Raw genomic sequence first — 71,016 nt, 5'->3', positions numbered from 1 at the left:
ATTCTCAAGCCCCACCCCAGGCCCATTACATCAAAGTCTGCACTCAGCTTTCCGACAAGCCCTCCAGGTGAAGCTCCTGAGGCGTGAGAAAGCGGAAGCAGCTCTGCTTTACGGCAGATCAACTTTTTAAGACTGCGATTCCGCACGGCTGTTCTTGCTAGAACTTCCCTCAGGTACAGGAGGGCGTAGGTAACCCAGGACCCTCGAGCTTCCTCCCAGTCTCCCACGTGCGTGCAGGGGCCCAAGGACTTGAGTCATCCTTCGCTGCCTTTCCAAGCGCATTATCCAGGAGATGGGTCAGAAATAGAGCAGCTGGGACTCAAACCGGCACCCGTATGGGATGCTGGCATAGCAGGTTGTGGCTTTACCCACTATGCCATGACCCTCACCCCAGCATGTTTTTTCTTTATATGAGATGGGACAAAAAGCCAAACAAAATGCAACAACTTGAAAGATTATAATAGAACATCTCAAGGAAATTATCACTCATTTCTTCAGAGATGAGAAATCCTTCAATAATTTTGAAATAAATATTATGTTATTTTTAAGAAATAGCGGCCAGCTTTGTTTCGTAAAGGGTTAAGTCGCCTGTCTACAATGCTGGTATCCCATATGGGCTGCTTTACTTCCTATCCAGCTCCCAGCTAATGCTCTTGGGAAAGCAGCAAAGGATGGTCCACATGGGAGACCAGAAGAGGCTCCAAGCTTCTGGCTTTGGCCTGGGTGAAACCCAGCCATTGTGGTCATTTGGGGAGTGAACTAGCTGATGGAAGATATTCCTCTCCCTTTCTCTCTGTAACTCTGCCTTCCAAATAAATAAAAATTTTTTAAGGCACTGGGAGATAGCAGTTCCTAGGAAGAGGAGTAAGAAGTTAGGAGAGAGCAACTAGGAAACTGTCCCAACTCATTCCAGAGCCTAAGTTCTTTCCAATGAGGGGCTTCTTTACAGATACCAAGAGCTGTTAATGTTTCAAAGGAATAGTGTTATTTATTATATGCAAGAAAAGGAGAAACCGGCCGGCGCCACGGCTCAATAGGCTAATCCTCCACCTAGCAGTGCTGGCACACCGGGTTCTAGTCCCGGTCGGGGCGCCGGATTCTGTCCCGGTTGCCCCTCTTCCAGGCCAGCTCTCTGCTGTGGCCAGGGAGTGCAGTGGAGGATGGCCCAAGTGCTTGGGCCCTGCACCCCATGGGAGACCAGGAGAAGCACCTGGCTCCTGCCTTCAGATCAGCGTGGTGCGCTGGCCGCAGCGCGCCAGCCGTGGTGGCCATTGGAGGGTGAACCAACGGCCAAAGGAATACCTTTCTCTCTATCTCTCTCTCTCACTGTCCACTCTGCCTGTCAAAAAAAAAAAAAAAAAAAAGGAGAAACCAATTTATCAAACAACTCAGTTTGTTATAAGTCAATTAACATCACAACTATAAACCTCTGCCAGAGTGTCCATTCCACAGAACACTGGAGCGACACAGCAGAGAATTTCAGAAAGTTCATAGAAATTAAAAGATAACTACATGTTGGTACAAAAAAGTTTTTGAAATCCATTCCTATAAGGGGTCTTCTAAAAGTTCATGCAAGTTGTGTGTTAGGAAATAACATGGATTTCAAAAAAATTTTTTTGCAGCAAAATCTTTTTCTTTTCCATGAAATTCCAGTGTGTCTAGCTAATATCAATTTCTTGGATGCTACGTGATTTACTGTTTACTGCCTGGATGGTTTCTACTTGTTCCTTCGTGTTTTCATTCCCCTCAATGGAAGACAAAGTGGGACAGCTGGAAGAAGCTGGAATGTTGAGCAAAATTTAAAAAAAAAGAGAAAAAAACTTTAAGAAACTGCAAATTCAAGTTAAACTTTTTCTAAAAAAGGGGAAGATTCCCACTAATCTTTTTTGCCCTAGAACAGAACATGTTAGGCCCAGCTCACAAATCCAGAGTGTTTTTAGGAAGCCTAAGAGGTGTAACTAGAAGACAGATTCTTACATTTTCCAACATAATTGTGGAGGGTGTGATTTTTGAAGGGATAGAATTAGAATCTTTTCACTCTCAATCTCCATACTGACCCACCTTTCAGTATTTCTTTCAGTCAATGAATGGTTCATTCACTTTAAAATGGGCTGGAAGATGGGTTTATTTGGTAGGCTAAAAGGGGGTAGGAATGAATGTCTAGGCCAGCTCCACCTTCCATTTATTGGAAATCTGCTCAAATTGGGCTGAAGTTTTTTTCAGATAAACCTGCAGCAATTTTGGAGCCCTTAAGGGCAACTTTCCACCAGACAAGGGTGGGGCAATCAAGCCCTCAGGCAATGTAAGCCCTCGAAATCATTTGGTTTTACCCTCCCTGCCAAGGCAACCACAGGCAGGACTTGCAATCAGCAAATCATAGCGGCTAATTTTTAAGTTGATCATTTTGAATAGCCTGTGAATGATGTCATAAATACCCAAAGGACCCTGAGCAGAAAAAATGTTTCCCTAGATCTGAGAAAAGCTTCAAGCTAGACCTCCATGGACCTGCCACCACAGTTTAGCTCAACCTTGACTCTCAAAATTCCAAGTTGCCCAAGGAAGAAAAGTCCTAGACAGACACAGATAAACCAGATAACTGTGTTAATAACAAGGGTTTGGGGACTTGGTAGTCCTTGTAGAGGAATATAATAAGTGAACTTCCTCAATCCAGAAGAGGGAACAGCATGGGTTCCTCCAGTGGCAAAGCAAGTGGGCAAAGAGAAAAAGGATTGAGGGTGAAAATGCTCTCAGGACACTTGGAGTCCTGAGTCATTTTTGGAGTCACAGTCCAAATCCACTGGGGTGGACTGGGAACAGGCATCAAGGCACAGTGGGTTAAGCCTCTGCATAAGACTCCTTCATCTCACATCAAAGAGCTTGTCTGGAACCTTGGTTCCTCTGTATTCGACCCAGGCTCCTGAAAAGCACCTGGGAAGCAGCAGATGATGATGGCCCAGGAACTTGGATCCCCGCCACCCATGTGGGAGACTTGGATGGAGCTCCTGGCACTTGGTTTCAGTCTGGCCAACCCTGGCTGTTGGCAGGCATTTGGGAAGTGAGCCAGCATAAGATCTCTCTGCGTCTCTGTCTCTCTTTGCCATTCAGCCTTTCAAAAAAATCTTAAAAAAAAAAAAAAAAAATCTGTGCGGGCCGGGACAAAGCCTACACAGGAATTGCATCAGGTTTTTGCCATCAATAAATGCCAGAAGTAGAAGAAACAAAATACACTTATACTGCAATACATTACAAACTTCAGTTGAATTCAGAGATCATCTTAAAAATTCTCAGCAATCTGTGAAGTTGGCTTTCTAGCTAAATAGACCTTCCAGGCTTGTTAAACCATGAAAGTACTTTTAATATTCTAATCTGTCTCAGGAAGGTAAATGGATACTGATTCTACTTTCTCTCTTATCAGCTGACTCCACCTTTTGTCTGCAGGAACCTTGAGAGCTCAGATATTGAGAAGAGTCACAGGCAAAATGAGATTTACCCTCATGGAGCATGCATTCTGGTTGAGACTGCAAGAAATCGTGGATCCCAAATATATGCTCGGGTAGTGGTAAGCATTCCAGAGACAGGTAAAGCCTGACAGGAGGAGAGGAGGCTGCTGTGGTTTTTGTTTTTATTATGCGAAAGGCAGAGCAACAGAGAGAGGAAAACACAGATACACTCAGATATTCCATCTGTTGGTTCACTCCCCAAATGCCTGCAACAGACAGTGGGAAGTCAAGAGCTTGGAACTCCAACTTGATCTACATAGGTTGTAGGGTCTAGGCCATTGTGCCATCTTCCGCTGCTTTCTCAGAACCATTAGCGGGAAAGTGGAGTGAAAGTGGAGCACCCTGGACATCACTTGGCACCCGCATATGAAGAGCTGGAGTCCCAAGGGGCAGCTTAACTCGCTGACCAGAACACCAGCCCCAGGCTGTTGCTTTGGAATTCCTCCCCAGACATACAGCAAAGGGAACTGTTTGTGCTGCCTCTGCTGTTTGCTGACCCAGGCTGGTGGGGTGGTGGCACTGGTGGCCTGGATCCCTCCAAGGTACCCTGCGTCTGGACAGCCTTTGCCCTCACTCTCACTCTTGACATTGTGCTGTTTGAGCAGAAGGTCTCCAGCCAGCTGGATTCCTGCAGTCAAAGCCGCGGGGGCAGGGTGCAGTCAGGTAGCCAGATGTCCCTTGAGCAGACACTACCTTTGCACCTTTGCTTGCTGCAGCTTTCTCCACCGCCTTCGGTGGTCCTGCCTTGGTTCTTGAAATTCAATGGGAAATCAGTACTCCTGGAGGCAGGATCCTCTCTCTCTATTATCAATTATTTAGTAGTTTAGTGGAAGACATTTGTTGACAACCTTAAAGTATGACAGCCTGCTAAGGAGGAGAGTGCTGGACAGGGTTAGTGGTTCTGATGGGATGAGGAAGTATGGGTGGTTGGTTTCCCCAAATTTGCAATTTTTTAAAAAGATTTATTTATTTATTTGAAGTCAGAGTTACACAGAGAGGGGCCGGCGTTGTGGCACAGCGGGTTAACGCCCTGGCCCCTGGCTTGAAGTGCTGGCATCCCATATGGGTGCTGGTTCTAGTCCCAGCTGCTCCTCTTCCCATCCAGGTCTCTGCTATGACCTGGGAAAGCAGTAGAAGATGGCCCAAGTCCTTGGAAGCCTGTACCCACGTGGGAGACCTGGAAGAAGCTCCTGGCTCCTGGCTTCGGATCGGCGCAACTCTGGCCGTTGCGGCCATCTGGGGAGTGAACCATCTGACGGAAGACCTCTCTCTCTCTCTCTGCCTCTCCTCTCTCTGTGTAACTCTGACTTTCAAATAAATAAATAAAATCTTTAAAAAAAAAAAAAAAGAGTTACGCCGATCCAAAGCCAGGAGCCAGGAGCTTCTTCCGGGTCTCCCACGTGGGTACAGGGCTCCAAGGACTTGGGCCATCTTCTGCTTTCCAAGGCCATAGCAGAGAGCTGAATAGGAAGTGGAGCAGCCCGGTCCTGAAGTGGCACCCATATGGGATGCTGGTGCTTCAGGCCAGGGCATTAACCTGCTGTGTCACAACGCCAGCCCCTCTGTGTGTGTGTATGTGTGTGTGTGTGTGTGTGTGTGTCTTAAGATTTTATTTATTTATTTGAGAGGCAGAGTTACAGACAGAGAGGGAGAGACAGAGAGAGGTCTTCCATCCACTGGTTCTCTCCCCAAATGGCCACAAAAGCTGGAGCTGGACTGATCCAAAGCCAGGAGCTTCTTTTGGATCTCCCACGTGGGCACAGGAGCCCACGCATTTGGGCCATCTTCTGCTGCTTTCCCAGGCCAAAAGCATAGAGCTGGATTGAAAGAGAAGCAGCAAGGACACAAGTTGGTGCCCATATGGGACACCAGTGCTATAGGCTACAGCTGAACCTGCTGTGCCATGGTGTTAGCCCTCCTTGAATGCTTTTCTAACTTCAGTTAGGGTTTATTTCTTTTTATTTATTAGCCCCAAAGAAAAGTACCAGGTCTCATGGAATGCAAATGTAGAAATATAGTATTGGGGCCAGCACTGTGGAACACAGGTTAAAACCTGAAATGCCAGCAACAGCCAAGGTTGTGCCAGCCTGAAGTCAGGAGCCAGGAAATGCGTCTGGGTCTTCCACTTGGGGGGCAGAGACTAAGTACTTGGACCCTCATCTGCTACATCCCAGGTGCATTAGCAGGAAGCTGGATTGGAAGCAGAAGTGGGACTCCATTCCAAGCACCCTGCCAGGAAAGGCACCCCAGGCTAAAGCCCAACCTGCTTTGCCACAGCGCACACCCCTGCAGCAGTCCTCCTACAACCTGCTTTGCCACAGTGCACACCCTGCAGCAGTCCTCCTACAACCTGCTATGCCACAGTGCACACCCTGCAGCAGTCCTCCTACAACCTGCTATGCCACAGTGCACACCCTGCAGCAGTCCTCCTACAACCTGCTTTGCCACAGTGCACACCCTGCAGCAGTCCTCATACAACCTGCTTTGCCACAGTGCACACCCTGCAGCAGTCCTCATACAACCTGCTATGCCACAGTGCACACCCTGCAGCAGTCCTCATACAAAGGACCTTCAGAAAAGTTCATGGAAAACATGTTTTATGGAAAAACTATGCATGAATTTTAAGGTCTTCTTGCACCAAAATAAACTTACCTTTTAATTCTGTTTTCCATGAATTGTTGAAGTACCCTCATAAAAACCTTTATGTGCTTCTTTCTTTTCTTTCTTCTTTTTTTTTTAAGATTTATTTGGAAGTCAGAGTTACAGAGAGAGAGAAAGAGAGAGAGAGAGAGAGACACAGAGAGAGAGAGAGAGGTCCTCCATCCGCTGGTTCACTCCCCAGGTGGCTGCAATGGCCAAAGCTGGACCCATCCAAAGCCAGGAGCCAGGAGCTTCTTCAGGGTCTCCCGCACAGGTGCAGGGGCCCAAGGACTTGGCCATCTTCCACTGTTTTCTTCCACCGCAGGTGGCGGCTTTACCAGCTATGTCACAGTGCTGGACCCTGGAAGTTTTATTACATATATTTTACTAGGATGAAAGAAATTTTTACAAAAATAAGATGAAAAAAAGAAAAAGAAACAACAACCCTGTGGGACCATACTTTTACGTCTGCCTTACATTGAGGAAACTGAGGCACAGAGGTTAAGTAACTGGCACAAAGTCAATGTGGGGGGGAAATGGTGCGCCCCTCAGATCCAAGCCGTCCATCTGTAGAGTTGCTGCTCTTGGCCATTCTTCAGGTCTTCAGTTGAGTGTTACTTACATCTTAGCTGCTGCAAACAACTGCCCCTCCAAATCGCTTTTTTTCTTATATTTTGTTCTTTCTGTGAACTTTGTCCTGGAACCATTATTTTCCTCACACTTGCACCAGATGCCCTAAAACCTTTGAAGCTAATGATCCTCCTGAAAAGGCAAGCAGGGTTATGAGTATGTTTTCTCTGGAGAGCACATAGATAACTCTCCTTACCTCTTTCTAAGTTTCCATGACTCATAGGAGATAACGACCCCCTGCTTGGAGTTTCCTGGACAATCTCATCTCATGCAATCAGACCCCCATCTCATTTCCAAGTCCCTGGGACCGTCTCCACTATCAAAGAGCTAATTCAGACTCACCTGGCTCATCATTGTCATGCCCCAAACTCACTCCACTTCCCAGGTTTTCTACCTCTATGACTGGACCTATCTATCTCTGCCCAAAGGGCTAACTGCCCTACAAGAGTGTTTCTCTTCAGATTCAAATGTTCAGTCTCCAATTTCAGTTAGTGCCCTGCATACACACAGGACCACTGCCACAGCCACCATATTTCCAGTCTGAACCACAAAACAGTCTCCTGGCTGACAACACTGGGTTATTTTTCCCCCTGCAATCCGTTTGCTCACATGTAGGGCCATGTGTGTCTTGCATAAAGGCAATAGAGAGGGAGGCTGGCGCCATGGCTCCGGTTCCGGTTCTAAACCTGGCTGCTCCACTTCTAAACCTGGCTGCTCCCACTTCCAATCCAGCTCCCTGCTAACACACCTGGGAAAGCAGCAGAGATGGCCCAACTCTGGTCCCACATTCCCAGGTGGGAGACCTGGAAGAAGCTCCTGGCTCCTGTCTTCAGCCTGGCCCAGTCCTGCTGTTGTGGCCATTTGGGAGGTGAACTAGCAGATGGAAGATTCTGTGTGTATGTGTGTGTGTGTGTGTGTGTCTGTGTGTGTGTCTCCTTTTCTCTTTCTATAACTCTGCCTTTCAAATAAATAAATAACTCATAAAAATTCAATAATAAAAGCAATAGAGTAAGTTGGGGCTCAGGTCAGTCTGGACCCTGGCAGAGGGTACTATAAGAGAACATGTGTCTAATTCAGCTAACCAGAGAGAGCGCCTTTTTTAAAAAGAATGCACAAAGTCCACTCTGCGCTAGCTCCCAGGTCCTGGCCACATGAGGGGCAGGATGATACCAGGCTTGCTTCAAACTCTGCAAAGGGCCTCCGGGAATGCATCAAGTCCTGACTTTCCCTCTGGCTTACAATGCCTTTTATCATCAGCCCCTCTATTTATTTATTTATTTTAATTTTATCTAAGAGGCAGAGACATTGGGACTGGTTCACTCCCAAAATGACTGCAAGAGCCAGGGCTGGGCCAGGCCAAAGCCAGGAGCCTGGAGCTCCATCCCGATCTCCCACATAGGTAGCTGGGATCCAAGTACTTAGGCCATCCTTCGCTGCCTTCCGAAGTGCGTTAGCCGGAAGCTGGATTAGAAGCCTGGAGTAGCCAGGCCTCAGGTCACCACTGTGATTCATCATCCCAAGCAGCTGCGCCACTACACTCCCTGTGTTCACTTCTTTCACTTCTCTCAACCTCACTGCAGGTCCTGTGCACCTCTGTGCCCTACCTGAGTTCAACATCTCTGCCTCCTGCCGCTTCCCTTCCGCAGCTCCGAAGACACAGTTAGCTTTCTTTACTGAGGGTGTTTCAAGCTGAACATGCTACCTTTATTATGTCACTTAATTCTGACAACCCTGTGGGACCATACTTTTACGTTTGCTTTACAGAGGAGGAAACTGAGGCACAGAGGTTAAGTAACCGGCACGAAGTCAATGGTGGGGGGGATGGCGCGCCCCTCAGATCCAAGCCATCTGTAGAGTTGCTGCTCTTGGCCATTCTTCAGGTCTTCAGTTGAATGTTACTTGTTCCAGGAAGCAGCCCTGATTTTGCATTTTAGGTAAGATGCCTTTCACTTGCTGCCTAAGAATCCTGCATTCACCTTATCTTCAAGGTTGCTCATTTGCTTATCAGTCTTCTTCCTTAATGTAAACTCCTTGAGCTACAGGACAGTGTCCTCAGGGCAAGGCAGTTAAGAACCCTCCTTGGGACCCCCTCATCCAATATCAGATGGCTTGTGTTCAAGTCCCACCTCTGCTCCTGATCCAGCTTCTTAGGAATGCACACCCTGGGAGGCAGCACATGATGGCTCAATTATGTGGGTCCCTGTCACCCACATGGGAGACCAGAATGTAGTTCTTAGCTCCTGGCTTCGCTCTGGCCCAGCCTGGGCTGCTGCAGGCACTTGGAGAATGAACCAGTGGGTGTCTTTATGTGTGTCTGTCTGTTTACCTTTTGAATAAAAGAAAACAAATAAATAAAAAAAAATTTTTTTAAAGATTTATTTGTTTATTTATTTTGACAGGCAGAGTAGACAGTGAGAGAGAGAGACAGAGAGAAAGATCTTCCTTTGCCGTTGGTTCACCCTCCGCCGGCGCACCGCACTGATCCGATGGCAGGAGCCAGGTGCTTCTCCTGGTCTCCCATGGGGTTCAGGGCCCAAGCACTTGGGCCATCCTCCACTGCACTCCCTGGCCACAGCAGAGAGCTGGCCTGGAAGACGGGCAACCAGGACAGAATCCGGCGCCCCGACCGGGACTAGAACCCGGTGTGCTGGCGCCGCAAGGCGGAGGATTAGCCTAGTGAGCCACGGCGCCGGCCAATAAAAAAAAATTTTTAAAAGAGGAAGAATGGCTTCTGTTGTTAAAGAACTACACTAGCTACTTGGAATTTTAAGGCTCAAGGAATGCAGAGAATTTGGTAGCTCAGTGTGTTGGGAGAAAGGGGAATTTTGGGCGATGAATTATTCTCTCCAGATGACATGTTTCCGCAAGTGGCTGAGTGGGTTTGACTGGGACTGCTGTGGACTCTTGCAGTGGTTGTGGGAAGGATTCTTTCCATGACTGCACTTCTGTTAATAATGATCTCTTCTAAAGAGAAAGATTATGGTAATGAATAGTTTGAAATGATGTCATAGATAGAATTAGAAAAATGTTGAATTTCCCAATTATTGTTTCTTCAGAGGTATAACTTTGTCTTTTTTGTTGTTGTTGTTGTTGTTTTAATGTTTTGCACACCCAAGAACTTTGGTCCTTTCTTTTCTCTCTTTTTTTAAGATTTTATTTATTTATTTGACAGGTAGAGTTACAGTGAGAGACAGAGAGAAAGGTCTTCCTTCCTTCTGTTGGTTCACTCCCCAAATGGCTGCAATGGCCAGAGCTGTGCGGATCTGAAGCCAGGAGCCAGGTGCTTCTTCCTGGTCTCCCATTCCGGTGTAGGGGCCCAAGCACTTGGACCATCCTCTACTTCTTTCTCAGGCCAAAGCAGAGAGCTGGACTGGAAGATCAGCAACTGGGACTAGGACTGGTGCCCATAAGGGATGCCAGCACTGCAGGCGGGGGATTAACCTAGTGCGCCATGGTGCCGGCCCATCTCTCTCTCTCTCTCTTTTTTTTTTTTAAGATTTATTTATTTAAGAGATAGAGTTCCAGACAGAGAGAGGGAGAGACAGAGAGAAAGGTCTTCCATCCTCTGGTTCACTCCCCAGGAAGCCACAATGGCCGGAGCTGCGCTGAAACAAAGCCAGGAGCCAGGAGCTTCTTCTAGGTTGCCCATGCAGGTGCAGGGGCCCAAGCACTTGGGTCCTCTTCTGCTGGCATCGCCAGTGGAGGATTAATCTACTATGCCACAGCACTGGCCCCAGCTTTGCCTTTTTTTTTTTTTTAAGATTTATGTATTTATTTATTTGTAAAGCAGAGCAACAGAGAGAAAGACAAGAGAAGAGTGAGGTCTTCCATCTACTAGTTCACTCTCTAAAACGTCCACAACACTCAGGGCTAGGTAAGCCTGAAGCCAGGAGCCAGGAACTCCATTCCAGTCTCCCATATGGGCGGCAGGAACCCAAGTACTTGGGCCATCTTCCATCATCCCCCAGATGCCTTACCAGGAAGCTGGATCAGAAGCTGAGTAGCAGGGCTGGCGCCGTGGCGCACTAGGTTAATCCTCCCGCCTGCGGCACTGGCATCCCAGATGGGCGCCAGGTTCTGGTCCTGGTTGCTCCTCTTCCAGTCCAGCTCTGTGCTGTGGCCTGGGAAAGCAGTGGAGGATGGCCCAAGTGCTTGGGCCCCTGCGACCGCATGGGAGACCAGGAAGAGGCTCTGGCTCCGGATCATCACAGCTCCAGCCGTTGTGACCATTTGGGGAGTGAACCAGCGAAGACCTTTCTGTCTCTTTCTCACTGTCTATAGCTCTACCTGTCAAATAAATTAATTAATTAAAAAATTTATTAAAAAAAAAGGAGGCTGAGTAGCTGGGACTGGAACCAGGTGCTCTGATATGGGACTCAGGCATCCCAAGAGGTGGCTTAACCCACTGCATCTGGCACCCGCCCCAGAGGTCTAGTTTTTCCGACATGTCTCCTACTGTGATGATTCGCTCTCCCCTCCTGCACTGCAATACCAGTTTAATGAACATTTTGTAAAATGAATCCTGACTGTGCATAATCAACTATACTCTGAGTGGAAAAAGGATTCAATAGTTCTGTTTTCTGAAAAGTTACTTCATATTTTGTTTTCTATTACAGAGTATTTACTTCCCTCCCCTCCACTCCCAACCCCGCAAAATGCCACTAGCATTTTGCACTAAGAAATCCACCCAGTAATGTGGATCAGCAAATATCATTGGCTGAAAAGTTTCAAAGTTTCAGGAAAGAATGATTACCAGATATATAAATGTACTCTAAGGTTTTCTATCCTGCTGGGTTATTTTTCCTCTCATTCTGATGGCATGATGGAGTCCCATAAAATTTACTTTATTAGTCATTAATGAGTGACAACAAAGTTTGAAGAACAAGAAACATGTGGGCACTTGGTACAGCAGTTAAGACACAGTTGGGATGCCTGCATTCTATGCTGCAGTGCCTGGATCACAGTCCCGACTCTGCTTCCAATCCACCTTCCTGCTAATGCACATCCTGGGATGCCAGGATGGTGGCTTGGATCCCAGCCACGCACATGGAAAAGCCAGAGGAGTTCCTGTCTCCTAGCATTGGCGTGGCCTAACCCCAGCTACTGTGGACATGTGGAGGGTGAATCAGTAGTTAGAAGAGCACTCTCTGTCACTCAACCTTTCAAATAAACAAATCTTCAAAAGAATCTCTGTTAGTTAAATAAAATCATTTGAGCATGGGAGACCAGGAGGAAGCACCTGGCTCCTGGCTTTGGATTTGCTTAGCTCCGGCTGGCCGTAGCAGCCATTTTGGGGGTGAACTAACAGAGGGAAGACCTTAAAAAAAAAGTTTGTGGAAAATACATATTATACTTTTCTCTCTTCTCAATTGTTAAGCTTTCAAATTTTTTTTGCACCAAAATAAGCTTACTTTTAAGTGCACTTTTCCACAATTTTTAAAGTAACTGTTTATTTTCAAAGTTGTTTTCCTCCTAAAATTTGAAAATTCTGTCACTAGTTTTGAAACCAGTGATGAACATGATTTTTTTTCTTAAAGCTTTATTTATTTACTTGAAAGGCAGAGTTACAGAGAGGCAGAGGCAGAGAGAGAGATCTTCCATCTGCTGGTTCACTCCTCAGATGACCGCAATGGCCAGAGCTGCACTGATCCAAAGCCAGGAGCTAGGAGCTTCTTCTGGGTTCCCCACACAGGTGGAGGATCCCAAGCACTTGGGCCATCTTCCACTGCTTTCCCAGGCCATAGCTTTTTGCTTTTTCTTTTTTAAAAAAGATTTATTTACTTATTTGAAAGGCAGAGTTACAGAGAGAGAATAGAGACAGAGACAGAGAGGGCAAAATCTTCCATCCACTGGTTTACTCCCCAAATGGCCACAATAGCTGGATCCGGGCCAGGCTGAAGCCAGGAGCCAGGAGCTTCTTCCAGGTCTCACCATGGGTACAGGGGCCCAAGTACTTGGGCCATCCTCTGCTGCTTTCCCAGGTTTATTAGCAGGGAGCTGGATTGGAAGTGAGCAGCCGGGATTTGAACCGGCGCCCATATGGGATGCCAGCACTGCAGGCGGCAGCTTTTCCTGCTATACCACAGTGCCGGTCCCAAAACATGATTTCTTAAATCTCAAAGATAAGTCAACACTGTTTCTGTCACTTCTGACTCTCTGACACAATAACAGCTCTCTGAATTCCTTACCTAAGAGTACAATACTTATCAACATCCTCGTTCAAGGCAATGACAATGACCTTCCATCCTTGTGGACTACAGATGTAAGGAAAGGGAATAGTATGTTTTCTCTGAAAACTGGCATGAAAGATAGTCTTTCAGATAAGATGGACAATTTAGACATTTTAGCATTATTCTACTACCTTGCCTTTAGAGAAATAAAATAGGTTCACAAATCTGTTCTCCAGAGAAACTGTTCAGAGACATTAAAATATATATTTATTATTTATTTGAAAGGCAGAGAGAGAGAGAAAGAGAGAGATCTGGTGGTTCATTTTCCAAATGGCCACATGTCTGGGGCTGGGCTAGGCCAGGCTAAAGCCAGGAGCTAGGAACTCCCTTGGGTCTTTGACATGGGTGGCAGGGGTCCAAGTACTTGGGCCATCATCTGCTGCTTTCCCAGGTGTATTAACAGGGAGCTCAAAGTGGAGCAAAATGGGACACGAACTGGCACTTGTGTGTGACGCCGGTGTCACAGGTAGCGGCTTAGCCTGCTAAGCCACAAGCAATGCCGGCCCCCTATAGTCTAGATTAATTAATTAGTTAATTAAAAATATTTATTTTGAAGCAGAATTGGAGCTGGATTGGTGTGGGGCAGATGGGACTCGAACTGGCACCCATATGGGATGCTGGCGTTGCAGGCAGTGGCTTTACCTGTTAACACCACAACACCAGCCCCTAGTCTGGATTTCTAAAAATCCATCTTCACCATGAAAAGATAAGCACAATTATGTTGTGGGGGTCAAGAGCTCTGGCTGGGCTAAGAGAGACCCCTAGCTAGACTTAGTCCACGTTCCAGCTAGACTTAGTCCACAATCTTGTCTTCTGGACTCCCAGCTAGACTTGGACTTAGCCACGTTCTCGTCTTTTGGACCCCCAGCTAGACTTAGTCCACGATCTCATCTTCTAGAGTATAACAATAGAACCAGGAGACGCAGGTGCAGGTGAACAGAAGAGCAGGATTTATTGAAAGGTAGAAGGATAGTTCACACTCAAACATGAGTGTAGACAACCTCAAGAGAGATACTTGGCACAACCCAGGTGGCAGGCATCCTCTTGTAGGATAGGGTGGTACTCAGGGTGTGGCCTGTCTGAAGATCCAGACAAGACAGGATTTGGGGTGGGGCTGCCGTGCTGGTGGTGGTCTCCGGGAAGGTGTGATGGAAAGGGAGGTGTGCTGAGTCTTCAGTCCTGTTGAATCCCCATGGAATATGACGGAATTTGGGTGGTGCACAGGGCTTGGGTGTTGACAGTCCTTTGCTCTTTAGCCTTCTTAACTCCCTACCTATAGCTGTTGCACAGGCTAAGTGGCGGTGACAGCTGCGTCCGGGTGCACTTGCCCCTGTATCTCTCTGAGCAAATATATACTGGCTCCAGGCATCTGCTGAACCCCCTTTTGCATAATGCTTGACTTGGGTCCTCATAAGTATACCGTCAGTGGAAGCGGTTGCTGTGGAAGAGAGAGAGACTGGGAGAAACAGGACCTATGAACACTGAGTAACCCAGGCATGAGGGAGCGTGCTTCTTCCGCCATACTTTGCATCCCACATTAATTGTGTTTCTCCACTACATTTACAAGGGGACTTCAAAAAGTTCAGAACGTGGAATTTTTTTAAAAGAACTTATTTATTTTATTTGAAAGGTAGACTTACATAGAAAGAGAGAGAGAGAGAGAGAGAGAGAGAGAGAGATCCTCTACCCCACTAGTTCACCCCCTAAATGGTTTCAATAGCCAGGGCTGTGCCAGGCTGATACCAGGAGCCAGGAGCTTCTACTGGGTCTCCCACATGTGTTCAGGGGCTCAGGGACTTGAGTCATCTTCCACCACTTTCCCAGGTGCATCAGCAGGGGGCTGGATGAGAAGTAGAGCAGCCAGGGCTCAAATCAGTGCCCATATGGGATGCCGGCACTGCAGGCAGCAGCCTAACTCACTGTGGGTATTATGAAAAAGCTATGCATGTTGGGTCCCACATGGAAGATCTGGATTGAGTTCCCAGCTTCTGCTTTAGCTTGTCCCAGTTCTGGTTTTTATGGGCACTTGGTGTGTCTCTCTGTCTCTCAAATTAATTTTTTAAAAGGATTTATTTTATTTATTTGAAAGATAGAGTTACAGAGAGAGAGGGAGAGATAGAGAGGGAGACCTTCCATCCTCTGGTTCATTCCCCAGATGGCTGCAACAGCTGGGGCTGGACAAAGTCCAGCCAGCAGCCCAGAACTCCATCAGGGTCTCTCATGTGGGCGCAGGGAACCAAGCATTTGGACCATCTTCTGCTGCTTTCCCAGGAGCATTAGCAGGGAGCTGGATCAGAAGTGGAGCAGCCAGGACTCAAGCTGGTGCCCGTATGGGATGCCGGCGTTGCAGGAGACAGCTTAACCTGTTATACTACAATGCCAGCCCCTCAAATACATTTCTAACAATACAATACTCTGTGGCCAGCACTGTGGTGTAGCATGCCAAGCTGTCGCCTGCAGTGCCGGCATCCCATATGTGCACCAGTTTGAGTCCCAGCTGCTTCACTTCCGATCCAGCTCTCTGCTATGGCCTGGGAAAGCAGTGGAAGATGGCCCAGGTCCTTGGGCCCCTGCACCCGTGTGGGAGACCTGGAAGAAGCCCCTGGCTCCTGGCTTCATTTCGGCTTAGCTCCAGTCATTGTGGCCATCTCTCCTTATCTCCCCCTCCCACCCTGCTCTACCCATCTCTTTAACTCTGTCTTTCAAATACATAAAATACATTTTTAAAAAGTACAATACTTTATAGTCAGATACATCTAAGGAATTAAAAACTTCCAACCATTTCTTTAGATGTCTGCCCCAATTTATTTATTTATTTATTTTTGATTTTTGACAGGCAGAGTGGACAGTGAGAGAGACAGACAGAGAGAAAGGTCTTCCTTTTGCCGTTGATTCACCTCCAATGGCCGCCGCGGCCGGCGTGCTGCGACCGGCATATGGCGCTGATCCGAAGCCAGGAGCCAGGTGCTTCTCCTGGTCTCCCATGCGGGTGCAGGGCCCAAGGACCTGGGCCATCCTCCACTGCACTCCCTGGCCATAGCAGAGAGCTGGCCTGGAAGAGGGGCAACTGGGACAGAATCCAGCGCCCCGACCGGGACTAGAACCCGGTGTGCCGGCGCCGCAAGGCAGAGGATTAGCCTGTTGAGCCACAGCGCCGGCAACCCAATTTATTTTTTAAAAATTATTTTTATTTATTTTTTATCTGAGAGGCAGAATTACAGACAGAGAGATGAAGAGACAGAGAGAACGGTCTCCCAATCACTGATTCACTCTCCAAATGGCCACAACTACCAGAGCTGCGCTGATCCAAAGGCAGGAACCAGGAGCTTCTTCCAGGTCTCCCATGTGGGCCATCTTCTGTTGCTTTCCCAGGCCATAGCAGAGAGCTGGATTGGAAGACGGGTGGCTGGGACTAGAGCTGGTGCCCATATGTGAGCTGGCGCCACAGGCAGAGGCTTAGCCCTCTAAGCCTCAATGCTAGTCCCCTCAATTTCTTAAATGTCAGATTTTTTCTGAAAATTAATTTTTGGTGGCATATTCTAGTGCCTCCTCATTCTCTTGTCCCAAGACGTCTGGCAAACAATAGTCTACTTCCTATCTCATAAATCTGACTATTCTAGATGCCTTATATAAGAAAGACATGAATAGTCTCAAAATTCTAATATATATTGCAAACTTCTCCTTTAGATAATTGTACTAATGTATAACCCAGTGCTCTGTTCATTTCTTTGCTTCCTCATCTATCCAAGCTACTCTTTTAAAATATTGATAATTCAATAAACATTTCATTTTTAATTTGCATTTATTTTTTTTTTTTGTAGAAACTGATGTTTATTTTCCGTCAACCTCATTTCCATGTTTGCGTGAGAGCCCGTGACAAGCAGCCTAAGACCACTCAGTGGTTGTTCCCACCCACTCGGTGGCCTGAGCAGTGGGCGCTGCAGACCAGTCTTCAGTGGCGGGCTGAGCACTCCAGTCCTCAGTGGGGAACTGCTGAATAGGCACAGAGGGCACCTGCACGCCTTCGGACCAGTCAGCAACCTCAGGCTGAGTAGCAGTGAACTCGGGCGCTGGGGCCGTCCATTCACCCTGAAACTCCTCCTTGGTCACAGCTTTTTCAGCGGCGGCCTGCTCTTCTTTTTCAATCTCTTCAAGATCTCTGTAGAAGTAGAGATCAGGCATGACCTCCCAGGGGTGTTCACGGGAGATGGTACCACGCATGCGCAGAACCTCCCGGGCCAGCATCCACCACATCAGACCCACTGAATGGGCTCCCTTGTTGTTGCACGGGATGGCGATGTCCACGTAGCGCAGAGGCGAGTCTGTGTTGCACAGAGCAATGGTAGGCAGGTTCACGTAAGATGCCTCCGTGAGAGGCTGGTGGTCAGCCCGAGGGTCGGTAACCACCAGAAGCCGTGGCTCCCGGAAGGCTGCCTGGATCTGGTTAGTGAAGGTTCCAGGTGTGAAGCGGCCAGCAATGGGAGTAGCTCCAGTGGCAGCAGCAAACTTCAGCACAGCTCTCTGGCCAGTGTTCCTGGAGGATATCACACTGACATCAGCAGGGTTTTCAATGGCCACAATAGCACGAGCCGCCAACAGCAGCTTCTCCCAGGTCCTCTTCAGATTGATGATGTAGATGCCCTCACTCTTCCTTTTGTAGATGTACTGTTCCATCTGGAAGTCAAGGTTGGTGCCACCTAGGTGGGTTCCTGCTGCAAGGAACTTGAGGACGTCCTCCTCCTTCATTTGCAGGACATCAAGGGCTCCGGACATTGTGACAGCTTCCCCTTAAGTTACGCCGGGAATCAAAAACAACGCCGTATGGACCCCTGGCCGGGTAGCGCGGAAAGGAATTTGCATTTATTTTTTACTAGTGAAGTATTTTTCATGTTTATGATGACAATAATTCTGTCAGACTAGCATTTTTCTCATTTCACAGATTAGAAAACCAAAGACCAGAGAAACAATTTGTTCAGAACCCTATAGCCAGCAAGTGATAGAGTAAGATTTTAGTCTAAGTCTATGACTCTGGAACTGTTCTATACTATCTAGCCATATTGCTTCAAGTTTGCTTCTAATTTGTGCTGGAAGTCCAGGATTGTGATGCTTCTGTTTTTAGAACCCTTAAAAGGCAATCAGAGGCCGGCGCCGCGGCTCACTAGGCTAATCCTCCGCCTTGGGGCAGTGGCACACCGGGTTCTAGTCCCGGTCGGGGCGCCAGATTCTGTCCCGGTTGCCCCTCTTCCAGGCCAGCTCTCTGCTGTGGCCTGGGAAGGTAGTGGAGGATGGCCCAAGTGCTTGGGCCCTGCACCCCATGGGAGACCAGGATAAGTACCTGGCTCCTGCCATCGGATCAGCGCGGTGCGCTGGCCACAGCGCTCCAGCCGCGGCGGCCATTGGAAGGTGAACCAACGGCAAAGGAAGACCTTTCTCTCTGTCTCTCTCTCTCACTGTCCACTCTGCCTGTCAAAAAAAAAAAAAAAAAAAAAAAAAAAAAAAAAAAGGCAATCAGAGTCAACTCTGCGATTTTTTTTTTTTTAGAAGATTTATATATTTGACAGGATGACAGAGAGAGAGAGAGAGAGAGAATCTTCCTTCTGCTGGTTCATTCCCAAAATGGCTGCCATGGCAGGTGCTAGGCTAGGCTAAAAACAAGAAGCCTGGAACTCCATCCAGGTCTCCCACATGGGTGGAACACGCAGGGACCCAAGTGCTTTCTGCTTTCCCAGATGCATTAGCAGGGAGCTGGATTGGAAGTGGGGCAGCTGGGACTTGAACCGGCATCCTGATAGAGGATGTTGGCATTGCAAGTGGTGGCTTAACCTGTTGCCCCACAATGCTGGCTCCAACCCTGTGATTTTACAAGTAAGGAAAATTAGCACTTTTTGCTATCTTAGGCCATTCAAATCCTTCTAGTAACAAAGTTCCTGTGCCTGGATGTGAATGGCCTGAGGTTACACAGCCCTGGGAGGAGCTGTGATGAACTCGCATCTCCTGACTAGCAGTTTGGTGCTTTTTCTGCTGTGGTGGGCAACCATGCATTCTCAAATATTTCTCTCTTTCCCTTGGTCAGATTCTCTTTTAATAAATAATAATGATAATAATAGCAGCTGGCTTTCATTGCATGCTTGCACTTTGGAACACACTGTCCTGAGCACTGCGTACGCATCGCATCAGATCACCTCAGCAGAGCACATCTGATTCTCCCTCCACAGATCAGTGACTTGCCCGCAATCACATAACTCACCAGTGATGGGCTGAGAATTTAAACCCTATAGTGTGATTTCTTTTTTTTTTTTTTTTTTTTTTTTGACAGGCAGAGTGGACAGTGAGAGAGAGAGACAGAGAGAGAAAGGTCTTCCTTTTTGCCGTTGGTTCACCCTCCAATGGCCGCCGCTGCAGCCGGCGCACCGCGCTGATCCTGGCAGGAGCCAGGAGCCAGGTGCTTTTCCTGGTCTCCCATGGGGTGCAGGGCCCAAGCACCTGGGCCATCCTCCACTGCACTCCCTGGCCATAGCAGAGAGCTGGCCTGGAAGAGGGGCAACCGGGACAGAATCCGGCGCCCCGACCGGGACTAGAACCCGGTGTGCCGGCGCCGCAAGGTGGAGGATTAGCCTATTGAGCCACGGCGCCGGCCTATAGTGTGATTTCTGACTTTAAGTCAGGAAGGTCAAAAGAAGAAAATCAAAATTTTAATTTATGTTTATTGCTGAAAACAGACTGTAAATTAATTTAAAAATTTTTTACTTTAGTTCCTATCATTTTATTTGAATGGCAGGGAGAGAAAGAGAGAAAGAGAGAGAGAGAAAGAGAGAGAGAGAGAGAGAGAGAGAGAGAGAGAGATGGCTCATCCACTGATTCATTACCTAAATGCCCACAGCTGAAGCCAGGAGCCTGGAACTCAGTCTGGGTTTCCCATGTGGGTGGCAAAGACTCGAGTGCTTGAGCCATCACCTGCTGCCTTCCAGGGTGTGCATTAGCCAGAAGTTGGATAGGAAGCAGAGCCAGGACTTGGACCAGGCACTCTGATGTAAGACACAGGTGTCTTGAGCAGTGATTTCATTTTGTTTTTTAAAGATTATTCATTTATTTGAAAGACAGAGTGACAGAGAGGGGGAACAACAGAAACAGATTGTCCATCCCAAATGGTTGCAACGCCTGGGTCTGGGCCAGGACAAAGCTGGAAGACCAGAACTCCATCCAGGTCTCCCTCATGGGTGGAAGGGACCCAAGCACTTGAGCCATATTCCACTCCCTTCGCAGGTGCATTAGCAGGAAGCTGGATTGAAAGTAGAGTATGGAAGACTCAAACTGGCATTCTGACATGGGATGCGGGTGTCACAAACAGTGGCTTAACCCATTGCACCGCAATGCTGGCCTCTGTAGATGAAAGTATTAGCTATGATGCAAGCAGGAGGAGACAGGACAAATGGGAAAGGAGAAAGCCTGGCTATCGAGAAGAGTAAGACCTTCAGAGGAAGTGCCAGTCCTGTCAGTCATTCTCTTATTGAACAGATATTTGTGGAATGTGTACTGCTTTCCTCAGCAATAGAGGAACTTTGAGGAAAAGACACAGTGGAGACACGTAGATGAAAAGACATGGTTTTGATCTCCAAAGAGTAACACACTCAGAGGTACACAGAGTGTGCACTGTACAGACAGAGTGTGCACTGTACAGAATGTGCACTGTGATAAGCAGTACAATGGATGCCCACTCAAGCTGGCGGGGGTGGTGGTGAGGGAAGTAGCTAAACCTATTTTGTTGAGTCAAGGAATTGTTTCTAGTACAAGGGGACTTGAAGTTGGTCTGTGCAAAGACTCTGAGATAGAATGAACTTTTAGGGGGCCAGTGCCATAGCATAATGAGTAAAGCCACCACCTGCAGTGCTGGCATCCCATGTGGGCGCCAGTTTGAGTACCAGTTGCTCCACTTCTGATCCAGCTCTCTGCTATGGCCTGGGAAATCAGTGGAGGATGGCCCAAGTCTTTGGGTCCCCAAACTCTTGTGGGAGACACAGAATAAGCTCCTGGCTCCTGCCTTCAGATTGACCCAGCTCTGGCCGTTGCGGCCACTTGGGGAGTGAACCAGCAGATGGAAGATATCTCTCTTTTTCTCTGTCTCTCTGTCTCTCCTCCCCACCCTGTAACTAACTCTACCTTTCAAATAAATACATAAATCTTAAAAAAAAAAAAAAAAGTGAACTCCTGGAAGAACCACAGATGAACTAGTATCATTAGCACATCAACATTGAGGATGATGGAGAACAGGAAGTCAAAGTGGCTAAGAATGGATTCCAGACTAAGAAAGCTCTTAAATGCTCACTGAAGTGTTTAGATTTTACCCTGAAGATGATAAGTATTGACAGATTAGTTACAACATTTTGTTTTCCCTTTAGGAAAAACAAGTTTTTAAAGATAGGTGTTACAAAATAATGCAAAGTGATAAAAATCTCTGTTCTCAAAAACCTTGAAAATTATTTTGCTGACGAGCTAATTCTTCAGTCGTATTTGAAAATCTTCCAGCAGATGGACCAAAACAAAACTAACAGAAATCAAAACCAGGAACGGATAGATGCCACCACACTTCTCAAGAATCCTCATTGTGTTTCCCATTTCTTCAGTCACAAACATCTGCTTGTCCTCCTGGAACATGTTTGCTTACCCCTTGACACCGTGTCCTCTGACTTCGGTGGGCTTATCACGTGGGAGACACTGATGAGCACCGCAAATGCACCATTTCATCACATGCCCACACAAAGTAGTGTTCGTTAGTCAAGAAAACAAACATTGGTTAAGGATACATGTCCAGTGCCATACAGTTAATAAGCGATTGAACTAGAATTGACCCAGTAAAACTTTTCACTTTTTTATTCAGCAAGGGCAAAGTTAGGTGAATGAAATTTAGTTCCTTTTAGCACTGAAAATAGATGGGGAGTGTAGATTAGCTTCTTTGCTAAGAGTTCTCTTCCCCTGTGGCTACAGTCTGGTAGAAATATAGACTATAAATTACAAAATTAGGAATTACTCATAACTATGTTCTTAGCACCTGTTTCAACATAGTGCCCATAAAAGATGTTTACCATTTATGACATGAATAAATGCATGTCTCCCTTCTATTCTGTCTACTGTTGACAAACCTCAGATGGTTGCAGAGTTTATGTCCAGCACAGCGTGGATCTTTTTTTCTGGAAGAGTAGAGTAAGAAAAGAGAGGGGAAAAAATCAGTCTTTTCACATCCAATTGCCTTGGAGGAGCTGGGAAGAGAGCAATTCACACTTGATTATCTTACATCAGATAAATGAGCAGCACCTGAATTGCTGGGTAGTCTGGAGACAGCGCTCCCTGCAGCCCGACCTGCCAGCCTGCTCTCACCTCCGGGGCCATGCCTCCTTCCCTGTCAGTCTTGGCTCTCGGCTTCCTGCTAACTCTGGCCTTGGGCCAGACATTCCACTTTCAAGAAAATTTGTTTCTGCAGTTTCTGGGCTTAGACAAGATGCCTTCACCCGAGAAGTTCCAACCCGTGCCTTCCATCTTGAAGAAGATTGTCCAGGACCGAGAGGCAGAAGCAGCCGCCGGGGTCGCCCAGGACTTGTGCTACGTCAAGGAGCTGGGTGTCCGTGGGAACATGCTTCGACTTCTCGCGGACCGTGGTAAGGACACTGGCACTGTCTCCAGAGAGAACTCTGGAAGTGCACGCCGTGAGGAAAGGAAAGGAAAGGACGTGCGTTCACGCAGGCTCTTGTGTTGGTGTCTTGCACGTTTTGTCTCATGTAATTCCAGCCGCAATCCCGAGAGGAGGGTAAATATTCTTATCGGGGTTTGAACAACCAGGAAATTAGGGTTTGGGCGGTCGGTAACTTATAACCTAATCGAGGTCATCCAGCTAGTGCCTCATCAAATAATTCAAATAATATTTTTTTTCCCCTGAATCAATTGCTTTGTGCTTCAGTTTAGATAAAGTTTCAGGTTGAATTAGGGCTCCGTCTCCCGCTCTTCAGCCCACAATACCCAGATCCTGGAGCCTTTGGGATGCTCAGCAGGGGACTAGAAATTTTGAACAGTTTGCCCACAGAGCCCCGGTTCCCCTCACCGTACCTCCTCACTTCTCTTGTTGGGTGAAAAACGTTTTTCCTGATTGCTGAATACAGATCAATAATACAAGGGAGCTTCAGAAAGTTTGTAGAAAAATGGCACTAAAAGATAATTTTTGAAGTCCATGCATTGCTTTTTCCCAATATTCATTTTCCCTGGACTCTTTGAAGTCCCGGCATGGATGTAATTTTCAGAGCTTTTACATAAAGATCCCAGTGTATGCACTGCTTTCCCAAAATGACCACCCACCAAATCTCCCAGGTCCTCTGTTAAAAGTAACCTCTTTCCTGCCTCTCACTCTCCCATCTAATTCTTATTCAAAGTCTAGGACGAGTGTTGAGAATCTGCATTTCTATATAGACTCCCTGGTGGTTCAGATGCAGAACCGAGAGCCTGGGTTAGTTTTACAGCTGGGGGAGAGAAGTTTGAATTCAGAAGCATTTATTGGATACCTACTGCAAGGCTGGAGCTGTATGGCCTTGAGAATCCAGAGATGGGCAATAAAGTCTGCCCTTTAAAAAAGGAAGATGGACCAACAGATGACTTCCATGCATTGCGTTGGGTACTGGATAATGATCCAGATCCCAGGGCTGGGAGATGTGAGTTCAGAAAAAATCCCTGGAGGAGGGAGTTGTGGGGGTGGGGGGAATGGTGGGAAGGACTTTTCCTGGAGAGAGTAAAGAACAGAGCTAAGAATGCGGTTTGGAGAATGTTCCCCCAGTCTCCTATGGAAAGAACTGATTTTCTGAGGATCATAATCCTATCAAATGATATGGAGAAAAATACATAATCTAACCATTGTCACAGTTGAGAAAACCACCATTGATAACTGGTTCATATTCCAGACTTTTCTTTGTTTATAGAGACTTAAACTTGTAATATTTTTGTACATGGGATCATGCTATCCATTCATCCAATATCCAGCACGTTTCTTTCTTTTTCTTTTCTTTTTTTTTTTTTTTTTTTTTTTTTTTTTTTTTTTTTTTTTGACAGGCAGAGTGGATAGTGAGAGAGAGAGACAGAGAGGAAGGTCTTCCTTTGCTGTTGGTTCACCCTCCAATGGCCGCTGCGGCCGGCGCACCACGCTGATCCGAAGGCAGCACCATGGGTGCTTGGGCCATCCTCTACTGCATTCCCAGGCCACAGCAGAGAGCTGGCCTGGAAGAGGGGCGGCAACTGGGACAGAATCCAGCGCCCCGACCGGGACTAGAACCCGGTGTGCTGGCGCCGCTAGGTGGAGGATTAGCCTATTGAGCCGCGGCGCCGGCCTCAGCACGTTTCTTACAATAGTCAACCTATCCTCTTTTAACACTTGTGTAAAATTGTGTAGATGTCCTATTGTTAGGCATAGGGATAATATGAAGAGTGTATACATCATTTACACTACTGTTTGTACTTTTTCTAGTGTTTCCCTAGGGTAAATTCTTAGGAGAGACATTTACACTTTGGATGTGGAGCAAATGTCTTCCAAGATTTATACCCACCATGAGTATATGAGAATTCTCACTTCCCAAGTTCATGAGAAATTGTTGAGGTTTAACATCCATTCAGAAAAGTAGGGAAACCTGACAGACAGCTCAATGAATTTTCTCAGCAGGTCAAGATCAGGAGCTGCTCCCTAGAGGCTCCTGCCTGCCTTCTGGTTAATCCTTCACTGCCCCTCTTTCTTCTGACAGCTCAAATTACATGTTAGCTTTGTAACTTTCTACAAATAGAAATATAGAATGTATTTTTTTTGCATCTTTTTTTCACTCAACACTACATTTATGAGATTATCTATGGTTTTATATTTCAGTTCATCAATCTCATTTCCATGTAGTATTTTATTCTGTTAATATGTGACCATGTACCCATCAATGCTACAGTATATGTCCATCTGTTTTATTTTTTATCTGCATATTTTTTACTAATCTGGTAGCAAAATATTATTACATTATTTTAACTTGTATTTCTTTTTTAAATACTTATGTTTTTTTTTTTTTTTAATATTTATTTATTTGAAAGGCAGAGAAAGAGAGGCAGAGGCAGAGAGAGACAGAGAGAGGTCTTCCATCTGCTGGTTCAAATGACCGGAGCTTCGCCAATCCGAAGTCAGGAGCCGGGAGCTTCTTCCAGGTCTCCCACACGGGTGCAGGGGCCCAAGCAGCTGGGACTCAAACCAGTGTCCATATGGGATGCCAGCACTACAGGCAGCAGCTTTACCCACTACAACACTGCAGTGGCCCCAAGATTTACATTAAAAAAAATTTTTTTTTGACAGGCAGAGTGGACAGTGAGAGAGAGACCCTCCAATGGCCGCTGCGGCCGGCGCACCACGCTGATCCGAAGCCAGGAGCCAGGTACTTCTCCTGGTCTCCCATGGGGTGCAGGGCCCAAGCACTTGGGCCATCCTCCACTGCACTCCCTGGCCACAGCAGAGAGCTGGCCTGGAAGAGGGGCAACCGGGACAGAATCCGGCGCCCCGACCAGGACTAGAACCCAGTGTGCTGGCGCCGCAAGGCGGAGGATTAGCCTAGTGAGTCGCGGCGCCGGCCCAGATAATGCCTTTTTATACATTCTGACAATTTTTCTGTTGGGGTTCTTTTTCTAAATGAGCTATAAAGATTCAATCATTTGTAACAGCTCCTTATAATCCAGATTTTTAACTCTTTCAACATTACAAGTTTTTATAGTTTTTCTTTGTGTTTTTAATTTTGTTAATTGTGCTTTGAATACAGAACTTATCAAAAATTTTAAAAGATTTATTTTATTTATTTGAAAGACAGAGTTACAGAGAGAGGTAGAGACAGAGAGAGGTCCTCCATCCGCTGGTTCACTCCCCAGATGACTGCAACGGCCAGAGCTGTGCCAATCCAAAGTTAGGAGTCAGGAGCTTCTTCCAGGTCTCCAACGTAGGTGCAGGGGCCCAAGCACTTGGGCCATCTTCTACTGCTTTCCCAGGCCATAGCAGAGACCTGGATGGGAAGAGGAGCAGCTGGGACTAGAACCAGCGCCCATATGGGATGCTGACGCTTCAGGCCAGGGCTTTAACCCGTTGTGCCACAGCACTGCCCTCAGAACTTATTAATTTTCATGCTGTCAAATCTGTCCTTCTTGTCCTTTCTGGCTTTTGAGTGTTTCTTCGTGCCTGAAAAATGTGATTGAGAGATATGAATGAGTATATTAGAATCAAAAGCCATGGACAGGAGAGATTGAGAAGGATATGGACTGATGAAAACATCCGTGCATTTGGCAGCTGGCCAGTCTTTGAGATAGCAGTTTTAGTGGAGCAGAAGGGTACAAGAGAAAAGCTGGATGATAGCAGAAGAGGGTGTGGTCAGAAGAGACAGCATACAAAGACTGATGATCCTGCAATAAGCTTAAAGAGGAAACTGACTCAATAGGTGCTTTTTTTTTTTTTTTTTTTTTTTTATGGTAAAGACTGCTTCATTGGTGGCAGTTAGAACAAGTCAATGAATATTGATCCTAGAGAAGAGCTCAGTTTGCATCAGGTACTGGTCCATAGAGAGCCGGAAGAGACTGAAGCCAGTGATGGCTGGCATGATGCGTTTCTTGGGAAATGAAGCCATGGCAGCCACTACATGGCGGATGCCACTCCCCCCACTGTGAGAGCCCTAGTGGCCCTTACAGAGGGGCATCAGCTACTCTACTCTTTGGGTGCCCTGGTGTCCCAGTCTCTTCCTGAAACAGCTTTTGTTTCTCTGGAACTTTCTTTTCTTTTCTTTTTTTAATTTTCTTTATTTATTTTTGACAGGCAGAGTGGACAGAGAGAGAGAGACAGAGAGAAAGGTCTTCCATTTTTGTTGGTTCACCCCACAATGGCCGCTGCGGCTGGTGCGCTGATCCGAAGTCAGGAACCAGGTGCTTCTGGTCTTCCATGCGGGCGCAGGGACCAGAAGACTTGGGCCATCCTCCACTGCACTCCCTGGGCACAGCAGAGAGCTGGACTGGAAGAGGAGCAACCGGGACAGAATCCGGCGCCCTGACCGGGACTAGAACCCGGGGTGCTGGTGCCTCAGGCGGATTAGCTGATTGAGCCGTGGCACCGGCCTGGAACTTTATTTTCAAAATGCCTGTGTGAAGCTGTGCTCTGGTCCATCCTCTGGGCAGTCTGACCAAGAGCCAAGAGCTTTCACAGCGTGTGGGCTCCGTGACTGTCCACCATCCATGACCACTGCACACCAGGAATGAAAAAACAAGTCCGTTTTTTATTTTTAAAGATTTACTAATATGCTTTAGAGGCATAGTTACAGAGAGAGGAAGAGACAGAGAGAGAGGTCTTCCACCTGCTGGTTCACTCCCCAAATGGCTGAACGGCAAGAGCAGGGTCAATCAGGAGCCAGGAGCTTCTTCCGGGGTCTCCCACGTGGGTGCAGGGGCCCAAGCACTTGGGCCATCTTCCGCTGCTTTCCCAAGCCATAGCAGAAGGCTAGATCAGAAGCTAGACCAGGACTTGAACCAGCACTCCTATACCTACTAAACCACAGTATCAGCCCCAGTTGTTGTTGTTGTTGTTTTTTTTTTTCTCCCCAATGAGGCTTGTGAATGAAGAGGTGAGGTCAATGTGATTATCTAGAAAGCTTGGGTTTCAGTTGAAGTGTCTCCACCAGCTGAATGACTTTAGAAAATGCCTGCTTACAGGGACCCTGGCAAACCAAATGTCGGCACTAGGCCAACGAAATGTCTGCAGAAACAAAGAAATGGAAGATGCCAAAAATAAATAAATAAATAAACAAATAAATAAGAAAGAAAGAAAGAAAACAACAGATAATGAAAAAAGAAAAGAGAAAGTAAAAGTGTAAACATTCCCCCCTGGGCTTTTTCTAGAGGAATGGGTAAAACCTTACCTCTTCAGGCAGGGAAGTAAGCTCTGAGAACAGAGAGGTGGGGCAGGAGACACAGCATTCAGATCCAAGAGTGGAAATTGTTGAGCTTGACAACTGTGGGTCTTGGGTCAGGAATTAGCACAGGGTAACACCATAGGTGTTTCTGGAGGTCCTGTCTTGGCTGAATGATGGGTACTTTTTAACTTTTTTTTTTTGGTAAAATTTTAAATTTACATTACAGTCAAAGGCTTAATGGCTCCACTAAATAAAAATAAGAAGTAAAAAGACTGTAGTTCAGCAGGAAAATAGGCAAGAGCTGCAAACAATAATCAAGTGAAAAGATATTTAGCTTCATTCATATAAAGTAGATTTTAAAATAATCCCCAAATCATTAAAATTATTAGTAGTATATAATTTTTTAAAAAATTTACTTACTTATTTGAAAGACAGAGTTGAGACAGATCTTCAACCTGCTGGTTCACTCCCCAAATGGCCATAACAACCAGGGCTTGGTCAGGCCAAAGCCAGGAGCCAGGAGCTTCTTCTGGGTCTCCCACATGGGTGTGGGGCCCCACATACTTGGGCCATCTTCTGCTGCTTTCCAGGTGCATTAGCAGGAAGCTAGATTGGAAGTGGAGCAGCTGGGACTTGAACCAATACCCATACGGAACGCTGATGCTGCAGGCTGTGGCTTTACCTACTATGCCTGAGCACAGGCCCCAGTAGAACATAATTCTTAACAATTTGTTTGATAAAGATTTAAAACAAAGTTTGACAAAACACTGTATCCAGCAACGCTGATACACTCAGACATTTATTTATTTATTTTTTTGATTTTTTTTTTTCTGACAGGCAGAGTTAGTGAGAGAGAGAGAGAGACAGAGAGAGAAAAGTCTTCCTTCCATTGGTTCACCCCCCAATGGCAGCTACAGCCAGCGTGCTGTGCCTATCCGAAGCCAGGAGCCAGGTGCTTCCTCCTGGTCTCCCATGCGGGTGCAGGGCCCAAGCACTTGGGCCATCCTCCACTGCCTTCCCAGGCCACAGCAGAGAGCTGGACTGGAAGAGGAGCAACCGGAACAGAATCTGGCGCCCCAACCAGGACTAGAACCTGGGGTACCGTGCTGCAGGCGGAGGATTAGCCTAGTGAGCCACGGTGCCAGCCTTTTTTTGACTTTTTTAAAAAGCTGTAACTCCCACATACGAGAGAACATGCAGTATTTGTTTCTGTGTCTACCTTATCCACTCAACATGATGTCTTCCAGTTGCACCCATTTTGATTCAAATAATAGAATTTCTTTTTTTTATAGCCTACATAATATTCCATCATATATATATATATATAATTTTCTTTATCTGATGGGCACTCTTGTTAAAGTTGATTGAATGACTGGACTTCGGCTGGCAACACCAGATGGTGTAGGTTGTTCTTAAATAGTCTGTGCCCTGGGCTCTTCAACAGGGCAGTGTGTTGAACTGATGGATGCCTTGTCAGTGTAACAGTTTTCATGCCTGAAATGAAACATTTAGGATTTCGAAAGAAAACCAGTTAAAGGCTGAAATATTACAACCAGGGAAACTTCAGAAGTGACGACCCAGAGAGAGATTGGGGGAAATGGCCAATTTTTATGCTTAGGTTCAAGGAAGAAGGGGTAGGTATGCAGAAATGTGGCTGGATGAGAGGTGTGGTCTCCCATGGCAGACTGCGGGAGAAACCCCAGAAGGTGTGTCTGTGCCCTCTGGAGTCTTCCTCCCCTTCCTCCCACCCCAGCTGCGGGCAGGACCCCTCTGGAATGTGGGTGTTCCGGGGTGTGACCTTGTGCGGCTTTGTGGCTGTGCTGTGGGAGAGGCGGTCTAGTTTCTGTGACCCACCTTGGGGAAGAGGAATTGCGGTTTCTGTGACTCACTTTAGAGAAAAAAGAGAGGCCGGGGGAGGCCGGACGGGCTTGCTTCTGCGGCTTTCCTGTGTCCTTCAGCCGGCCAGTGTTACCATGCTTCGGGGCATCGTCCTGAGTCCCGACCGTCCTGATGATGCTGGGAGTTGTTGTCCGTATTCATAACTGAAGTTCATGGACGCCTAAAACCCAGTCCTCCCGAATGATAGGATGTTCCCACCTGATAATTCTCCACGCTGACATTTGTAAATGGATACTTCATGTTTGCAGCATATAGGTGGATATGAATTAAAAACTATTATGGTGACTCTCATGTGTCTCTTTTCCCTTTTAGGTTTCTTTCTTTACTCCAAGAAACTTTCCCAAGACAACTTTTGCCTACAAAAGCTTCTTTACTTTAACCTCTCTGCCATCAGCAGAGAGGAACAGCTAACAATGGCCCGGCTGGGCCTGGACTTGGGGCCCAATTCTTATTATAACCTAGGACCAGACCTGGAAGTGTCTCTGTCTGTGGCTCGGGAGCCTCATGTGAGCGGCCGGTCCTTCCCTAAGCCGGGTAGAAGGATGGCATTGCAGTCAGTACCACGGCCTCAAGGTGCTCTTCATTTCAACCTGCTGGATATGGCTCAGGACTGGAACAACAACCCACAGAAGAACCTGGGCTTATTCCTGGAGATACTCGTCAGAGAAGACAGAGGTTCTGGGGTTCATTTTCAGCTTGAGGACACCTGTGCCAGACTGAGACGCTCCCTTCATGCTTCTCTGCTGGTGGTGACCCTCAACCCTGCACAGTGCCACCTTTCTTCCCGGAAGAGGAGGGCAGCCAGCCCTGCCGCCAGCCCTGCCTGCAGGAGCCTCTGCCACCGTCACCAGCTATTCATCAACTTCCGGGACCTGGGTTGGCATAAGTGGATCATTGCGCCTAGGGGGTTCATGGCAAATTACTGCCATGGGGAGTGTCCTTTCTCACTGACCACCTCTCTCAACAGCTCCAGCTACGCCTTCATGCAAGCACTGATGCGTGCCGTCGACCCGCAGGTCCCCCAGGCTGTCTGTATCCCCACCAAGCTGTCTCCCATTTCCATGCTGTACCAGGACAACAATGACAACGTCATCCTACGGCATTATGAAGACATGGTGGTTGATGAATGTGGGTGTGGGTAGGATGGCAGAGGAGTGCCCTTGATGACAAATCTCCTAATAAAACTGGTTGCTGGCTCCCTGGATCTGAAATGTCAATTTTTAATTTATAATTCCTGATGACCATTGGAGTGGGCATCTGGAGCAGTGGTTAAGACTCTGCCTGGAATCCTTGCAACTCTTACCACAGTGTCTGGGTTTCAGTCCTGGCTCTGCTTGTAGCTACTGTGTACTCTAGGGGGCAGCAGAGGATGACTTTGGTAGCTGGGTTCCTGCTTCCTGCAGGGGAGACCCACGAGGAGTTTCTACCTTTTCCTGTTGAGAGAGCTAAATATAAAAGCTAATTATTTCCAGTTGTCATTGCCTTAAATCAATCACCTATCATATCCTAAGGTACTTTTACAATTTTTAAAAAAGATTTATTTATTTATTTGAAAGTGAGAATTACGGAGGGAGGGGGGTGAGAGAGAGAGATCTTTCAGCATTGATTCACTCTCCAAATGGCTACAATGGCCAGGGCTGGGTCAGGCCAAAGCCAGAAGCCAGGAACTCCATCCATGTGTTCCCTGTGGGTGCAGGGACCCAAGTACTTAAGCCATCTTCACAGAAAACTGGAATTGAAGTGGAATAGCTGTGACAGGAACCAGCGCCCCTGTGGGATGCTGGCATTGCAGGCAATGGCTTAATCGACAGTGCTGGCCCCAACTTTTACAATTTTTAACCGGATCTTTTTTTTTATTTTAGCTTTTGTTGATGTCAGTTATAACTGGATTATATTGCAAAGACATGTGAGGACCCCTGAATAACTCTCCCATCTTTTTTCACATCCTCCCAATGAAATGATTGTCTTGAATTTGGTACATGTTCTTCCATTCATTTCTTCAACATTTTACTGCATGCATTGTATCCATACATAGTATAAGCATTTTTTCATAAATGGTAAACTTCATATAAGCAATATTGGAATATATTTTTATCTATCCCTTTTTTTCTTCTCTATTCTTTATTTATCTCAATTATTTATTTATTTATTATGTTAAAGATTTTTATTTATTTGAGAAGTAGAGTTATGGGGGTGGGGAACAGAGAGAAAGATCTTCCATTAGCTGGTTAACTCCCCAAGTAGCTGCAACGGCCAGAGCTGGGCCAATCTGAAGCCAAGAGTTCTTCTAGGTCTCCCATGCAGGTGCAGGGGCCTAAGCACTTGGGCCATCTCCCACCACTTTCCCAAGTCGTAACAGAGAGCTGGATCAGAAGTGGAGCAGCTGGGACTAGAACTAGTACCTATATGGGAGACGGACACCACAGGCGGAGGCTTAGCCCACTATGCCACAGCTCCGGCCCCTCAATTTATTTATTTTTTGGGGGTTTGCATAGGTTGATAGGTGTGGATACAATGTTTTTCTCTGGCTGAATAGTAATCCACACATGCCTGTTGTATAATTTATTTACCCGTTTACTATGCTGAACACTGAAGACATTCAGAGTGCTGTCGTCATTATGTAGCATGGACACAAAAATGTTTGCGTGAAATCTCTGTCCAGCTAGGGCTTCAGGGTAGAATAAGCAGTGAATATGAGCAGTTCATAAGGAGACTGGAGAAAAGGCACGAGAGCTTGTGGTTTCTCTAAATATCACCGAACACAAAAAAACCGGGGTGAGAAACCCTTCTGGCAGGTATTAGTGGGAGATTAACTTTGCATAATCATCTAGAACAAGTTTTAGTGGAACAATCACTAACTTGGATGATGCCAACAATAATAGCTTACATCAGTGCTTTTCCAAGTCACTTTCCGATTATGTCCATTGAAGAAAGAGCTGAGAAAGTAAAGGAACAGAAGACAGCTGGTGGTTTTGGTAAAGACAGCATTGCTTTGATGGGGCCACTGCGGTTCCAGCTCTGCCCTCTATTTTCTGGGACCATGATTCCTTTTTATTTTTTATTTAAAAAACTTCGGTGGGGCAGGCATGGTGGGGTAAGGCACGACTCAGGATGCCTGTATCCCATGTTGGAGTGTTGATTTGAGTCTCGCTTCTCCACTTCTGATCCAGCTCTCTGCTAACGCGCCTCAAAAGCAGAAGATGGCCTAAGTACTTGGGCCCCTGCCATCCACGTGGGAGCCAGGATGGAGTTCCTGGCTCCTGGCTTTTGGCTTCTGCCTGGCCCACCCTTGGCTGTTGTGGGTATTTGCGGAGTGAAACAGTGGATGGAAGATCTTGTTCTCCATGTGTATGCATATGCCACCCTACCTTCTGAATCAATAAATAGATTTATTTTATTTTATTATTTTAATTTGAGAGCCAGAGAGACAGACAGACTTCCATCCACTAGTTCACTTCTCGAATGTCTGTAATAGCCCCTGGCCAGGGCCGAAGCCTGTTGACAGGATTCGGTACAGATGTCACGTGGCAGGGACCAAACAACTTCAGCCATCAATGCTGTCTCCCAGGGTCTGCACCAGCAGGAGGCTGGAGTCTGGCGCTAGGACTGGGAATTGAACCCAGGCACTCTCACATGGATGACGGCATCTTTTTTTTGGACAGGCAGAGTTAGACAGTGAAAGAGAGAGAGAGAGAGAAAGTTCTTCCTTCCATTGGTTCACCCCTCAAATAGCTGCTACGGCCGCTGCGCTGCGCTGATCCAAAGCCAGGAGCCAGGTGCTTCCTCCTGGTCTCCCATGCAGGTGCAGGGCCCAAGCACTTGGGCCATCCTCCACTGCCTTCCCAGGCCACAGCATGTTGAATTATGGGATCCGAGACCTTTCCCAATTAACCCACAAAAGACAGCCACAGATGCAAGGGCAAGAGGATTTATTGTTTTATTGCCAGGAGCTGGGGCTCCCACCGACACATACAACATAGTGCAGTGCGGGGGTGAGAAGCCCCGCCTCTCACCTTCTCAGCGTTTTTGTGTACTTGAGTAAACAAGTATATTCGTCATTACGCACGTTCTTTATTCTTTATATGTCAGTTACCTAAATTTGAGCATTTTATTGGTGCACCTCAGCAGTCCGGGACTACGCGTCTCAGAAGGAAGTGGCCACACAAGGAAGTAGGAGACCATCAATTTCAGGAAGTATTTACTAAGTTTCGTTTTCTAAGAATTGGACCTTCCCGCCTTCCTGGAGTTTGTGAAGCCTGTCATGGAGGTATAATTACCCCTCCCCCTTTCTTACACTGGACATCCCGCATTAAGTCATTGAGCAAGCAGCGCAGCACAGAAGCAAAAAGCAATTGATATTCAGCATCTACTAGATCTATCTATCTATCTATATATATGGGTGTATATATATATATTTTTTTTCATTTCAACAAGCAGAGAGCTGGACTGGAAGAGGGGCAGGCGGGACAGAATCTGGCGCCCAGACCGGGACTAGAACCCAGAGTACCCGCACCGCAGGTGGAGGATTAGCCTAGTGAGCCACGGCACTGGCCCAATGACCGCATCTTAACTGCTAGTTTCAATGCCCCACTTGTTTAAACTTTAATATTTTTTACAAAAAGATATTTATTTGAAAGGCAGAGTGACAGAGAAATGAAGATCCTCCATCTGCTGGTTTACTCCCAAAGTGGCTCTAAGTGCCAGTTCTGGGCCAGGCCAACGTGACGAGTCAGTGACTCCATCCTGGTCTCCTACGAATGGCAGGGATCCGAGTCCTTGAACCATCACCCAGGGCCATCCCAGCTGCATTACCAGGAAGCTGGGTAACAAGCAGAGGAGCCAGGACTCAAACTGGCACTCCAATGGGGGACGCCCGTGTTGCAAGCAGAGGCTTAACCTGCTGTGCCACAGTATCGGAACCTTTAATTTTAATTAATTAAATTAATTAATTATTTTAAAAAGTTTTTTTTATTTTTTTGAAAGTCACAGTTACACAGAGAGAAGGAGAGGCAGAGAGAGAGAGAGAGAAAGAGAGAGAGAGAGAGAGGTCTTCCATCTACTGGTTTACTCCCCTATTGGCCACAACAGCCGGAGCTGTGCCGATCCAAAGCCAGGAGCCAGGAGCTTCTTTTGGGTCTCCCACACGGGTGCAGGGGCCCAAGTACTTGGGCCATCTCCCACTACTTTCTCAGGCCATAGCAGAGAGCTGGATCGGAAGTGGAGCATCCAGGACTTGAATTGGTGCCCATATGGGATGCCAGGACTGCAGGCAGCGGCTTTACTCACTACGCCACAGTGCCGGCCAATTTTAATTAAAAAAAAAATTATTTATTTACATATTTGAGAAACAGAAAGAGAGTGGCTCAGAATTCTCTCTCTCTTTTTCTTAATTTTTTACTTTTTAGAGTTAGGAGAAAGAGAAAGGTCTTCCTTCCATTGGTTCACCCCCCAAATGGCCACTATGGCCAGAGCTATGCTGAACCGAAGCCAGGAGTCAGGTGCTTCCTCCTGGTCTCCCAAGCGGGTGCAGGGGTCCAAGCACTTGGGCCATCCTCCACTGCCTTCCTGAGTCACAGCAGAGAGCTGGACTCAAAGAGGAGCAACTGGGACTAGAACCCCAACCGGGACTGGAACCCGGCGCCCATATGGGATGCTGGCGCTGCAGGCGGAGGATTAACCAAGTGAGCCATGGCGCTGGCCCCCCCTCTTTTTCTTAACTGTTGTAATCCCCTCCCCCCACAAAGAAACCTTTTATTTAAAGAGTACGAATTTCAAAAGTACAACTTTAGGAATATAGTGACTCTTACCACCATACCCACCCTCCCACTCTCTTTAAATTTTATTTATTCGGTTTATTTATTTGAAAGGCAGAGTGACAGCAGTGAAAGATCTCCCATCCACTGGTTCACTCCTTGTATGCCTGAAACAGCCGGGGCTGGGCCAGGCTGAAACCAGGATCTAAGAACTCAGCTGAGGTCTCCCATGTGGGTGGCAGGAACCCAGTTTATTTGCATTGTCACCACTGTGTCCCAGGCATTAGCAGGGAGCTGGAGTCAGAAGGGAACTGAACCCAGGCACTCTCACGTGGGAAAGGGGTGTGTGAACTGCTAAGCGAAATGCCCACCCATTGGGTAATTTCTAAAATTGCCGGGAGGCTTGTGTTGTTCTATGCTGATGGACAGAGGGGACAGTTGTGTGGAAGTATGATGGATGAAGGAGGTGTTTAAAGAGAAATAAACTGGAGGGAACTTAGCAAGGGCTGTTTGTTCAGCTTCTTTTGGCCTCTCTGTGTCTTCACGGGTAAGCATGTTCCTTTTCTCCGGACGTGGGCACTACCTCTGCCATGAAGGTTTTCTTCAGAGGATGGTCAGAGACCTGGTTTCTGGTCTTCCTCAGGGGAGAAGGTTGGGGAGAAGTGCGTGACCTTCCTGCCTCTGCTGTTCCCTGCGATGCCGAGCTTACATATTTTGGGATTGTCTGTCCTGAACTCCATTACTTTGAAAAGTAGGCAGACAGATAAGATACAGATTCTGGGGCCTGCACTGTGGCATAGCAGATGCAGCCATCTCCTGTGATGCCAGCATCCCATATGGGCACTTGAGAAGGACTTGAGATGTGTTTTAGGGTTTGGCTCTGCTAATTCTGTTGCTTTTCTGCCCTCTGCTGGTGAAAATAGGAAAGAGCAGTTCTATTAAAATATACTCAAGGCTCCTTACAAGAGAGAAACAGGTAAAGGAAAGGACCAGTTGAGGGACTTCTTTCTCACATGATCAGTTTCCCTTCCCTTGTATCTGTGGCAAGCTTATGACTATAACCTATTCTTGGCACTGCAGCTACAGCGGTTCCTCTAAAACCCAATTCTTCTTTCTCCCCAATAATTATTGGTCTACTTTATTTATTTGTGAGAGCTTCCATTCACTGGCTTACCCTTTAAAGGCCCAGGGTTGGGGCCAGGCTGAAGCCAGGAGCCAGGACTCCATCTGGGTCTCACTTGAGCATGGCACTTGGGCCATCTTCCGCTGCTTTCCCAGGTGCATTAGCAGGGAGTGGGTCGGAAGCAGAGCAGCTGGGACTTGAACAGGTGCTCCAACATGGGATGCCAGTATCTCAAACTGCAGCTCAACTCACAGTGCCACAATGCTGGCCCCACTCCATCAACTTTTTTTTCTTTTTTTAAAAAACCGAGGGGCTGGTGCTGTGGTGTGGCAGGTCTGAGTGCCAGCTGCTCTTCTTCCCATCCAACTCTGCTACGGCCTGGAAAAGCAGTAGAAGATGGCTCAAGTCCTTGGACCCCTGCACCCGTGTGGGAGACCCAGAGGAAGCTCCTGGCTCCTGGCTTTGGATTAGCCTGGCTAAGGCCATAGAGGCCATTTGGGGAGCGAACCAACAGATGGAAGACCTTTCTCTCTGTCTCTGTCTCTCTAGGTCTATAACTCTACCTCTCAAATAAATAAATAAAATCTTTAAAAAAAATGAACTGTGAAAACTTTTTTTTTAAAGATTTATTTATTTGAAAGGCAGAGTTACAGAGAAAGAGAGGCAGAGAGCGAGAGCGAGAGTGAGAGAGAGAGAGAGAGAGAGAGAAGTCTTCCATCTGCTGATTCATTCCCCAGATGGCTACAATGGCTGGAACTGCAACGATCTGAAGCCAGGGGCGGGGACCTTCCTCTGGGTCTCCCACGTGGGTGCAGGGGCCCAAGAACTTGAGCCATCTTCTACTGCTTTCCAGGCCATAGCAGAGAGCTGGATTGCAAGAGGAGCAGCCAGGACATGAACCGGCGTCCATATGGGATGCCGGCACTGCATGTGGACGCTTATGCCACTACACCACAGCGCCAGCCCTCCATTCCTCCTTATGACTGAATAGTATTCCACTGTATGGATGTACCACCACTTATTTGCCCATTCATTCATGGGTGGGCATTTGGGTTGTTTCTGCTTTTTGGGATATTATGAATTTGCACAAATTTTTGTGTGATTGTATATGGTCATTGATTTTCTTTTTTTTAAAGATTATTTATTTATTTGAGAGGTAGAGTTACAGACAGTGAGAGGGAGAGAAAGGTCTTCCTTCCATTGGTTCACTCCCCAGATGGCCGTAGCAGCTGAAGCTGCACTGACCCGAAGCCAGGAGCCAGGTGCTTCTTCCTGGTCTCCCATGTGGGTATAGGGGCCCAAGCACTTGGGCCATCCTCCACTGCCTTCCTGGGCCACAGCAGAAAGCTGGATTGGAAGAGGGGCAGCTGGGACTGGAACCAGCACTCACATGGGATGCCAGCACCGCAGGCAGAGGATTAACCTGCTCCATGGTGCTGGCCCCTGGTCAATTGATTTTCAATAAAAATACTGGGGTGGGCATTGTAGTACAATGGGTAGAAGCAGCTGCTTGAGGAGCCAGTGCTATGGTGTAGGTTAAGCCACCACCTGCAATGCTGTAATCCCACATAGGCGCACTCCTAGCTTCTTCCCTTCTAGTCCAGCTCCCTGCTAATGTGCCTGAGAAGGCAGCAGAAGATGGCCCAAGTGCTTGGATCCCTGCACCCATGTGGGAGAGGAGATCTCGAATAAGTTCCCGGCTCTTGGCTTCAGCCTGGCCCAACCCTGGCCATTCTGGCCATTTGGGGAATGAGAGAATGAACCAGCAAATGGAAAATCTCTGCTTCTCCTTCTCTCTATGACTCTGCCTTTCAAATAAACTTTTTTTTTTTTTTTTAAAGGATCATCTGCTGGAATGCAGATCCTAGTACCTGGGATTGAGCCCTGCTACTCTGCTTCCAATCAGCTTCCTGCTAATGTAAACCCTGAGAAGCAACAGATGATGGTTCAAGTCCTTGGGTACTTGACACATGGGTGGGAGACCCTTTGGAGTTACTGGCTTTTAGCTTCAGCCTGGTCCTGTTGTTGCAATTTGGGGAGTGAAACCATGAATAGAAGATCTCTCTCTCTCTGCCTCTGAAATAAAAAAAAAATTAATTAAAAAAAAGAGACACCAAGGTAATTCAATGAAAGGTACAGTCTTTTTAACAAATGGTGCTATTGAAAAACAGATAATCACGTGGGCAAAAATATAGATATCCATATAGAAAATAAATGAACCCTGACCCTGATATAATATCATACAGATAATTAATTTAAAGTCGATCATAGTGGGCCAGCATTGTGGTATAGCACGCTAAGCCACTGCCTATTTAGAGCACCAGTTCTAATCCCAGCTGCTTCTGATACGGCTCTGTGATAATGCACTTGGAATGCATCAGAAGATGGTCCAAGTACTTGGGCCCTGCAGTCCATATGAGAGGCCTGGATGGACTTCCTGGCCCCTGTTTTCGGCCTGTTCCAGCCCCAGCTGTTATGGCCATTTGGGCATGGAAGGTCTTTCTCTCTCTCCCTCTGTCTTTCAAATACATATTATAAATATTTAAATAAAATAAAATAAAATAAAAATAAAAAGACAATAGATCTAATGTAAAAGCTAAAAATTAAAACTATATGAATACTAGAAGAAAATATAGAAGAATATCTTAGTGTCTTTTTTTTTTAAGGCTGATTTATTTATTTAATAGGCAGTTACAAAAGAGAGAGAGAGAGAGATCAAGAGAGATCAAGAGAGAGATCTTCCATCCACTGGTTCACTCCTCAAAGTGCATAACAGCTGGGGCTGGGACAGGCTGAAGCAAGGAGCCAGGAAATCTATCTATGTCTCCCACGTGGGTGGCAGGGACCCAAGCACTTGGGCCATCTTCTGCTTTCCCAGGAGCATTAGCAGGGAGCTGGATTGGCAGTGGAATAGTTGGGACTTGGCTCTTGAATTGGTGTTTGCATGGAATGATAGCATTGCAGGCAGCTGATTAACCCACTGCTCCATAATGCCAGCTCCTGTATGTACACATTTTTCAAAACTCATAAATTTCCAGGCACAGGACACTGACCTAAACTGAGTTAGTTTATAGTTAGTTAGTTTTATAGTCGATTATCTTTGACCTCTTTTACAATGTCCTGCTAGTCAATAGATTTCATTGCTCCAAGTTTTCTTAAACAAAACAGAAGATAGAGTGCTCAGTAGGGATTCCAGTGGAGTAAAACCCCGAGTTACACACCACCTTAACTACCGCAAGTGCACCTCCTGTGAATGGCTCTCTCAGCTTCCTATCACTGTGCAACATAGTACACCAAGCTGAATGGTATGAAACAATGGGTCTTACAGTTTTGGAAGTCATAAGTACAAAGTGGGCCTCACTGATCTAAAATCAAAGTGTCACTGGGGACCATTCCCTCTGGATTCCCTAGGGAATAGCCCGTGTCCTTACCTCTGCCAGCTTTGAGAAGGCCGTTCTCATTTCCTGAGTTATGGCCCCTCTGAGCCAACGACCACATTGTGTAACACCGTCTTCACATTTTCTTCTGGCTCTGAGCCTCTCAGCTCCCTCCCATAAGCACTTTGTGAGTAGACTGTCCCCATCTGGATAAGCCAGAGTAACCTCTCATTTCAAGATCTGTTGCTTCATTGAATCTACTAAAGCCCTTTTGTCATGTCAGGTAACATTCACATGGATTTCATAGATTAGGACATGGCTATTTTGGGGGCCATTAACCTACCTTTATGGTTATAGCTTGGATATTAGTTTGGATGTTGGAGGTACCCCCCCCCCCCATACCAAGGTTCACGTATTAAAGGCTTGATCCCCAGAGTCTCATGTTAATGGTACTAAGAGGGTGGGAACTGAATCCAGTTTTAGTGTCTGGAGGGGGCACCTTTGGGAAGTGATTAGATTGGATTGGCTCATTAGGATGAAGCCCTGGTGATTAGATCTTGACAGCTTTATAAGAGATCAGATAGACATAAGCACACACATGTTCCCTCTTGCAATGCCCTCAGGATTCTGCCCATGAGAACACCATCCCCAGAGGCCGAACCAATACAGTCCGTCCAGTCTTGGACTGTGAACCTCCAGAACCATGAGCCCAAAACAAAACACCTCTCTCCTTTATTAAATAGGATACCTTAGATAATAGAAAATAACTTGTGGGAACTGAAATGTAAAGACTGGGGTTATAAAGCCCAAACCTGCTCATTGCTGTTTCTGCTTTTGTATTCTGGCTTGCTTACTTGCCCATTGTAATGCCACGACAGGCTCCAAGTCAGGTAGAAGAGGAACAGGCCGAGTTCCCGGAAGCGAGAAATGGCAAAAAATTCCAGGGATTGCGGAATTGCAGACCACAATTGCAAACCTCAGCTTTCTCTTTTTCTTCACTTCCTCCTTTGAGACTTCTCACTTTGTGATGTCAAAGCCCTTTACATTTAACAGCACCAATGAAATGCTTAGGTTTGTAAAAGCTGCCGTATAGAGAATAAGGAAGAAGCCTACGCATGCACTTGTTTGTGAAAGAGTATAAAAACTACAGGAAAATAAGGGAAGGGGCCTTCCATCCATTCTCTGTGGTGTGTGGATAGTAGGTACCAGCCAGCTGGAATGAATAATCCTCTGCTTTTGCATCCGTAACTGTGAGTTGTGTATTGATTGGGAAAAATTGGGGCACCACAACTAATACCTTTATTCCAGCACTATTCTGTACTTGGCTTACTTGGAAAACTTTGGTCTCTGAAGGATCTTTGTTTATGATGCTGGATTTTTGCTTTTTGTTGAAAACACTCCTCTGTCTGTCCACATACCTGCTTTATCTTGTGGTGGCCCCTGCTTATCTTTCATAACTAAGTCAAGTCTACATTTATGGTTTATGAGGCCTTGAGATTCAAAGTTCTGTGGCTCTAGATTTGAGACCCTAGAGGGAGACTTAGGTCTTTAAGACAGTGAACTCAGATCTGGAGTGGGTGCCGAGACTCAGGAATTTGTAACTTGAACTTGACCCAGGGTTTGGGCAACAGAGGGCAATGACAGGAGAGAAGTAGAGCATTCACTTTTTCAAGGGGGATAAAAAGGCAGAAGTGGACTTGGCCATATCCTTAACCTGAGCTTCAAGGAGGAAGAGAGAGCACCAAAAACCTGACTCATAGGTCAAGGTCCTTCTGATTTAGCATCTAATAATGCCCCTCCCCTTTCCAACATGGGATTTGGGGGCAAAGAGCAGAATGAGAGGAAGTGAGTACTACGAAGTGTTCTCACCAGGTAACGGTGAGAACTTACAGGTTAATTATCTCTTACTTTTGTTCTTCCTCACTTCTTCCCATTAAAGAATGATGGGTCAGTCTTGCCTTCATTGTAACTTAAAGGAAAAAAGAAATATTGTCAAAGGGGTTTGGAACTTGGTAGTCCCAGGGATCTACTCTACAGGGTTATTATTATTGATATCATCAACTTTCTTATCACGGAAGATGCAAATCCCCACACTTCCTTCTAATCTGCTACCTGTTTGTACAGGTTAGGTACCCAGTTATTGCCCGAAACTCAGGTGTGAGTCTTCCTCATTCCACACCCTCACGAAGCAGGTGGTGATGGGCACACCCAAAGATACAAAGTCCAGGCACCTTGCAGGGAGGTGCCATGAGCTCCACAACTCCAGAGGAAGGAGTCCAGAGTCAGACACCATGGCTTCCGAGAAAGGTAAAATGTATCTGGGGCCTGGCAAACTCTGTATTCTAGAACAGTATGACAATTGCATGTGTGTGTGCTCTGCTTCTGCTTGGGTCCTTGGGCATTTTCCAACTTTCCTATCATTAATCAATATTAATTATAATATAATTAAACAAAATCCATGCTCCCAAACAATGTTGATTAAATCAATGCTTTTAATGAAAAGAATAAACAAAAATATAACAGTTTAAATAGCAGTTAAAGGGGCTGGCATTATGTTGTAGCAGATGAAGCTGCTGCCTGCAGTGCTGGTGTCCCAAATGGGTGCCAGTTTGAGTCCCGGCTGCTCCACTTCTGATCCAGCTTCCTGCTAATGTAACTGGGAAAGCAGTAGAAGATGGCTCAAGTCCTTGGACCCCTGCACCCTCGTGGGAGACCCAGAAGAAGCTCCTGGCTTCAGATTTGGGAATAGCAGGAGCCTGGAGTCCAGGATATGTATGAGTAAACTACCACAGATCACAGGGATATCAAAGAGTGTTGGGGCAAAAGGAAGACTTTTAAAGACACAGAGAAAGGCAATCATTGTGGTGCAGTGGTTAAGCCCCTGCTTGGGACTCCCACATCACACACGGCCCTGGATTCCAGTCCTTCTACTGCTTCCTTTCCAGCTTCCTGCCACTGTGCACCTGGGAACAGCAGGTGATGGCTCAAGTTTCCCGGGTTCCTGCCACCCAAATGTGGGATTTGGATGGAGTTCCTGGCTTTTAGATCCTAACTTAGCCCCAGATGTTGTGGGCATGTGGGGAACAAACCAGAAGCTGGAGGATCTCTCTGCTTCTTTCTCTTTCTGTGTTGCTCTTTCAAGAAAACAAAAGCACAAAGAAGTCCACCTACACTGTTTGATAGCAAAAACCGCTGGTTACAGGGGCCGGCTGTGGGAGTTGAGGGCAGCTTGTTGGAGGAGATGGCCATCGCCAGTCAAGTGTCCACGTGAATTCCTATGATGTTACAGGCCCCGTTATGGGTGTACATGCAGAGCTAAAGCCTGAATGAGGAGGCACAAGGAAGAGCAGTCCAAGAAGAAGAAATTGTACAAGTCCTAAAGCCAGGGTGAGCGTGGCAGGTCTGAGAGACAGGAGGAAGATAAGGTGGCTGAGGGGATGTGGAGGGAGCTGGACACGAATTGATCATGCCGGGCTTGTAGGTCATGGAAAGGAATCTGGATTTTCTAAAAATTATTTACTTTTTTTTTTTTTTTTTTTTTTTTAATTTGGGAGTTGTGCCGATCTGAAGCCAGGAGCCAGGAGCTAGGAGCTTCTTCCAGGTTTCTCACATGGGTGCAGGGGCCAAAGGACTTGGGCCATCTTCTACTGCTTTCTCAGGCCATTGTAGAGAGCTGGATGGGAAATGGAGCAGCCGGGACTCGAAGTGGCGCCCATATGGGATGCTGGCACTGCAGGAGGTGGCTTTACCCACTATGTCACAGCACCAGCCCCTGTGCTTTCTTTTTAAGAAAGACTTATTCTTCATGTTACATTTAGGATAATGTTTCTTGCTTTTTTCTTTTAAAGAAAGATTTATTTATTTGAAACGCAGAGTAACAGAGATGGAGAGAGAGACAGAGACAGAGACAAATAGACAGAATCCACTGGTTCACTCCCCAAATGGACACAATAGCTGGAGCTGGGCCAGGCCAAAGCCAAGAGCCAGGAGCTTCTTCCAGGTCTCCCCATAGGTGCAGGGGCCCAAGTACTTGGGCCATCCTCTGCTGCTTTCCCAGATTCATTAGCAGGGAGCTGGACTGGGAGTGGCCAGGACTTGAACTGGTGCCCATATAGGACACTGGTACTGTAGGCAGCAGCTTAACCCATTGGGCAACAGTGCCAGCCCCACAAATTTTTTGATCTTATACCCACATGTAAGTATATGGGCTGGCTTATTCCATTAGTTTTGTTATTTCTGAGTTAGGTGATGAAATATTTTTAGTGATTAATTGGGTTGTGAAGTAAATAATGATACTACTGATGTTAGGTTCCATCCTAAAGCCTAAGGCAGAATCAAAAAAGAGGGAAAGGTTAATTAAACCAGAAAAATAGAGAAGAGAGAGTGCCATTTAGCCTAGTGGTTAAAGCACTGGTTAAAATGCATGCCTTTCACATCAGAATACTTAAGTTCCATCCCCAAGTAGCTGGATCTGTGCTACCCACACGGGAGATCTGGATTGTGTTCCTGGCTCCTGGGCTTGGCCTGGCATGGTCTTAGCTGTTGCAGGCACTTGGAGGAATGAACTGGAATTGGAATCTCTTTCAAATAAACAATGAACTTTAGGAGTGAGCATTCGGTACAGTGGTTAGATAGCTGCTTCAGATGCCTGTAGCCCGTATCACAAGTGGCTACCATGCCTGTGGTCCAGCTTCCCACTACTATCACCTTGGACGCAGCAGGTGATGGCTCAAGTACTTGGGTCCCAGATGGGACCCAGATGGAGTTCAGTTTCCTGGTTTCAGCCTGGCCCAGCCTGGACTGTTGAGGGCAGTTGGGGAGTGAATCAGTGATTTCCATCTGCCTGTCTCTCTTTCAAATATAAATGAAAATAAATTATTTTTTTTAATTTAAGAGAAATAGAGGTGACAGAAAAGTGTTTATAGTGGGCAGTGGTGAAACTCATCCACCCTTTATTCATAAATGAATACTGCTCACGGGTTGCAGGCAGTGTGGCAGGGTGGGGAAGGGCATCTCACATGACTTACCCCTCAGTGTTGTAACAAGCATATATAAATAATATATAACCATTATGTGTCACTATGATAACTGCCATGACGAAGTACACGTGTGAATGAAGCCATATGGAAGCTATAGCCAGGAGGAATGAGTGTTTGGCCTATTGGTTAAGCCACGGCTGAGACACCCTTACCCATTTTGAATGCTTTGGTTCAAGTCTTGGCTTCAGCTGTGGATTACCCGCTTCCTGCTAATATGCATCTTGGGATAGCAGCTGGGTCTCTACCACCCCTGTGAAGATGTCCTGACTCCCAGCTTTAGCCTGGCCCGGCCCCAGCTGCCTCAGGCAATTGGGGAGTGAACCAGTGCATGTGTTCCCTCTTACTCTCTTTCTCCCTCTCTCTGTCAAATAACTAAAATAAATAAATAGAAAGTGAGGTCAAGGGGAGGGATTGGTATTGTGGTGTGGTTGGTTAGGGTGCTGTCTGAAATGCCAGCATCCCATATGGGTACTAGTTTTAGTCCTGGCTGCTCTGCTTCTGATCCAGCTCCCTGCTAATGCACCTGGGAAAGCAGCAGAAGATGGCTCAACAACTTGAGCCCCAGAACCTGTGTAGGACACCAAGATGAGGCTTTTTTTTTTTTAAAGATTCATTTATTTTATTTGAAAGTCAGAGTTACACAGAGAGCCAGGAGCCAGGAGCCAGGATCTTCTTCCGGGTCTCCCACGTGGGCCATCTTCTACTGCTTTCCCAGGCCACAGCAGGGAGCTAGATAGGAAGTGGAGCAGCCAGGACTTGAACCGGCGCCCATATGGGATGCTGGCACTTCAGGCCAGGGCGTTAACCCGCTGTGCCACAGCACCAGCCCCCAAGATGAGGCTTCTAAGTCCTGGCTTTGGCCTGGCCTGCCCCTGGCCACTGTGGCCATCTGGAGAGTGAACTAGCAGATGGAGGCTCTCTGCCTCTCCTTCTTTGTAATTCTTTCAAATAAATAAATATATCTTTTCATTTTTTATAAACTTGGCCCAATGTTTTTAAAAAATTGGAGGAAAAAAGAAGTTATACCCAGGATCCCTGAGAAGGGACTTTTGCACTGCACTTAATCATTTTTGTTGGAGTCTTAAGAAGGATTTTCTGGTTTGGAATGGGACACCTGAACAAATAGGCTTTAGCATAGCTTTTTGTTGTTGCAATGAGCTGATCAAACACAATTAATCCATGAGAAAATCTTCTAATTCCATTTTCTGTTGTAATTGGGAGGTTTGTAGACATAGAGCACATTTTCATTTTTATTTTTTTAGAAGATTTATTTATTTGAAAGGCAGAGTTACAGAGAGGCAGAGGCAGAGGCAGAGAGAGAGGTCTTCCATCTGCTGGTTCAGTCCCCAAATGGCCACAATAGCCAAGGCTGGGCCAGGCTGAAGCTAGGAACCAGGAACTTCATCTGGGTCTCCCATGTGGGTGCAGGGCCCCAAGGACTTGGGCCATCTTGTGCTGCTTTCTCAGGCCCATTAGCAGGGAGCTGGTTTGGAAGTGGAGCAGCTGGGACTCGAAGCAGCACCCATATGGGATGCTGGCATTGCAGACAGCAGATTAACCTGTTATGCTATGATGCTAGCCCCCCGGAGTACTTTTCTTAGGAAATGAATTTGTATTTGGGTGTTATTTGACATAATCATGTTTTTGTCAACAGGTCCTTCAAACAAGGATTACACGTTGAGGTAAGAATAACACTCTCGTGCTCACTTAATTCAATCTGGAATAAATGGGTATTTAAGAGCTGTAGGACAGCAGCCTTTTGTATTACTCCATTTTTCTTTTTTTATCTTCTAATTCTTTCTTATTTTTGTCTTTTCGAATTTTGTTTTCTCTTATTGTTTCCTATGTATTTGCTTCTATATCTTTTGGTTAAGCATTAAATTGCATTCTACCTTGCTTCTCAATTATTGTCTTACTATTCCTCTTCTCTTTTTAAATCACATATTTACATAGCTTTTGGTGAAACGTCCAGGGAAGTATTTTGTCTCTCTGATTTCATATTATCTGCCCATTTCCCAGGCTGCCTGTCACAGGGAAATCGTGTGAAGGAGTAAGTTATCCCGTGATGGGTGGCAGGGCTGATCTATGTCATAATAGAATGTGATCCTCATGAGCATGAGTGGGGACACGTGGTATATAGTAAGCTTATGCCTCCGCCATATTGTAAAGAAAATTCCTCAGCACCATCTTGAGTTTCCCCTAAGTCACAGCTTTCAGACTTGCAGCATTAAGTATAAGGATGCCATTGAGAACAATTTGAGCTGCTTTCATGCAACCACTTAGTATACAGGATTCTAAAATGGAAGAATCTGGAGACTAAATTACTCATTTTCTCAGTTATTTGTGTATTTATTTATTTATTTATGAGACAGAGGAACAGGGAGAGCTCCCTTCTGCTGGTTCACTCCTCAGATGCCCACAATAGCTGGAGTTGGGTCTGGCCAGAGCCAGGAGCCAGGAACTCAATCCAGGTCTTATATGTGGGTGGCAGCCAGAAGCCAGGAGCTTCTGCTGGGCCTCCCACATGGGTACAGGGGCCAAAGCTCCTGGGCCATCTTCTGCTGCTTTCCCAGGCCATTAGCAGGGAGCTGAATCAGAAGTGGAGCAACTGAGTCTCAAACCGGCACTTACACAAGATGCCGGCATCACAGGTGGAGGCTTAACCTACTATGCCACAACACTGGTCCCCAGAATGTTGACATTTTAAGCGCTAGACCAGTTGCCTGCCTTGCTTTTCTCAGACTTGACTACAGAAGCTTGTAGCAACTTTAAGCTTCAGCATTTGAGAAAAACTAGTGCAATCCACTGCAGAATCGTGAGGATAAGGATTAGGACACAGAACCTCTAAGGTGAGAGAGAAAGGTTAGAACACAAGGAGAAGGCTTTAAAAGAGAAAGAAGGAAGCACTTAGACCTGGATTTAAGACGGAAGCACAATGGTATTGGAGAGCAGTCACCAAAGAACGTGACCTGGGAAGAAAACCTTTTCACTAAGTTTGTGAGAGAAGCTGCTAATTCAGGTAGACCTCCCTGGGTAACTTGGAGACACAGAATGGGAAGAAAGTCGCCATGTGTCACTTCTGCCTAAGAGCAGAGGGGACCGTGGAATGATTTCTGAGATCACTCTAAAGATTGCATCACCACTCGGAGATGCTCCTTGTGTTCCAGGAGAAGAATTGAACCCTGGGAATTTGAAGTCTTCTTTGACCCCCAAGAACTGCGTAAAGAGGCCTGCCTGCTCTACGAAATCAAGTGGGGGGCAAGCTCCAAGACCTGGCGCAGCTCGGGCAAGAACACCACCAACCACGTGGAAGTCAACTTCCTAGAAAAGCTGACTTCAGAGGGGCGGCTTGGCCCATCCACCTGCTGCTCCATCACCTGGTTCTTGTCTTGGAGCCCCTGCTGGGAATGTTCCACGGCGATTAGAGAATTTTTGAGTCAACACCCGGGTGTGACTCTGGTAATTTTTGTAGCTCGGCTATTTCAGCACATGGATCGCCGGAACCGGCAAGGGCTCAAGGACCTCGTTACCAGCGGCGTAACTGTCCAGGTTATGAGCGTCTCAGGTAAAGACAACAGTGGGCTCATGGTCTGCGTGCTGCTAGATCAAAAGCCTGGTTATTCTGGACTGGAAATCTCAGAAATGAAAGCTCCAAAATAATGAATTCATGGCAAGGAAAGTACCAGAAATGCAACCTCTTTCTCCACTCTTTTTTTTAAATATTTATTTATTTATTTATTCAAAAGGCAGAGTTACGGAGAGGCAAAGGCAGAGACACAGAGAAAGAGAGAGATCTTCCATCCAGTGTTTCACCCTCCAAATGGCTGCAATAGTCAGAGCTAGGCCAGGCTGAAGACAGGAGCCAGGAGCTTCTTCTGGGTCTCTCACTTTGGTACGGGGCCCAAGCATCTGGGCCATTTCCGCTGCCTTCCCTGGCACATCAGCAGGGAGCTGGATTAGAAGTAGAGCAGCTGGGACTCAAACCCGTGTCCATATGAGATGCCGACAACAAAGGTGGCAACTTAACCCATTAAACCCTCACTTTAAAAAAAAAAGTGGGGCCAATGCTGTGGTATATCAGGTAAAGCTGCCACCTGCAGTGCCAGTGACCCATATGGGTGCCAGTTTGAGTCCTGGCTGTTCCACTTCTGATCCAGCTCTCTGCTATGGCCTGAGGAAGCAGTAGAAGATGGCCCAAGACCTTTGGCCCCTGCACCTGCATGAGTGACCCAGATGAAACTCCTGGCTCCTGTCTCCTGGCTTCTGAATGGTGCAGCTCTGGCCATTGTGGTCAGTTGGCAAGTTAACCTGCAGATGGAAGACCTCTCTCTGTCTGCCTCTCTGTGTAACTCTGCCTTTCAAATAAATAAATAAATACATATTTAAAAATTTTATTTTATTATTTCTATTTATTTGGAAGGCAGAGTGACAGAGAAAGAGGAGACACACACACACACACAGATAGAAAGAGAGAAAGATCTATCTACAGGTTCATTCTCCAAATGGCTACAGTAGCCAGGTGTAGGCTAAGTTGAATCCAGGAGCCAGGAGCTCCATCTGAGTCTCCCATTAGGTGGCAGGGGCCCAGGTACATGGGTCATCGTCTGCTGCTTTCTCAGTGTGCATTAGGAGGGAGTTGGATTAATGGAGCAGCTGGGACTTGATCCAAGGCTCATATGCGATGCTGGCATTGCAGGCGGTGTCTTAACTTGCTGTACCACAATGCTGGTGCCTTCTTCCTTCTTTTCCATTCTTATCACTAGGGCTCTCAGCTCTCTTCACAGGGACTTCTTTGATCTTTTTAGGGAGTCTAGCCCATATTCAACAGCAAATAGGCTAGAAACATATAACACAAGAGAAGTATGGCTTCTCTGCTTCCAATCTAGCTAGCTTCTTGCTAATGCATCCTGGGAGGCAGAAGAGAATGGCTCAAATACTTGGGTTCTTTTCACTCCCTTGGGAGACCTGGATGGAGTTCCAGGTTCCTGGCTTTGGCCTGGTCCAACCATGACCATTGTGGGCATTTGTGGGGTGAACCAGGAGGTGGAAGATATCTGTCTGTCCATCTGTCTCTCTGTTGCTCTGCCTTTCAAGTAGATGGGGAAAAAAAACTTAAAAAAAAAGTTTGTGGAAAATGGAATTAAAAGAAAAGTTTCCTTTTTTTTTTTTTTTTGACAGGCAGAGTGGACAGTGAGAGAGAGAGACAGAGAGAAAGATCTTCCTTTGCCGTTGGTTCACCCTCCAATGGCTGCCAAGGCCGGTGCGCTGCGGCCGGCGCACCGCGCTGATCCGATGGCAGGAGCCAGGTGCTTCTCCTGGTCTCCCATGGGGTGCAGGGCCCAAGCGCTTGGGCCATCCTCCACTGCACTCCCTGGCCACAGCAGAGAGCTGGCCTGGAAGAAGGGCAACGGGGACAGAATCCGGCGCCCCGACCGGGACTAGAACCTGGTGTGCCGGCGCCACTAGGCGGAGGATTAGCCTATTGAGCCGCAGCGCCCACAAAAGAAAAGTTTATTTTCATGTAAAAAATAGAATCTATGCATATTTTTTTCCTAAGACATTTTCCATTAAGATCCTAGGTGATGTTTGTGCATAGAATTCAAAAATTTTTATTTATTATTTCAAAATAAGCTTATCTTTTAATTTCATTTTCCATGAACCTTTTGACATACCCTGGTATTTTTTTTAAAATTATTTGACAGGTAGAGTTAGTGAGAGAGAGAGAACAGAGAGAAAGGTCTTCCCTCCGTTGGTTCACTCCCCAAATGGCCGACACAGCCAGCGCTGTGCCGATCCAAAGCCAGGAGCCCAGTGTCCCTTCCTGGTCTCCCTCCACTGCCCTCCCAGGCTACAGCAGAGAGCTGGACTGGAAGAGGAGCAACTGGGACTCCCCAGATGGCCCGAGCAAGGGCTGGGGCTGGGCTAATCCGAAGTCAGGAACCAGGAGCTTCTTCTAGGTCTCCCACGTAGGTGCAGGGGCCCAAGGGCTTGGGCCATCTTCCATTGCTTTCCCAGGCCATTAGCAGGGAGCTGGATCAGAAATGGAGTAGCTGGGGCTCAAACCGGCGCCCACATGGGATGCCAGCACTGCAGGCAGATGCTTAACCTACTATGCCACAGTGCTGGCCTCAATATCCTGGTACTTTTAAGTTGGGCTCTCTTTGAATAATTTATCATTGTTCTTGTTGAATGAACCAAGATTTGTGTTTCCTTAGAGTATTGTTACTGCTGGGAGAATTTTGTCAACTACCCGCCGGGGAAAGCAGCTCAATGGCCAAGGTACCCACCTCGGTGGATGCTGATGTATGCACTGGAACTCTACTGCATCATTCTAGTAAGTTCCTTTTAGAAGACAAAGATTCTGATGCAAAATGAAGCATTTCTTGTCAGACTTATTTCCTGAGATTTTTTTTTTTTATTTTTATTTTTGACAGGCAGAGTGGACAGTGAGAGAGAGAGACAGAGAGAAAGGTCTTCCTTTTGCCGTTGGTTCACCCTCCAATGGCCGCCGCGGCTGGCGCGCTGCGGCCGGCGCACCGCGCTGATCCGATGGCAGGAGCCAGGAGCCAGGTGCTTTTCCTGGTCTCCCATGGGGTGCAGGGCCCAAGCACCTGGGCCATCCTCCACTGCACTCCCTGGCCACAGCAGAGGGCTGGCCTGGAAGAGGGGCAACTGGGACAGAATCCGGCGCCCCGACCGGGACTAGAACCCGGTGTGCCGGCGCCGCTAGGCGGAGGATTAGCCTAGTGAGCCGCGGCGCCGGCTTATTTCCTGAGATTTTTAACACATACTCTCCTTGCCATCTCTGCCATTTATATTGAGATTTAGTTACTTAACTGGCTGACCCATCTTAAGAAAATATGAGAGTAACAGGCCAGTAAGTGGGAGAAGGGGAGAGTAAACTGGTCTAAGACACATTTGGGCCCCATAATTCTACCTTCTCAGTATTATTGTTGTAATACATACTGACCCTACAGGATTTCAAATAGTTTTCTTTCCCATATTTGTGTGTGTCATCTTTTTTTTTTTTCTTAAGATTTATTTATTTATTTGAGAGGCAGAGGTATAGACAAAGAGAGGGAGAGACAGAGAGAAAGGTCTTTCATCTGCTGGTTCACTCCTCAAATGGCTGCAATGGCTAGGGATAGGCCAATCTGAAGCCAGGAACCAGGAGCTTCTTCCAGGTCTCGCATGTTGGTGCAGGGGCCAAGCATTATCTTCTACTGCTTTCCCAGGCCATCAGCAGGTAGCTGGATCAGAAATGGAGCAGCCGGGTCTCAAACTGGTGCCCATATGGGATGCTGGCACTGCAGGAAGAGGCACAGGACTGGCCAAATTTAGATGTTCCATTTGGATTCTTTGAAATCGGGTTTATGAATTTTCAGTTGAAATTTTTATTTTATTAAAAATTTTAAAAGAAATATGTTCATTTACTTGAAAGTCAGAAATACAGAGAGAGAGAGAGACAGAGAAAGTGAAATCTTTCATCCACTGGTTCACTCCCCAATTGACTGCAACGGCTTAAGCTGTGCCTATCTGAAGCCAGGAGCCAGGAGCTTCTCCAGGTCCCCCACATGGGTGCAGGGACCCAAGGACCTGGGCCATCCTCCACCACTTTCCGAGGCCACAGCAGGGAGCTGTATCGGAAGTGGAGCAGCAGGGACTTGAACTGGTGCCCAAATGGGATGCCGGCACTGCAGATGGCAGCCTCATCTGCTACGCCACGGTGCCGGCCCTGTGAGTGCCAGTGTGAATCCCGGCTGCTCTGCTTCTGACCCAGTTAGAACAGAGCTGGGACTTAAGCCCAGGAACTCTGGGATGGGATGTGGACACATCTCAGCCGTTGTGCCAATGCCGGCCTCAACTGGCATTTTAAAATGTTTATGATAATAATGGTATTAGTTAAAATATTCACCTAAAGATTAAATGTAATCCTTTTTATTCCAGGGTCTCCCACCCTGTTTAAAGATTTCAAGAAGACATCAAAAGCAGCTTACATTTTTCAGCCTTACTCCTCAATATTGCCATTATAAAATGATTCCACCATACATCCTTTTAGCTACAGGATTGTTACAACCTTCTGTGCCTTGGAGATAAATAGAATGATTCTTTCTGTTCACATTGTTTCAAGAACAAACTACCCAACAAAGAGTGCTCTTAAGAATCTAGAAATTTCCACAAATAGCAATACCATGAATTGTGTTACCTTTGACCATATTTCAGGTCACCTTAAAACTTAAAACAATAATAAATATATATAGATATGTATTTAAGGATTTATTTTATTTATCTGAAAGGCAGAGTGACAGAGGGAGAGAGAAAGAGACCATCCATCTGCTGGTTGACTTCCTAAATGGTCACCATGACTGGGGCTGGGCCAGGCTAAAGCCAGGAGCCAGAAAAGCCATCCAGGTCTCCAACATGGCTGGCGGGGGCCCAAATACGTGGGCGATCTTCCATTGCCTTCCCAGGCGCATTAGCAAAGAGCAGGATCAGAAGTGGAGCAGACAGGACTTGAACCGCACTCTGACATGCAATGCTGACATCAAAGGTGGTGGCTTAGCCTGTTAGCCCCAGCAATACATCCTTATGACTTTTCACAGTTTCTGTGAGTCGGGAATTCAAGAGCACTTACCTGTGTGTCTGGCTCAGTCTTCTGTGAGACTGCAATCCGCATGCCAGGGCTACGGTGGCTGTAAGCTTTGATGGGCGACGCAGACCATGCTTCCCACGTAGGATACTCAACATAGCCTGCACATTGGTGCTAGTGGGCCTCTCCACAGGGATGCTTGACTCTCCTCCTGAGACGGCAGCTGGCTTCCTATAGAGCAAACGGCCCAAGAGAGGTGAAGATGGAAATTGCCATGAATTTAGTCTGGGAACCATAGGCTATTTCTTCTGCGATTTTCCAGTGGCCACACAGGCCAGCCATGATTTGATGTCGGTGGACACTATATCGAAGATCTCAGCCTCAGGGAGTGAGAGTCACTGGAATTCATCTTTGGTTTTCCCTGTAGGGACTTTGTGTTTTCGGGATAAATAATTACATGGACTAATTTCTCAGACACAGAGGAAAACAAAAAATAGCATCTATGTTTATTTGTTTCTGAATCAAAACATTCTAAGATTTAATAGATAATTTATTAATATATGATTTATTCATCAGAACTTATAGGGTGTGTTACTGTTTTAACAATAAAAACTGCCTAAATTTTTAGTAGTTTAACACACAGAAAAATTTATTTCTTGCTCTCATTGCAGTTTTTTTAAACTTAACTTTTTTATTTTTAAAAAACAGTCTATTTATTTATTTGAAAGGCAGAGTAACGGAGAGGGGGGAGGGAGGGAAGGTGGGAGAGAGAGAGAGAGAGAAAGAAAGAATTTCTATCTACTGGTTCCTCAGATGTCCATAACACCCAGGCTTAGGTCAGGCGAAAGCCAAGAACCTGGAATTCCAGCCATGTCTTCCACATGGCTGTGGCAGGAACCCAAGTACTTGAGCCATCATTTGCTGTCTCCCAGGTGCATTAACAGGAAGAAGGATTGGGAGCAGAGGTTAGACTGGGTCCTGGGTACTCTGATATGGGATATAGGCATCCCGAGCACCTTCAGTGCCACAGCACCTGCCCTGTATATATATATTATTTAAGTTTATTTATTGTTATTTGAAAGAGAGAGAGAGACAGAGAGAGAGAGAGAGAGAGAGAGAGAGAGATCTTTCATCTGCTGGTTCACTGCCCAATTGCTACTTGGGACTGAGCCAGGCTGAGCCAGGCTGAAGCTAGGAGTTTGGAACTCCATCCAGGTCTCCCATGTGGGTGCAGGGGCCCAAGCAGTTGGACCATCTTGTGCTGCTCTTTCAGGAGCATTAGCAAGGAACTGGATCAGCATCGCAGACATCGGTTCAGCCCACCGCAACACAACACTGGCCCCAGCCCAGTCATTTTCTTGGCTCCTCCTTCCTGGGTTGACCTGGGGTTCAAGCACTCTCTTTCTGGAACATAGAAAAAGGGCTGGGAACTTATTAACTGTCCATAACAAGACTATCCATATATTTTTTAAAAAGTTTTATTTATTTATTTATTTGTTTATTTATTTATGTATGTATTTATTTATTTGAAAGGCAAAATGACAGGGAGAAAGAGAGAGAGAGAGATCTTCCAACCACTGGTTCATTCTCAAATGTCTTCTCCAAGCTAGGGCTGGGCCAAAGCAGGGAGCCTTGGTCTCCCACATGGGTGGCAGGGGACAAAGTACTAGAGCCATCACCTGCTGCCTCCCAAGTGCACTAACAAGAAGCTGGCTTGAAGGAGAGGCAGGACTCGATTCCCGTTCCAGGCACTCTGATTTGGGAAGTGGGTATCTCAAGTGGCTGCCTAACCTGCTGAGCCACAATGTCTGCCCATCTATGTATTTTTAAACTGCTATGAAAGATACCATTTATTAATTGTTCTTAGCGATTTATACTAGAGGAACAGTCCTTTCAAAGATAGGAGATTGTTTCTCCATGATCTGTTTCCTTTTTTATTACATGAGAAATGCAGGTATTTCTATACCGCTTTTTAGTATTGCCATTTGTTTTGGAGGAAGCCCAGAGTAAATGTTTATATGACTTCTGCCTCAAACATATTCCTCTATACTCCACACCCCAATTATTTACCTCCTGTAATTTTATTTGTGTTTTGAAGCCTTTTGTTTATAACTAAGTATGGAATTAACCCAGATATCCATCAACTGATGACTGGATAAAGACATTACGGTATATATACACTGTGGAGAACTACTCAGCTGTCAAAAAGAAAAAGAGAGGAATACTTTCTTTTGCAAAAAAATGTGTGCAACTGGACACCATCATGCTTAGTGAAATAAGCCAGTCCTAAAAAGGCAGCTATCATATGTTTTTCCTGATCTGGGGTAACTAATAGAGCACCTAAAATGTAATGTATAGGAGTGAAATGGACATTTTAAGATCCAGTGAGCATTTATAGCCTTTGTCTCTACTGTTGAGGAATGGTGTTTTCTTCTTCATACTATTTGTTGAACATTTTACTTAGTGTAGGGTTAATAATATGAGTACAAAGTTAACTGAAAGTAGATCTTTGTAAAGATAAAGAGTGAGAATAGGAGAGGGATGAGGAAGAATCGTTGGAGTGTGGGCGGGAGGGGGGGTAGGGTGGGAGGTATCACCATGTTCCTAATATGAACTACATGACACTTGTATGCCTTATAAAATTAAAAAAAAACCTTTTGATAATCATAATAAATGATTTTTAAAGAACTTTGGTTTCTTTTTTTAATTTGTAAAAATTTGAGAGGCAGAGAGACAGAGACAGAGAGAGACTGATAGGAGAGAGAGCGCTTCCATCTGCTGGTCCACTTCCCAGTCACCACAGTCCCTGGCCGGGGCCACAGCTGGGAGCTGGGAACTCAATCGCAGTCTCCCACATGGGCAACAGAAACCCAACCACTTGAGCCATTGTCACTGCCTCCAAGGATCTGCAGCAGCAGGAAGCAAGTGCAGTGAACCCAGGTTTCTTGATACAGATGCAGACATCCCAAACAGCATCCCAACTGCTAGGCTAAACACATGCTGCATGGATAAATAGATTTGTGATTTGCGAAAGTGGGATAGATGTCATAAAAATGTGATAAGCAATATACAACCTAGGCAGGAAATAAAGTTATAAAGCAATATAAAAAACCTAAAATGGATAACACATTAAAAATTCTATGCCTTTTCTGTCCCACACACCGCTCAGAGCCTTATCCCATCACCGTGAATCACTTGTCACTCACGGGGGTGACCTTGATCATTCTCTGAAGTCACTTTCGTGTAATCTGCCAGAGGCTTTCCAAGTATGACATGACACAGAGCATGTGCAGCCCCAATTCCGCGCTGGGAGAATGCAGAACAGCCAAAGAGCTGTGATCCAACCTGGAGGAGCCTCCATTTTACCGTCAGATTTGAAAAAAAGGGTCACTCACTAAGAACCATCTTCCCCTCCCCCAGAAACATGGAAGAGAAGATAAACAGGTGTGGGGGAAGGGGACCCATCTTCACCGCTTCCCTGGGGGAAGCCTGAGGGGCCCTCTCCTCTCCATGTGGCCTCCAGCGCTCCTTCCAGTTCACTTGTGCTTTGCACAGGTTAACTTAAGAGGGGCAGGGTGCTGCCAGGTACCCTAATTGACCTGAGCACCTCCCAGAGAACCCCCAGTACATGGTCCACCTCTGTCCTCTGCTGAACCCCAGGCCTCAGACCGGGCGTGCCAGGCACACGGCAGCGTGGACTTTCTGCCCGTCTCCTACCTGCAGCTGTGTTTAAGTCCACACCTTGTCGATCCTGAACACCATGCTGTCAGGGTCCATGTCTCTTGGGGGAGTCTTGTTCTTCATGGGCAATGGGGGGGGGACATTGGACATGGACACTCTCAGCTCTGCTGCAATGTACATCACTATGGACTAGGACCTCCCTGCTGGGCCAGAGATCTCAGACCCAATCACTCCTGTGCATGTGACACGGTGTACGCTTTGAGCCTCTCCCTCCCTCTCCTCTTCTCCACCCCATCCTCTGGGAACTGTCACACTACTCTCCACTTCCATGAGGTCAACCCATACAGGTGAGGTCGGACAGCAGGTGTCTTCCTGTGGCGATCCACATGCCAGTCCACTCCACTGAACCTTGCCAAGGTGCACACAGGGACCCAAACATCACCGGGGACTCAGTTCATACATGTGGTTATGATTTTTATTTATGGGAAGCATTTGCCAAGGCCTCAAGAAGATGAAAACCTTAAGGCAGCTCAGCTTGAAGGCCCCTCCTGTTGACTTGCTCCACGTTAGGCTACAGGGGAGCCACTTTGCTGCAGCAGGTGGGGCCGTCCCTGGGGCTGGCAGCATGGAGCACACCTGCAGGAGGAACCTGATGATCCTCCTGCCAGCCCCCTGCAGGCCCTCTCCTGGGCAATGGCTGAGGTCCCAGCCTCCTCAGGCTCACTTGCTGCCACAGCTTCCAACTCCATGTGGTCCCCACTGTTCCTTGCACTGGGGGGGCGGGGGAGCAGAGGGAGTGGCCACAGGGACTGGCTTGGTGAGGTGGGCAGGGTCTAGGGCCACTCTCTTCCTGCCGCTGGCCAAGTAGAGGAGAGTCAAGGGTGTGGGGGGTCCACCAGGAGCCTTGGGCTCTGGCTCCTGGAGGTCCTGAGGTAGCATGGGTTGGGAGGTGGGAAGGGAGGACCCAGGGGTTGCACAAAGGAGACCTCATTCTCCTTGCTTCTTCTTGGCAGGGGCCGAACCTTGCTTGCGCTGCCGTGGGCCTCTCCCAGGGTCCCCGGTTAACAGCTATCCCAGGAGCTCCTTCAGGGCTGGGCTGAAGAAAAGACTATCGGCGCGCAATACCCTGGGGTTCCGTAAAACCCGCTCACCAGTCCGCCTTCAGCCAGCCGGCGGCTCAGCCTGAAGTCAGCCAGTTTGACGTTCATGTGCAAGGCCAACAGCAGGTTGCCCAGCTTCAGGGCCCTGTGTGCCACCCCTTTTGCATGGCAGTAGCGGACGGCCGACAGAGTCTGGCTGAACAGGGACCTGGCCTCGGCCTCCCTGCTCCACCGTGCGGCGCTGGAGAGCACCCTCCCTGCCAGCCCCACCAGCAGGAAGGCGTGCCTGGCTGCGTGCGGGGCCGCGTTGCCTCACTTCCGGGAGCCGGGTGGTCTGCCTGTGCCTTAGGCTCTGGAGGGATGCTGCTGCTTTCTGGGAGAACCTTCACAGCCACGTTCTGGCCCATCGCAAAGCGGTGGGCGAGCTTCATCAGGCTGAAGCTGCCCTGGCCCGTGGTGTGCAGGAAGTAGAACCTGTGAAGAATGTTCTGGAAGGCCCTGTCGGTGATCTAGGTACTTTCTCTAAACCACCCACTCTATCAACAAATGCTAAGTCATCAACTACCCTGACCACCACACCTAAGAAAACAAACGAATCACAACGGGACTAATTGCTAATGTGACTAACGTTCCACACCAGCTGTACTAATTACACTAATGATTCGAAGGAGCAAGACTAGTCAAATAAAACTGAAAACATGACAGGAAAACTGCAAACATGCTAACTATAATACAAGTAAGTCCAACAGTTCTATTTAAGTAAAAACTTGAAACTGCCAGAAAAAGACAAAATGGCCAAAAAATAGGGGTTAAAAAAACCAAAATGTGAAAAAGAATAAACAAAATAGACCAACCAATCAACAAACCAACAATCCACTCCATCACCAACAAGCACAAACGCTAGGCTAGATTTGCTGGTGCGGCTCCTGGAAGAGAGCAGTAATGACCCAAGTAATTGGGTTCCTGCCACCTACGTGGGGGACCTGGGTGGAGATCTTGGCTCCCAGCTTTGTCCTGGCCTTGTCTCGGCCATTGTGTGGGCATTTGGGGAGTGAACCAACAGATGGGAGTGCTCTCTCTGCCTCTCAATTAAATAAATATTTATGATAATATAATACGGTCTTTGAGCACAATCTAGTAGTTAAGAGAACATTCTAAGATCTGCAGACTGCTCAAATTCTGTCACTCCCTTCCATGTGACCTTGGGAAGATTACTCACCTGTTTGTGTTTCAGTTCTCTCCTCTATGAAACAGAGATAATAAAGTATCTATATCATGGGGTTGTGCTGAGAACCATATGGGATAATACATGTAAAGCACTTAGAGCCACTCAGAATATAATAAGCACTCAAGAAATAATAGCTATTATTATTCATGGTTTCAGCATTGTGCCTCAAATCCTGACTTTTTGTGGAGCAACAATATTAGAGATTAAGTGGCCATCCTCCAAATATGTCACGAGTGCTTGGAACACCTACAAGGAACAGCGGAAGTAGACTTGTAAGCAAATAGGAACAACCACTTTTTCGTTTTGCTTTTTTATTTTTTTTCCTAGCACATTTGGTATATACTTGATGATTTGTAGGGAGTTGAATGGGAGAAATAATAAAAACAGCAAACACAAACATGGTCTCATAATGGGCCAGGTTCTTAGTGTTTCGCATTTGTGAACTCTTCGTAAACTCAAGTGCACCATCAAATATGTACTGTTATTACCCCCACTTTATAAATGAGAAAACTGGGGCACAAAGGTTCAAGCCATTTGACCAAGCCACACAGCTATCATGTGTTCAGCTACTCTGCCTCCAGTGTTTCAGCTTTTTGTCATATGACCTTACTGCCTCCCACCGGAGAGGAAGCAGTCCTCTGGCAAAAAGAGCATTTCTTATGACTTCCTTTACGTATCGGACCCATTTCCCTCTAGATTTTACAATTCAAAAATATCCCCTGGAGGAAACAGGCTGTAGACCTCTGCTTTGCCAGTCAATGCAAACCGATGCCTCCTTTCATTGAAATTAGGATAAGTACCCTAATGTAGACTTCTTTTCTGATCTAATATTTTTAACATCTGATCCTCCACCATGAAAGATATAGTCCTCACTTTAAAGTATAAAATGAGTTTTCTGGGACACAACAAAAATTTCTGTGAATTTGAACAACCCTATTTCTTGTCTAATTACTAAAGAGTCACAAATACCAAAGTAACTGGAGAGAGAGGAACCAACACACTTGAGTCAGATCTTAATTATTATTATTACGTTCTTGTTCCCAGAACTCAGGGCCAGTGAGTACCCAGATGCGTACACCTGTACACAGAGTTGGATGATGGATTTTTGAGCTGCCCACAGAAGTACATAACGCTTATAGAATATAATAAGAAAGGTGTTGTTCAGGTTTCAGTGTTGATGGTAATCAGAGCTTCTCTGAGACCCTGTACTTGTTGAGAAATGTATCTCCTTAAAAAAAAGATTTATTTATTTATTTATTTATTTAATTTTTAATGGGGGTGACGAGCTCTGACAACCCATGGCCATTGAGTGCACAGTGCTGTGTTTTTTTTTTTTTTAATTATTTATTTATTTTAGACATTTATTTATTTATTTGAAAGTCAGAGTTACACAGAGAGAGAAGGAAAGGCAGAGAGAGAGAGGTCTTCCATCCACTACTTCACTCCTCAATTGGCTGTAATAGCCAGTGCTGCACCAATCCAAAGCCAGGAGCCAGGAATTTCCTGCAGGTCTCCCGTGTGGGTGAGAGGTCCAAGCACTTGGGCCATTTTCTACTGTCTTTCCAGGCCATAACAAAGAGCTAGATCAGAAGTGGAGCAGCCGGGACTCGAACTGGCATCCATATGGGATTCCGGGACTGCAGGCAGCAGCTTTACCTGCTATGCTACAACGCTGGCCCCAAGATTTATTTATTTGAAAGATAGAGTTACACAGAGAGAGACAGAGAGACAGAGATTGGTTCACTCCCCTTATGGCTGCATTGGCCAGGGCTAAGCCAGGCTGAAGCCGGGAGTGGGGAATTCCATCCAGCTCTCCCACATGAGTGGCAGGGACTGAAGTACTTGGACCATCTTCCACTGTTTTCCAGGTGCATTAACAGGGAGCTGGGTTAGAAGCAGAGCAGCTGGGAGTTGAACCAGCATTCATATGGGATGCCGACATAGTAGGAGGTAGCTTAACCCACTACACCACAATAGCAGCCTTGAAAACTGGCATCTTCTGAAATGGACCAAGGCAGTCTGTCTGTCTTTCTTTCTCTCTCTCTCTCTCTCTCTCTCTCTCTTTCTTTCTTTCTTTCTTTTTGTGACAGGCAGAGTGGACAGTGAGAGAGAGAGACAGAGAGAAAGGTCCTCCTTTGCCATTGGTTCACCCTCCAATGGCCGCCGTGGCCGCCACGCTGCGGCCGGCGCACCGCGCTGATCCGAAGGCAGGAGCCAGGTGCTTCTCCTGGTCTCCCATGGGGTGCAGGGCCCAAGTACTTGGGCCATCCTCCACTGCACTCCCTGACCACAGCAGAGAGCTGGCCTAGAAGAGGGGCAGCTGGGACAGAATCCGGCACCCCGACCAGGACTAGAACCCGGTGTGCCAGCGCCGCAAGGCGGAGGATTAGCCTACTGAGCCGCGGTGCCGGCCCCAAGGCAGTGTTTCTTAAACTAAGGTTCATAAATTCTTAGAAGTGTGTATGTAACAGCCTTTCATACAATAGATCAGCTGGAATTACTGTTTTATAACTGAGACTCACCCATACGCAGAAAAGCCTGAGTGAGTGCACCAGACACTTTGCCATAGTAGCTTCAAAAAATCCAAATGAAGGAAGAGCCAAGTCATCCTGGGAGAGAGAGGTCTTCCATCTACTGGTTTACTCCCCAGATGGCTGCGATGGCTAGAGCTGTACCGGTCCAAAACCAGGAGCCAGGAGCTTCTTCTGGGTCTCCCACACAGGTCTAGGGGCCCAAGTACTTGGGACATCTTCTGCTGCTTTCCCAGGCCATGACAGAGAGCTGGATCAGAAGTGGAACAGCTGGGACTTGAACCGGCGCCCATGTGGGATGCCAGTACTGCAGGTGATGACTTTACCTGCTACTCCACAGCACTGGCACCCCCAGAGATCTTCCATCCACTGGTTCACTCCCCAAATGGCCACAATGGCTGGAGCTGGACCAGGCTGAAGCCAGGAGCCAGGAGCTTCTTCCAGGTCTCCCATGTGGGTGCAGGGACCCAAGCACTTGGACCACCCTCTGATGCATTCGAAGGCACGTTAGCAGGGAGCTGGAATGGAAGTGAACAGAAATGAAGCAACCCATATGGGATGCTGGCACTGCAAATGGTGGCTTTACCTGCTATGCCACAGCACTGGTCCCGGATGAATTTTCTTTTTAATTTATTTGAGAGATAGAGAGAGGTTATGACAGATAGACAGTAAGAAAGAGAAAAATCTCTTATCCACTAGTTCACTCCTCAAATGCATGCAACAGCCAAGGCTGGGTAGAGAGTGAAGCTGGGAGCCAGAAACTCAATCCAGGTCTTCCACATGGGTGACAGGAACCCGATTACTTGAGCCATTATTGTGGCTTCCAGGGTCTGCATTAGCAAGAAGATGGAAGCACAGGAACCCTAGCTGGAAAGCAAATGTGTTAACCAGTGTCTTAACTGCTAGACCAAATGGCTGCCCCACAAGAGGGAATTTTGACAGCAAGTTTTCATTGCTATATAATTTATTGTCATATTTACTTTATAGATAATATTTATGAAATCTTGTCTTTGTGTGAACCAATGTGAAACTATTACATAAGGATTAGTCACTGAAACTTTAGCTGTAATGCAAGTAAATGGCCACCACAGCTTCCTTCTAATTTTATTATTCTATTATTGACTGATTTTGTGTTCCTAAGACTCTGGTTCAGGGTTGGTCCTGTGGTGTAGTGGGTAAAGCGGCTACCTGCAGTGCCGGCATCCCATATGGGCACCAGTTCAAGTCCTGGGTGCTCCTCTTCCCATCCAGCTTTCTGGTATGGCCTGGGATAGTAGTAGAAGATGGCCCAAGTGCTTGGGCCCCTGCACTCCCATGGAAGACCTGGAAGAAGCTCCTGGCTCTTGGTTTTGGATCGGCGCAACTCCGGCCGTTGTGGCCATTTGGGGAATGAACCAGTGGATGGAAGACCTCTCTCTCTTTCTCTGCCTCTGCCTCTCTGTAACTCTGTCTTTCAAACAAATAAATAAATTTAAAAAAAAAAAAGACTCTGGTTCAACATCACAGATTTTTTTTTTAATTTGTAGGTTTCTCTCTTTCTTTAAGATTTATTTGCTTATTTGAAAGAGTTACAGAGAGAGAGAAGGAGAGGGAGAGAGAAAGAAAGAGAGGTCTTCCATCCACTGGTTCATTCCCCAATTGGCCTCAGTGGCCGGAGCTGCACTGATCAAAAGCCAGGAGCCAGGAGCTTCATCCAGGTCTCCTGACCTCAACATCACACATCTTTTTAAGACTTTGCAAACTTCTATAGTTCACTGATTGCAGTGTCTTTTATCCCTCTTGGCTTAATTTCTTATTCAGAGCTCATCTATGACAAAAGGGTACATGAAGCCTCTGAATGAGTTACATTGGAAGGAAAAGGAAACCAAATTTCATGGACCATGACAGCTTTAAAACCCAAGGGGCAGATTTCATTTGATTAATACTCAAAGGTGGTTATTTGTGATGTGCAGATTTCACGGTCCAAAGGTTAGAACAGCTCGCTACGCATCACGCTAGCCAGACTGTGTGTTTATTTCCCTGATGGCATGTGACTTCAGGCACGTCCCCTCCCAAGGAGGCCTTCTCCTTTTGCCCCCCTCCCCCGGGCCCTGTTAAGCACTCTCTTTGCTGCCGACCTCTCAGGCTAAGGGATGCTGACAGCTCTTGAGCTATGACTAATCCCAGGACACTCCATTCATTCTCTTTGAATTACCGCACCTTTGTAGATCTTTTTTTTTTTTTTTTTTAAGTTTTCTCAAGTTTCCAAGACTAAGTAGCCTTTTGTTCCTGCCAGGATTCTGTTTTTATGAAATCAATAGGAAATGCAGGGGCCGGAGCTGTGGCATCACAAGCCTCCACCTGTGGCCCCCACATCCCTTATAGGCGCCAATTAGAGTCCCAGCTGCTCCACTTCTGATCCAACTCTCTCTTATAGCCTGGGAAAGCAGTAGAAGATAGCCCAAGCGCTTGAGCCCCTGAACCCATGTGGGAGACCCAGAAGAAGCTCTTGGCTCCTAACTTCAGATTGGTCCAGCTCCAGCCATCGAAGTCATTTGGGGAGTTAACTAGTAGATGGAAGACCTTTCTCTCTGTCTCTCTCTGTGTCTGTAACTCTACCTCTCAAATAAATAAATAAAATCTTAAAAAGAGATAGGAAACGCCTTCATGCTTTTCCCAGATTTTGTAGGCAGTGGCTGAATGTGGTTATGGCCTCTATAGGCCAGAATGTACATGCATGGGAAGAGTTGTTATGGTTTACAGTGTCAGCAATAAAGCAGACACACACCTCAGCTTGGATGACGATGTGGAATGGACCCTGGGCAACCTCTCATATACCCAACTATGGAATGCAAGCGCCCAGGGTCACAGGCCCTTCCCACTGCATCAATTGTTAGACAGCCAGGGAGTCAAGAGGAAGGCTTGTAGTTCCTCAAGTATTTAATCTTTTTCACCTTTATTAGGAGTGGGTGCTGGTTTGTGAGTACCTAGGTCCTGGAATAATTAAGACAGGGGGATGTTGCCTCCTGGGATGTACAGACCCCGCAGTGGAAGGAGATTTGGCTTTGGGCTGGTTAGTTTGCATATCCAATGCACGCTCTTGGCTGACACTTTTCTATCTGTACAAACTGGATAGAACCAGGAGAGGCAGTCTTCCCAGTCAGAAAGGTTTTATAAGATGTCCAACACTATTATACACTCATGCATCACAACCCACACACATACACACCCATAAAACACAGAAAGCCTTCCTACACATCGTACTGATTGCCTATATCCACAGGCAACATTAAGTTATATGTGAGTTGAGTTACAACTAGCTTATTAGTGTGTTATATTTTGTCAGCATTTAATTAAACGTGCATTCACTTTGATTTTGCAGGAATCTGGCATGGCGAGCTGAGTATTTTGGAAGCATTTATTTGCTCTTAGGTCTCAAACAGTTTTTAGAGCCTTGAAAAACTCACAGGCCTCAGGGTGGCTTAGACTGGGACATAAGCTAGTCCAGGCAATGGTCTGAGGTCCTGGACCTACCTTCATGCTGTTCCTTGACGATGGACTGTGATAACCTGCAGCTTCTGGAGGACATTTCACCACCTTTTCACTCAGTAAGACCAGATAAAGTCACCTTTGATGTATGGGCTGTATAATGCCAAATGACCTGGTCTTCTACAGACTAGATGCAACTGCCGTACTCTCATGGAATCAGCAATATTTACCATTTGTGGACTCCCGACCAAGAGAAGTTATGATACAGTGCCAAAGAGCGTCAGAGTTAAGCACTCAGTGGGCTTGGCCTGTAGCCCCAAGTAAAATGCTCCATCAATCAGAACAATATATACCAATAATGGGCAAAATAGAACAAATAATGCTCCCACGCATTCAAATGTCATGAAAGAATACTACTAGTTTCTTTAAGAGAAGGAGATTTTTTTAAAAAGATTTATTTATTTATTTGGAATGCAGAGTTAGAGAGGGAGAGGGAGAGGGAGAGAGAGAGGGAGAGGGGGAGAGAGAGAGAGAGAGAGTCTTCCATTTGCTAGCTTACTCCCCAGATGGCCGCAATGGCCAAGGCTTGGGCAATCCATAGCCAGGAGCCAGGAGCTTCTTCCGGGTCTCCTATGTGGGTGCAGGGGCCCAAGCACTTGGGCCATCTCCCACTGCTTTCCCAGGCCACAGCAGTGAGCTGGATCAGAAGTGGAGCAGCCAGGACTAGAATCGGCGCCCATATGGGATGTCAGCACTGCAGGTGGTGGCTTTACCTGCTATACCACCATGCTGGCCCCCAAAAAGGAGTTTTAAAAAAAAAATCAAAGGAAAAGTGTTTAAAAAATAGAAAAATACAATTAATCCAGAGGACTGGGAGACAGCATGGGGGGCTTCTAGGAGGCCAGTAATGTTCTATTTCCTGATCTTGGTATCTATAATACATTTAAGACAGCTTCATCACTAAAGACGTATGCATTTTATGTGCAGGAAGCCTTCTCTGAACAAGTTGATTTAAAAGGCCCTTGCCTACATCCACGTGTTTCAGAAAAATCCTGTGAGTGAGAATCAGCGACCAAAGGCGGGAGGCTAAGAGACCGAAGAGGAAAGACAAATCCAAGGTTTTCTAGAGTGTGACTTATTGGGGGGACTTACAGACAGAAGCGAAAGTGGTCTCAGGTGGCTGGCATGAGAAGATGGGGCCTCATGCCATGTGACAGGTGAGAAAGAAGAAGGTGGCCTGTGGCCAATCAGATTGCACCTGACCTTTCTCAAGGAATTCAAACATCCCCTAGGAATTGCCGCAGGCATCAGATAAGAGACATTCTGGGCATAGATGAGAACAACAGATGAGGAGGGAATTATCTTAGTGACTTTGTTTACCCAATTCCAAGAGTTTGAGATGACCCTGAGTTACCTAAAGGGCAAGATGTTACATCCAAGATGGCAGCAGATACGTCCAGTTGAGTCCCTGTGTCCACATTATTGTTAAATTTTCTATAATTGTGTATTATCGGTCTCTCCTTCTTCCAAGAGCTTTTTAATGGGAAAATTCAATTTTCCCAACATTTTATCCACAGCACCTACAATAGTGTTCCATAAATAGAAGGTACTCAAAAGCTATGTAATACAGCAAGGAATGACTCCTCTCCCCTGGGGGAGATGTGGGACCTTACTAGTCATAGTGGCTAGAAAATGGGATATGCTTCCATAGAGTTTGTGCTGTGACGTTTTACTTCTACCAAAAGCAACAACTTTAAAAAGGTTCTTAAAATTTATATTTATCTATTTGAAAGACAAAGAGATGTTCAATGAGAGAGAGGAACACAGACAGAGTCATAGAGACAGGCAGAGAGATCTTCCATCCAATGGTTCACTTCCCAAATGCCTGCCACAGCCAAGGTTGCACCAGGCTAAACCAGGAGCCCAGAACTCAATCCAGGTCTCCCACCTGGACTGCAAGGACCTAACTACGTGAGCTATCACCTGCTACCTCCCAGGGTGTGCATTAGCAGGAGCAGAGTTGGGACTTGAACCCAGGCATTCTAACTGGCACCTTAATCGCTAGTCCAAACACCTGCCTTTTAATTTTCCCATCTCAGTTTCTGACACTTCCCAGTCATTGTTTACATGTGGCTATAAAATGAATATATGAGGAGTGAACGCTGTGGCATAGCAGGTAAAGTCGCCCCTGCAGTGTCGGCATCCCATATGGGTGCCGATTTGAATCCCGGCTGCTCCACTTCTGATCCAGCTCTCTGCTATGTCTTGGGAAAGCAGTAGAAGATGGCCCAAGTCCTTGGGCCCCTGCACCCATGTGGGAGACCGGGAAGAAGTTCTTGGCTCCTGGCTTCGGATTGGCGCAGCTCTAGTCATTGCGGCCAATTGGGGAGTGAACCAGCGGATGGAAGACCTCTCTCTCCCTCTCTGCCTCTCTTCTCTCTGTGTAACTTCTTCAAGTAAATAAATACATCTTTTTTTAAAAATTATACTTACTGGGCCAGTGCTGTGGCGTAGTGGGTTAATCCTCCACCTGCAGTGCTGGCATCCCATATGGGCACTGGCTCTAGTCCTGGCTGCTCCTCTTCCAATCCAGCTCTCTGCTATGGCCTGGGAAAGCAGCAGAAAATGACCCAAGCACTTGGGTCCCTGCACCCACGTGGGAGACCTGGAGGAAGCTCCTGGCTCCTGGCTTTGGACCAGCTCAGCTCTGGCCGTTGCAGCCATTTGAGGAGTGAAAGCAGATAGAAAACCTTTCTCTCTATCTCTCCCTCTCTCTGTAACTCTACTGCTCAAATAAATAAATAAATAATATCTTTTTAAAAATTATACTTACACATATGTAAAGAAACTTTAAGCCGGAGCCTCGGCTCAATAGGCTAATCCTCCGCCTGCGGCGCCGGCACACCAGGTTCTAGTCCTGGTTGGATGCCGGATTCTGTCCCGGTTGCCCCTCTTCTAGGCCAGCTCTCTGCTGTGGCCCGGGAGTGCAATGGAGGATGGCCCAAGTACTTGGGCCCTGCACCTGCATGGGAGACCAGGAGAAGCACCTGGCTCCTGCCATGGGATCAGTGCGGTGCGCCGGCCACAGCGCGCCAGCCGCGGCGGCCGTTGGAGGATGAACCAACAGCAAAAGGAGACCGTTCTCTTTGTCTCTCTCTCTCACTGTCCACTCTGCCTGTCAAAAAAAAAAAAAAAAAAAAAAAAAAGCTTTAAAATGTTTCTTTATCATTTTGTCCAAAGTCCAGTTGAATTTCAACCTCTTCTGTCTGTGAATTGTTTCCATTCTGGAACAGTTCAGTGTATGAAAACCAGCTGCCAAATACAGAAGATGCTGTGGGATCAAAGAAAGAGGATAAATCCAAGATCACACGGAGTATAATTTACTGGGGAACTTTTAGACAGAAACCTGGTCTTGGGCAGCCATGAGACACATGGATCGCCACTCCACAGGCAGGGGAGTTTAATAGCCTAAGGCAGCCCACGGCTGACCTAAGTGCAGCTGGAATGTATCAGAAACGTTCCAGGCATTCGATAAGGGGCATTCCAGAGTCTGACCTGGCAAGACAAGCCTGGCAGGTTTTATTATTTTTTTTCCTTTTTTTTTTTTTTTTTAATTTATTTGACAGATAGACAGTGAGAGAGAGACAGAGAGAAAGGTCTTCCTTCCGTTGGTTCACCCCCGAAATGGCTGCTACGGCCAGAGCTAAGCCGATCTGAAGCCAGGAGCCAGATGCTTCCTCCTGGTCTCCCATGTGGGTGCAGGGGCCCAAGCACTTGGGCCATCCTCCACTGCCCTTCTGGGCCACAGCAGAGAGCTGGACTGGAAGAGGAGCAACTGGGACTAGAACCTGGTGCCCATATGGGATGCCAGCAGGGCAGGCAGGGGCTTAACCTGCTGTGCCACATTGCCAATCCTTCAGTTTCTGTTGTTTTAAAAGCCTACAGCCTTGGGGCTGGTGCTGCGGTGCAGCAGGTTGAGGCCACAGCCTGCAGTGCTGGCATCCTATATGGACGTTGGTTGGAGTCCAGGCTGCTCCACTTCCAATCCAGCTCTCTGCTATGCCTTGGGAAAGCAGTAGAAGATGGTTTAAGTCCTTGGACTCCGCACCCACAGTGGAGACCCGGAAGAAGCTCCTGGCTCCTGGCTTCGGATCGGCGCAGCTCTGGCTGTTGCAGCAAATCAGAGAATGAACCAGCAAGTGGAAGACCTCTTTCTCTCTGCCTCTCCTTCTCTCTCTGTGTAACTCTGGCTTTCAAATAAATAATAAATAAATCTTAAAAAAAAAAAACAAAACCGTACAGCCCTGGTATTCCCAGGTGGTCTCCCCAGGCCGGCTCTGTCTCTTTCAGACCCCAGGCACATTCACAGCACGATGGCTGCACTGAATATGTGTTTTCTTCTTTTCAGGTTTATTTATTCATTTATTTGAGAAGCAGAGTTACCAAAAGAGGGAGGGAGAGACAGAGAGAGAGATCTTCCATCCACTGGTTCACTCCCCAAATGGCTGCAACAAATGGGGCTGGGCCAGGCCAAAGTCAGGAGCCTGGAGCTTCTTCCAGGTCTCCCACGTAGGTGCAGGGGCCCAAGGACTTAAGGCATCCTCTGCTGCTTTCTCCCACCATTAGCAGGGAGCTAGATCGGAAGTGGAGCAGCCAGGACATGACCTGACACCCATATGGAATGCGGGCACTGCCAGTGGACGCTTAGCCTACTATGCCATAGTGCCAGCCCCTGAATATGTTTTTTCAGTTCTCTTAGATATCTGAGTGTCTTTTTAAAAAATTGTGGGGAAATGGACTTAAAAATTGATGAGCATTTTCTTCAAAGTTTTTGAAATGCCCTCAACTACTCGGGACTGTAATTACTGAATCATATGGTAATTTTGTGTTTCTTCAAAGTTTTTGAAATGCCCTCAACTACTCGGGACTGTAATTACTGAATCATATGGTAATTTTGTGTTTAATCATTTTTCATTTTCTTTACTTGAGAGGTAGAGAGAAAGAGAGCTCTCCATCTGGGTCTCCCACAGGAGGGTCAGCGACCCAATTACTCGAGCCCTCACCTGCTGCCTCTCGGGGTCTGTGTTAGCATGGTGTAGAACTGGGTGCCGGACCCAGGTACTCCCATATGGCCTAACCAGCAGACAAACACGTGTGTTGAACTTCTGAGGAAATACCAAAGTGTTTTTCCCGGTGGTTGTACTTTACATTTTACATTTCTACTAGCAAACGTATTAGGGTTGCAATTTCTCAATATCCTTTCCAACACTTGCTATGATTGGTTCCTTGTTGCT

At 46.7% G+C, this 71,016-nt stretch overlaps 3 protein-coding genes across 3 annotated transcripts; 2 read left to right on the top strand and 1 right to left on the bottom strand.

The window, feature by feature from the left end:
- Window positions 1–16,801: 16,801 nt before the first annotated feature.
- LOC138843853 (small ribosomal subunit protein uS2-like) lies at window positions 16,802–17,866 on the bottom strand. The gene has a single exon (XM_070049294.1). It carries the CDS (start codon window positions 17,771–17,773, stop codon window positions 16,886–16,888), a length of 888 nt encoding a protein of 295 aa, XP_069905395.1. The 5' UTR covers window positions 17,774–17,866; the 3' UTR covers window positions 16,802–16,885.
- Window positions 17,867–22,227: 4,361 nt separating this feature from the next.
- GDF3 (growth differentiation factor 3) lies at window positions 22,228–31,036 on the top strand. Its single transcript, XM_002712765.5, has 2 exons — window positions 22,228–22,650; window positions 30,145–31,036. Exons 1-2 carry the CDS (start codon window positions 22,383–22,385, stop codon window positions 30,972–30,974), a joined length of 1,098 nt encoding a protein of 365 aa, XP_002712811.2. The 5' UTR covers window positions 22,228–22,382; the 3' UTR covers window positions 30,975–31,036.
- An 11,296-nt stretch (window positions 31,037–42,332) lies between these two features.
- Window positions 42,333–53,391, top strand: APOBEC1 (apolipoprotein B mRNA editing enzyme catalytic subunit 1; the record flags this gene model as incomplete). Its single annotated transcript, NM_001082341.1, is given in 5 exon segments — window positions 42,333–42,392; window positions 46,779–46,806; window positions 48,292–48,689; window positions 51,340–51,458; window positions 53,072–53,391. Coding segments are annotated over 5 exon segments (711 nt in total). The 3' UTR covers window positions 53,222–53,391.
- Between the last annotated feature and the right edge of the window lie 17,625 nt (window positions 53,392–71,016).

The sequence above is a fragment of the Oryctolagus cuniculus genome, chromosome 9, assembly GCF_964237555.1.
Source record: "Oryctolagus cuniculus chromosome 9, mOryCun1.1, whole genome shotgun sequence".
Classification (NCBI taxonomy): domain Eukaryota; kingdom Metazoa; phylum Chordata; class Mammalia; order Lagomorpha; family Leporidae; genus Oryctolagus; species Oryctolagus cuniculus.
Note: the sequence above shows the minus strand (reverse complement) of the source record. Positions and strands in the feature narration are given on the sequence as shown.

Coding starts and splice junctions, on each gene's coding strand:
- LOC138843853 (XM_070049294.1), bottom strand. CDS start 17,773: ATGTCCGGAGCCCTTGATGTCCTGCAAATGAAGGAGGAGGACGTCCTC.
- GDF3 (XM_002712765.5), top strand. CDS start 22,383: ATGCCTCCTTCCCTGTCAGTCTTGGCTCTCGGCTTCCTGCTAACTCTG. Junction 22,651..30,144: donor TCGACTTCTCGCGGACCGTG/GTAAGGACACTG, acceptor TTTCCCTTTTAG/GTTTCTTTCTTTACTCCAAG.